The sequence below is a fragment of the Danio rerio genome, chromosome 4 (assembly GCF_052040795.2).
Source record: "Danio rerio strain M-AB ecotype USA chromosome 4, GRCz13ab, whole genome shotgun sequence".
NCBI classification, from domain to species: Eukaryota; Metazoa; Chordata; class Actinopteri; order Cypriniformes; family Danionidae; genus Danio; species Danio rerio.
Window position 1 is genome coordinate 39,289,188 of NC_141024.2, and position 69,564 is coordinate 39,358,751.

The 69,564-nt window shown below is 38.5% G+C and overlaps 3 long non-coding RNA genes, 1 other non-coding gene and 3 pseudogenes across 6 annotated transcripts in view; 6 read left to right on the forward strand and 1 right to left on the reverse strand.

Moving 5' to 3' along the window:
- The window catches only part of LOC148680395 (uncharacterized), a 6,337-nt gene extending 3,994 nt beyond the window's left edge, over positions 1-2,343 (forward strand). Inside the window, exons 2-4 of the long non-coding RNA XR_015942853.1 lie at positions 1-619; positions 755-1,728; positions 1,873-2,343. The exon at positions 1-619 is cut by the window's left edge and continues 1,320 nt beyond it. This is a non-coding gene — a long non-coding RNA (uncharacterized LOC148680395). The remainder of the gene's footprint in view (positions 620-754; positions 1,729-1,872) is intronic.
- The window catches only part of LOC148680383 (uncharacterized), a 106,886-nt pseudogene extending 85,498 nt beyond the window's left edge, over positions 1-21,388 (forward strand). Inside the window, exons 3-4 of the transcript XR_015942560.1 lie at positions 15,201-15,404; positions 19,985-21,388. The product of XR_015942560.1 is annotated as an uncharacterized LOC148680383 (transcript). The remainder of the gene's footprint in view (positions 1-15,200; positions 15,405-19,984) is intronic.
- LOC148680332 (uncharacterized) overlaps positions 1-30,711 on the forward strand; it is a 406,127-nt gene extending 375,416 nt beyond the window's left edge. Inside the window, exons 2-3 of the long non-coding RNA XR_015942895.1 lie at positions 22,847-27,184; positions 27,274-30,711. This is a non-coding gene — a long non-coding RNA (uncharacterized LOC148680332). The remainder of the gene's footprint in view (positions 1-22,846; positions 27,185-27,273) is intronic.
- LOC148680396 (E3 ubiquitin/ISG15 ligase TRIM25-like) lies at positions 3,824-5,668 on the forward strand (annotated as a pseudogene). The gene has a single exon (XR_015942664.1). The product of XR_015942664.1 is annotated as an E3 ubiquitin/ISG15 ligase TRIM25-like (transcript).
- A 6,481-nt stretch (positions 30,712-37,192) lies between the features above and the next one.
- LOC148680397 (uncharacterized) lies at positions 37,193-41,061 on the forward strand (annotated as a pseudogene).
- A 3,652-nt stretch (positions 41,062-44,713) lies between these two features.
- LOC148680398 (uncharacterized) lies at positions 44,714-49,840 on the reverse strand. Its single transcript, XR_015943006.1, has 3 exons — positions 47,264-49,840; positions 46,563-46,769; positions 44,714-46,263 (listed from the first exon to the last, which is right to left on the reverse strand). It is a non-coding gene; the product is annotated as an uncharacterized LOC148680398 (long non-coding RNA).
- A 9,080-nt stretch (positions 49,841-58,920) lies between these two features.
- On the forward strand, positions 58,921-58,993 carry trnar-ucg (transfer RNA arginine (anticodon UCG)). Its single transcript has one exon. It is a non-coding gene; the product is annotated as a tRNA-Arg (tRNA).
- Positions 58,994-69,564: the final 10,571 nt, after the last annotated feature.

Here is a 69,564-nt window from a genome sequence, read left to right on the forward strand (position 1 = left end):
TTGTGTATATTTTACACACACACACAATTAAATAAAATGTATGAGCTCATATAGGTCTTAAAACTTAATTGGCTGCCCTGCACATATTTACTCTAATACCAATTAAAAACACACCTGATTCAACTTACAGAGGTGCTTAAGAATATTTTAAAGCAGCTGTGCGTTGCAGCAGAACTGTGCGGAGTTGTGACCCTTCATACATTGATTTAGAAACCATCGAGCTATACACATGTATGTATTTGTGCATTTTAAAAGAACAGTCAAAAGTTTGAAGATGATTGTAAAAGTTTATTAAGTTGCATAATCTTAATGGTGCAGTTGTGTCACTTCGAACTGTCACACGAGAAGAAGAGAACCGCAGACAAAACAGCTCTACCTTCTGGTAATTTCTCCTTCCAGCCCACGACACCAAATTAAAAAAAAAAAAAAAAAGTCCATTTCTTTCTCACCAATAACTTTCTGTGCATTTTTCTTGAGGTAACTCCTGCTGCTGTGCTTTTCTTTGATGTACAACTACATTTTTGGTTTGCGGTAGCCTTTTGACGACTCTGCAACTCCTTCCGCCTTCACTATGGACGCGTCACTCTCCAGCTTGCGTTCATCCTGATGGAATTAACAGGTATTTGTTTTAGTGTGATGCAATTTAACACCAGACCGTGTAAATGTGTTCAGTTGTCACCTGTCTCAATCAGGTTGTCCATCACGAAAGTTAAACACCTGCCGTCTTGCTGTTCCTTCCTGTTTTCCTTTCCAGGCTGTCCCTCAGTTCCTGCAGCTGTCGGCCTTGGTCGGCAACGAGCGTTTTAAGAGAGTCCACCTTTGCCTTCAAACCAGCCAAGTCTCCTGGTGTCCTGCTGTAAACTGGATATGTGCTCGATGGTGAAGTTTTCTAGGGACTTGAGTTTGTCTTGAACCGATTCCTCCGAGGACAGGTCCAGCTCTTCGTCAGAGTCCATCTTGTCATGGAAAAAACGCAACACAGACCGTTTTAATTGAGAGAAGTTTTGATGCCGTTTCTGACCAGAGAGACAAGCAAGAAAGAGAGCATAGCCAAGCTATCTAGCATAGCCATAGCCAATCTGATACAGCTGATGCAAATAATCAAAGTGTCACACATTTTCAATTATTTGGATCAGCAGTGTTTTAATTGAGGTTGGAGGAAAAGTCTAATTGACTTGAGTCATAATAAAATAATAATAATAATAATATTTTTTTTTACTTGCATGGGCTTGTGGCCTTTCATTCAGCTGCTCCCTGGTACTTGTGTATTTGTGGGCCAAAATAGCTGCAGGAGGTCGTCCAGGCCTTCTTCACTCTCTCTTTTGGCATCTGGCATAGACAAAGCAGGTGCCTGCGAGGCCATGTCGTCACTGTCGTTGTCGCTGTCATCGTTGGCGCTTTCATCGTCGGTGCTGTCGTTGGGTCTGTCCTTGTCGGTTGCCTCTGTCGCTAGCTTGCCCTTAAGTTCCTCCATTTGCCTGCCCTGGTCTGGGATGGTGGATTTGAGGGCAGACAGCTCACTCTGCACAGCGGGTAGATCTCTTTCTGTCAAGGTCTCCGTTGCTTCTCTGAAGGTTCTATGCGATTTCCCGTAACTCGTCTACTTGGCACACTAAAAATGTTTCAATTCGATTCATGCTGATGTTGAACTCTTGCGTGGTAACAAGGTCAAGGTCACTTCCACTTGAGCAGCTCATCTTGTTTGGGGTCATGCGAAACACAGAAGAGGTGAGAATTAAGTTGTTGCATTACAAAAACACGTGTGTGTGTGTGTGTGTGTGTGAGAGAGGGAGAGAATGGCATGCATTTATACTTGTGCTACGTCCTGTTTTTTTTTTTTTTTTTTGGTTTCCTAATTTCTTTTGTTTGCAGATTGCTGCCACCTGATTCCAATCTGCGCAGCTAATTGTTCTGAGCTGTATAGACATCATGGCCTTGTGGCTTTATCTGAGTTATTGGACTTTGTTTTGTTTTTTTTTGTTTGTTTGTTTTGTTTGGACCCCCACATCCTGATTTATTATTTTTGTTTTCCATTGTTCTTTAAAGTTTAAGATGCATATTTTCTTCTGATAAATAAACCAATGCTCGCCTCCACGGCGATCGGAAAGATGACTAAGAATGTGTTTGTCTCATAATTCTGGGTATGCTTGACCCTATCAAAGGGTTTGTGTGTGTGTGTGCGCACGTCACTTAAAACGTCACAAAACACCAGCGTGTTCACTATAAACTGGTGCAGTGCAAATTAGTCATTCTGTGGTCATTCATTTCACTTAAGCACGGTAAAAGAGCGATCAACCTACTCCGTTACACTTATCCTCTTTGACAAGTGTAAACAAAAGACCATTTAGCAATTGTTTGACTGACAGCACGCAGTCTTGACATTTTAACCCTAACCATATCAGTAACATTATTATCGGTAACTACAATAATTCTCCAACCTTTGGTTATGACTTGAGAACTTTTTGATGATGTTTATTTATTTATATGTGACATTTACATAATTGGTAGCATCTAAAATTAAAAGCTTTACTCATGCCTTTAAGTTGTACATCAGTATACGAAATACATAATTTAAAATAGGTTTAACGTTATGTCATTATAACGTTCTTTTAAATTGCATGCATTTAAACAAAATTTCACTACATTTACGTGTGTGTGTGTTTTTTTATATATATATATATATATAATGTTGTTATTATTTTAATCAGGCGCTACAAACTATACTTACAACTCCAGTGAACCAATAGTATCCTAGGCGGAACCAATGGTCCGGGGGAGAGGGTGGGGGGGGGGGGGACCCGATTTCTCATGACACCTGTGTACAACGGAAAATGTTGCAATAACACTAACATGTTCCCCATATCAGCTGCGTTCAGTAAAACGCACGGTGGTTACTCATTTGGTGGCCCTACATTTTGCCTAAGCACGGTAAAACGAGCATTTCGCAGCAGCCTGTTACCTTAATCTGCAGAAGATAAAAGGTTCGACGGCGAGTACGGATGTTGTCAGATGACGTCATGCGCTCATTTGCATATCAGTAACGTCACGCCGTCGTACCTGACATTCGTAAGCCCATCATGTCATTTCGAAGTATTATTTAAATACTAAGTAATCTCTACCTCCAGCAATGTTAAAGCTTTACAATCAGTAACACTAAATATATATATATATATATATATATATATATATATATATATATATATATATATATATATATATATATATATATATATTCTAGAATTCTACATATATATTTTAATATATAAATAAATATATCTAAATATTATCAGACATACTGTGAACATTCATCTGCTCTGTTAAACATCAGAGATAATAACACAGACAAAACCGCAGTCTAGCGCCCCCTGTAATGTTCGAAACGGCTAAAGCAATGACACTTTTTAGCAGTTTCGAACACAGACCATTTTACCTTATGTACACTAGATGGCGCAATTTAATTAACATTTCCAGTGGCGGTCATTATCATTAGGAATATAACAGTACAGGCACACACACACACAGACACACTTGAAGTCAGAATTATTAGCCCTCTGTTTATTTTTTTCCACAATTTATTAAAATATTGACAGACATACTGTGAAAATGTTCTTGCTCTGTAAAACATCATTTGTAAAATAATAAAAAAATAAATAGATAAATAAAAAATAATTCTATATATATATTTTAATATATATATATATACACACACACATAAATAAATTAAAATATATGTATTAAATTAATTTAAAATAAAATATATTTATTCTATATATATATATATATATATATATATATATATATATATATATATATATATATATATATGTATCCTATTCCCACTTAAAGACAAAAACAATCCTTTTACTGAATTTGAAGGTATTCCAATCAGAGAATAAGTAACTTACTTTGATGTTAACATTTGTAAAGATCAGTCAAATAGGATACATTCTAATTTACAACCTCCTTTGATGAAAATGAAAAATAAATTTGACACGTGGCTCATGAGAGATTTATCACTTAAAGGAAGGACTCGTTTGTCAAAAATCTATCACAATCGGTGTATCTTGCCAAAGTATTGGATGTACCAAAATCGGTTATTAAAAAAAAATTTGATTCAGCAATGTTTCTTTTTGTTATTTTGTCACAAATGTTGTGCTAAAATGTGTAATATTGTAAGATGGTTATGCACTGGACTGGAAATGTTTGGGGAAAAAAAAAAAAAAAGAGTGTGAGCTTTAAAATGGCAGAATTCAGTGTTTCTGTGGCACAGGATCAGTTCAGCTATGCGGTTAGTCTGGATCTACTAAATCACCCAGTCTCCTTTCCGTGTGGACACAGTTACTGTATGAGCTGCATCACAGACTGCTGGAATCAGAAGAGAGTCTACAGCTGCCCTCAGTTCAGACAGACCTTCAGGCCCAGACCCGCTTTAGCTAAAAACACCATGCTGGCCGAAGTGCTGGAGAAAGTGCAGAAGAGTAAACTACAAGCAGCCGGTCCTGCTCGGAATCCTGCTGCATCTGGAGATGTGGAGTGTGACGTCTGTACTGGAGCCAGAAACAGAGCCGTCGAGTCCTGTCTGGTGTGTCTGAACTGTTACTGTCACATCATGAAGTTCACCCAGGAAATCAACACAAAGTGATAGAAGCCACTCATAAACTGCAGGAGGTGATCTGTCCTCAACATGAGAAACTCCTGAAGATCTTCTGCAGCACTGATCCCTGCTGTATATGTTATCCGTGTTTGCTGAATCAACGCAAAAACAATGACACCGTTTCAGCTGCTGCAGAGAGGACTGAACTACAGGGTCAGCTGTGGGAAACCCCTAGAGCAGTTTCCAGCAGAGACTCCAGGTGAGACAGAAGGAGCTGAAGGAGCGGAGAGAGGCTGTGGAGTCTCACAAGCGCTCTGCACAGGCCGCAGTGGACCCCACCGAGAGGATCCTCACTCAGCTCATCTGCTGGATCGAGAGAAGCCGCTCGGAGCTCAGGCAGATGATCAGAGATGAAGAAAAGACTGCATTGAGTGGAGCTGAATAACAACTGGAGTGACTGGAGCAGGAGATCAATGATCAGAGCTGCAGCAAAGCAGGGCTTAAAATGATTAAATAAATAAATAAATAAAAATAAATAAATGAATGAATGAATGAATGAATAAATAAATAAAATCCAATTGGTTCCTCCCAAACAGAATTGATATAGTTATGTTCAATATTCCGAAAACGGTTTTCTAGAAGAAAAAAAAAAAAAAACAACAACAACAACGCAGGTCTCTTTCAACACAATAAATAAAAAACTCTTGCTCCAGCCCCAACAAAATCAAAACTGATCCAAACAATTCAAAACTGTGAACACTTTTGATTGTTTGCATCAGCGGTGATTAGGTTGGGGCTGGAGCAAAACGGTGCAGAGCTGCGGCCCTCAATCAATTGATTTTGAGACCCTGGATCTTGCTCTTCTCGTGTTGGTCAGAGTCAGCATCAAAACATCCTGCAAAACTTTGGTCTCAGTTCGAATAGTCTGTGCTTTGTCGTCCGGGAGCACTCATTGAAAGACCGAAAAAAAGTTTCTTTTGTCTCTTGTTCTCATGTCTTTTTCTTTTATGTATTATTAGTCTCCCATTTTCTCTATCTTCTTAGGGTTATTGCTTTTCTTGTTCTACTACTGTTTGTAAAGCGTCATTGAGCACTTACGCTATATAAAATAAATAAAAACAATACATTTAAAAAGGTTTAACTGAGCTGACGATACTTGACCTACAGTATTCTCATAGAAGACTCAAAATTTTAAGCCTTAAAAAGTCTTAAATTTACTGAAATATTGTGTTGGAGGTCTTAAATCTTTTAAAAAAATTTTTTTTTTTTAAGTCTTCATTTTCCTTTGTTCATGTTTTGTTACCCAGTCTGGCCAAAACCCATACAATCACCAACAATCCACCTAAATAAATCTTTAAACTTTTTATTAAAAAGGTCATTTTAACCTTATTTATCATAATGGTTTAATTATTTTCCTTACAATAACGTTTGTTTAAACGTGCTCCATATATTTACTGCTGAGGACATCGACATGGACAGATTGTTGTGCATAGATTTAGTTTATTATAGTTTTTTAAAACTTTTAAAACATTTGTTCATTTTTTATTATTATAAAGAAAGTTTATGTTGGAATACAAGTTGAGCTGGCTTGTTTTTACACAATATTACATTTTTTTTTCAAAGAAATATCTAAAATATATTAAAAATATATATTATTAATTTATTATTGTATTATTTAATGTATTCACTTGTAATATTTGTTTGATGGGGCAAATAAAAACCTTTTCGATCTGGGCCATATGAAAAGTTCTTTAGCCTTTAGGAGTAAAATTTCATTCATAATGGTCATAAAAATGTCTTAAGAAGTCTTACATTTTACTTAGTAAAACCCACAGAAACCCTGGTTTAAAGTATGTCAAAAAATGTGGATGCCCCTAATATTAAACATGTTGAATGAAATGGACACTAAAATAATTAATTATTATAAACATTGTACTGTCTCAGAATATTGACCATATTCTTTATGTACCAGCAGGCAGCGCCATTGGAATCTTTTTGCTTGAGACTTTTTTAAAGAATAAATTTTTAGATCCTAAAACCAGTGTTTTATAATTTATCTGTTTTTATTATTTTCCTTACAATAACATTTGTTTAAACGTGCTCCATGTATTTACTGCTGAGGACATCGACCTGGACAGATTATTGTGCAGATTTAGTTTATTGTAGTTTTTTTTTAACTTTTAAAACATTTGTCCGATTTTTATTATTATGAAGTATGTTTATGTTAGAATACAAGTAGAGCTTGCTTGTTTTTACACAATATTTAATTTTTTTTTATTTTAATTTTTAGAAATATCTAAAATATATATAAAAATATTATTAATTTATTATTGTATTATTAAATGTATTAAATTATAATATTTTTTTGGCAAATAAAAAATATTTTTTCATCTGGGTATGTTGAAAAGTTATTTAGCATTTAGACCTTTATGAGTCTAAAATTTAATTCATAATGGTCTTAAAAATGTCGTAAAAAGTCTTAAATTTAACTTGGTAAAACCTGCAGAAACCCTGGTTTAAAGTATGTCAGAAAATGTGGATACCCCCAATATTAAATATGCTGAATGAAATAGACACTCAAATAATTAGTTGTTATAAAACATTGAACAATCTGAGATTATTGACCATATTTTTTATACACCAGCAGGCGGCGCCATTGGAATCTTTTTGCTTGACACTTTTTAAAAAAATTAATTTACAGATCCTAAAATCAGAGTTATGCTTCTTAGGCATGGGGCGATAACTATGTTCAAGGTTTACTGCTGTTTGGAAAAGTCAATGTTTTACAAACTGGCAACATTTTCTGCTGTGCCTTTTTTATGCTTTGTTTTAAGTTTTTTAGGACAACAGTATCTCCTGCAGAAAAGATATCCAAAGATGCCGTTTTAAATCGTAAAGAAATCTGTGATTCATTTGAATGATTTAGCCTGACATGTTTACTGCTCCAAAATATTTTTTAAGTTTCTGAGAAGAAAATATATTTTAGTTTATCATACCGTCAGAATCCTAAACTGGCCCATGCCAAATCCTTGATGTTGCAAAGTCATATTTTCTAATTTTATTTATTTATTTTTTTGTATGTATAGTCATGAACACACCTGTATGTAGAGCAAGTAGTGCGACTGTTTGCTTAAAGTATTCTGGCACCATGCCGGATCTCCAGCGTGCGGCCCTGAGGGAAAAAAAAAAAATTCAGAGCCTGCACATGCAGTTTAATTATAGGAATCATCAAAATAACCGATTAACCGTTACCCGAAAGAGTGCATTTGTAACCGATTAATGTTATCAGTTAAACAATAAAAAAAAATACTTTATATATTTTTAAAGTTTGGCTGCATAAGGGGCATCTGTTGAAGAGTTACTAACGACCGTGAGTGTTTTGCTGTTGCGCGCTGTGTGCTCGAGCGGGAAAAAGCATATTACCTCAGTCTCCTCTTTTTTTATTCTTCAATCAAATGAAAGCACTGCAGGGTTTCTGTTGAGGTGACAGCAGTGTTTGGGTTGTCAAGGTGACTATGGTAAACTTTTAATGATGGAGGAGACTTGTGGTTGCTGGTTCAATCCAGAGCTGTATTACTTTACAGATCTTGAATATCATAATATTTTTAAAATTACAATTATAACATCGACAGCAACACGACTCGCGCACACCAGCTGATTCAGTCGTTTTCTAGTGACATAAAAAAAAGAGCACTGGGCTTCTTTTTTTTTTTTTTTGTTACAGATGTTGCCAAGGACTACATTTATGAATATAACGTTAGAGGCGATTCAGCGAGTTCAAATTCAGCCATGAAACTCGTTGGAAAACCTGTTACATTGCCTATTTGGGAACATTTTGGATTCGTGGTGAACGAGAAAGGCGAACCAATAATTTGGATGAAACTATTTGCAGGACTTGTTTTTTTTATTTAAAAATAGATAAATAAATAAATAAAACACCTTACGGATAGGATGCAACAAAGAAAAAGCATGTTTTTAATCATTCTTCATAATCTGATTCATAGCCTACATGTAATCAACCCATATTGCGCCAACAAGAACAAGCTCTAAAAGGTAAAGTTTAAAGTGAGAGGAGTTATTAATATGATATTAATATTAGTTGTTAAAATTAATGATCATAAACACAACCTGCGTTGTATAATAAATGCTGTCATGGTGTCGTGTCTGCGATCTTTTCTCGTTGAAGAATAGATAATTCATGTTATCCCCGTCTTCCCAAACAGGTTTTCATCCACAGTTTCCACTTTTGTTTCTTCTCAAACCATAAAGTATCGCTATAGCAGGCCCGGCGACAGGATGTCATAATTCATAATTCAATTTCATCAATGAAGGTCAGGCAACGATACCGTTTACATTAATGCAGACAGATCATGGCTTAAGAACCAAACAAGTGGTTTAAATTAAATGTCAGTCTCCTTTTCTTTCCGTTTTATTTTAAATAAATGTTTAAAGTTTTAGGTAAAGACGTCAAACTATGTCCACACATGCAAGCTAAACTAAATCATGCTTTATTACCCAACCAATATCAGCATTAGGAAGAAAAATTAAATGTTGCAATTGAATGCCATTTAAAATATTTGTTAAACAAATGTTACTTTAAAAAAAGCATATATATCTATTAAAACTGAATAAAGTACATCGTCTAATCGGAAATAAAGGAAATTAGTTATTATTTCCATTATTACATGTATTAAAAGGCTAGTCTTTTAATTAAGTTAGTTAATTGATCTGAAAATATTAGTTGCATTTTCTTTTCTTGTAAATAATAAAAGTTGCATCAGATTGATGAAAACAAACCTGAATACCCGTGTGAACAGGGCCACAATGACTTCTTTTTTATTTTTTATTTTTTTACATAGAAACTATAGAATAGTGTCTTTTGTCTATAGACTGGCAAATGCGTCTGAAAAAGAAACTGCTGAATCTCTGTGAATATTTGGTAACTTATAAAACAAATGTTGTCTGGTTTAGTGATATTAGTAATGCATAAAAAATGCAAAGGAGAATTCTCCTACACTTGACACACTAATGACAGCCACTTTGTGATGGCTTTTAAGGTGGTTAATGAGGTTTGTTGTGTTACCTTGGGAAGTTTGGACTGAACAATCTACATTTTAAAAGCGCTATACAAATAAAGGTGAATTGAATTGAACAGGAGCAAAGGCTACCTGATCACCGTTACATTCCTCGAAAAAAACACTTGCAATCTAGACGCAGTCACCCCATGCTTGTGTTGTGCTAAAATCTGTAAACTACACTCATTAAAATAATGGCTGGGTGTTTATACTGTAAAATCATGACTATATTTAATTATTGACTGTGGACCACAAATATCGTTATCATGATAATAATATGATAATTGTGCAGCCCTATACCCTTTCATTATGTTCTTGGCTGTTTTTGACCTATTGACTTTCATTATAACCACGTTTTTTTTAACCACAAAGCCATAAAACCAAGTCTATCAGATGAAGAAGAGCAGGAGTCAGAGATTCATTTAAAAGAAAATTTACTATAGATAGTTTGCAGTTTCATCAGCAGTGGCCTGCTTAAACTCTCGCAAAAAGTTTGTAGACCGCTCAACATACAAACTTAGAACAGCAACATTTAGACTCTTACATATAGTCATTAAGTGCGTCATACATATAGGCGTTTAAACCCCAGGGGTCGAAGACCGCATATACGCATTTTGATGTGTCGTCTCCTTATAATGCCAAAAAGCATTCTCTCTTTTCTCTCTCCGCGAACTGTTTTTAGATACGCATCAGTAAAGTGCACTGAAACTCCATGAAAACAAAATACACAGTTACTGTAAAGGACTATTTGAACCTATGTGCTTACAATAAACAGATGCCTTGTTTTTCTAGGCTTAATTGGTGATAATGGTCAGAATTATTAGACCATTATTGCCTTTTAGCATAAGCAAAGGAGAGAAACTAGCCAGACAGTAATGTGTAAATTGTGGAGCGGGCTAAATTTAAAGAAACATGTTTTTATTTTAGAAGATGTACCTTTTTTTTCTTTTATTCTTGCCATAATAAAAATATGTATAGAGCAACCCATGTTTTGCTGTCATTAATATTTCAATAAATTATAATAGGTAGAACTGTCCGAGATATGAACAAAAGCAAGTGATGCATCAAAGTTTGATCCTTTACTTCAGCAACTTCTCTGGCATCCTACCTCTAGTATATGCTTTTGCGCAGTCCCATATTATTAGTGCAGATACGTCTGAGGTGTTATTTATACTTAAATTTAATTTAAGTTCACTTGTGATCAATGAAATAAATTCATTATCGTTGAGGAGCGAAGCATTAAGTCTCCATCGTTTGGAAGTATGCTTATGACCTATGTCCCATAATATTTCTATTGGTGAATGGTCCGACGTGGTCATTGGTAATATCTTCATACTAGTTATTCTGTGAAGCTCATCTCTGGAAGTGAAAAAATAATCTATTCTGGAGTAAGACTACTGGCTGTGCGAATTGAATGTGAAGTCTTTGCGATTTGGAAAATTTTGCTTTGCCATACGTCCACAAGTCCAAGTTCTGAAGATGGAGATTTTATTATTTTACTCATTCGTGAGCATGGGGTATTGAATATTGGTTGTATATCTAAGTGTTGTGACATAGTACAATTGAAGTCTCCTCCAATTATAGTAATATTCCTGAGCTATGCTGTATAATTGTGATGAAAACTTTTTTTAATTAAAGCCGGTCTATCCTCCTTTGGAGCATATATATTCATGAGCGATATTTCAATGCTATCTATAGAGCCATTTAGCAGAATACGTACCTTAAAAAAGCAATACGTAATTTAAAAAACTATGTTATGTGCCAGCAATAAGCTGTGATTAAACCAAATTACGAACGAGGAGTCATGAATAATCTCCACACAGACTCCTACAGAACCATAATTTTAGAAAGTCAAAATTAACAGCTTCATAAACAGAAACATGTTTTTCCAAGCGTATAAACTGTTGTATAAAGTTAACTAATCTATCCATACCATGGAAGAAAACAAATACCTCAGGGAAAACAATTGTAATAATCAGTCAAATCCAACGTAAGAAGTCAAGAGCGGATTATTATTAAATAAGTTTGACGGCAGGATACTCATCGTTAAGTGTTGTAATCTTCAGGTAGAATGAGTGTCAACTATTAGATCGATTGTCAGATGTGATTTTCTTTTTCACATAATCCATTGCCTCGGATGTAATCCGAAACTGCTTTTCTTCTCCATTGTGCGAAATTTGTAACCTGGCCTGGAAAAGCAGCCCATATTGCACGTCCTGTCATCCCCGAAAAGCTCACCTGACATCGGTGAAGGCTGCTCTTGCCCTTGCAACATTGGCGGTGTAATCCGTAAAAATGGTGATTTGATTACTGTTGCAAACGAGCAGTGCGCGTTCTCTGGCTTTTCGTAAGATCTCCATAGCATCTCCATCATAATGTAACTTTGCGATTGTGGTACAAGGCTTGTCCCCTGGCCTCTTTGGAACAAGGCTACGATGTGAGCGGTCAATTTTGACATCTCTGTCCATTTGAAGTACTTTTTTTAGCAGTTTGAAAACCGCTATAGTTTTGATCCCAGGAGCTCAGGGATTACCGTAACGCGGATATTTCCGCCTTCTCATGCGCCTTTCCATATCTTCAAATTTTTCTTTTAAGTTGTCGACGTGTCTTGTGAGTTTAGTTACCATTGCCTGGAGAGTGACCATCTCGTCTGACCAAGTTGAGAGTCCTTCCTCAACATCCCTGTTCTCTTTTATTTGGTCAATTTCAGAACGCACAGCGGTGGCATTATTCACGATTTTGGATCTCATAGCCTGTAGTTCAGATTTAATTCGATCAAAATCCTCTGTCAATGTGTTCTTTAACTCTTTCCTTATTAAAGATTATTTGTCCACTTTTAAGGAGCGGAGAATGTTCCCCTTTATCCTCTCAAAGTCAGTATTTGAGTCGTCTGGCGGTCCAGAAGGAGATGCAACAGGTCGGCCAGGCTCACTGGAACTACTCTGCCCCAAGGCTTCTGGCCTTACAGTGGTAGAGCCAGAATACTTATATTTACGGAGGGTCGCTGCCATCCTCGACTGTATTTAATCAGCGTGGTCTTCTGTTCGTTTGCAAGAACAAATACTGTTCATTTCCAGACATTAAACACCTGTTAATATAACAATTATTTAAGATTTTATAGGAGTGCTAAAAACACGTCTTTACTCCATCACGCTCGACTGACACAGTTTTAATGGACTCTATGCAAGATCTCTTCCGCGTTTGCGATTAGCCCTCATGTCAACTTCCAGCACAGCCCCGCGATCACTGTAAGCGGATGGCGCAGTTGATGATGATAGATTACACTCGTTGTTTATAAGTTTCCTTGCATTACCATGAAGGACAATAATGGAATCGTGAGACAGAGTGCTATCACACCAAACAGCAAAGAAGAAAAGGGGTTAAAATTCTACATTTCAAGTTGCATCGATCATTTTGAGGGTGAGTATTATTATGCTATATATAAGAAATGCTATTAAATGCTAGCCGTATCTGTTTTTCTCATAGTTCATATTGATTTTTATGTTGTTTTAATTACCTGTATCATTTCTATCCATCAGTCTGTCTATCTATTTACATGTATGTGGACATTGTGTCCTCAATAACCATAAGTATGAACGTTACTAACTATGGGTTATTTCTCACTGTCCTATAAGAGTGGAGTGACGGGAGAACCGCATTTCAGGTCGATAGTGAAGTCAGATAAGCTGCATAGTTTGAGTGAAAGGTTATTTATACTCGGGATGACATGATGATCCAGCTCATCTACAATAACATCAAATTGTTTCAGGGCAAGCTGACCTTTTTTTTTCTTCTTCTTTTTTTTATTTTTTTACTTTTACCTGTCAAGATGACTACAGATTTGAACAAACACTCACACAACTTTTTTATGTTTAAAATTGTCAAATTTACAGGTGTCAAAAATGTATTTATATTTATGCTGCAGTGCAAATGTCTTATTACTTATATTTAGATAGTTCGGGGTTTTCCTTGTTGAAAATTAGTTTAAGAGGGTATCCTGTTTGTTACATTTTTGCTACTTGAAACACATGCATTTTGCATTATTGAGCATCACTGGGGGTCTGACAGAAGTTGCCTGCCTGATTTTTGGTAGAAGGCGGAGGTGGTACATTTGATGAAGGTAACCATCACATAATTCTGCACAATAAACGCTGCATATTTACATTAGTGCAGTGCAAGTATCTAAAGTGATTTACATTAGTTCAGAGTAAATGTTCACTCAAATTGTTCAGTTATTTATGTTTACATGTTTATTTTAATGCATTGAAAATGAATGTCTATTATATTGACAACTTTATATTCCTGCAGTGCAGACCACAACATAGAAATTATATTCAGTTTGTGTATATATAATTTTTTTACATGATTAAATTAAGCTTCATTATCTACTCTTTAATCTTAAGCTCAAGCTTTTACTGTTGGGCAGAAGGCAAGCCATTGTGTAAATCTGGTTGATGCTTGCTGTATTAGAAAGAGATGATGACTGTCCAGCTTGTTGCTCCACCCTGCGGATGAGATGCTCAGTGTGGACCTATAGTCTTGTGAAGGATGGCTTCTACCTCACAGTTGCTCTTACTCTGAACGCGTTACTCTAGATGTTGTAGGATGTAAATGTATAAATCAGATAGAAATGCATTAGGTTTTGAGTATAAAGACTTGTGCTTAACATATTTGTTATAGTTTGTTATTTGCCTCTTACATGATACTAGAATGTTTGCGGGTGTGTATATGCATGTATACAGTATATACAGTATAATATAATTTACTATAGTATGGTTAAAAATGTAATATTATTTTATATAAAATACAATTACAACTTGTTACTACTTTCATCTGGGCTAAATTCTAGGTCATCATTTTTAATTGTACCTTTAGAACCTTTTAATATCACTAAAAACAGCATTGAAGCAGTCTCCTTTCAGTTACTCCACCTCTTCACTGTGATTTTTTGTCTGATCTGGTGTATTAATCAACAATAATGATGTTTCAGATGCTGAGCATCCACTGGCACTAGATCCTTCAATCTTCCTTCTTTGCCATGCTCTGATTTGTTTAAGTTTCGCCGCTATTAGATTTCACTGTAGAACGAAATCGCCACTATCAGATTTCGCTATGCGGAAGAGCCTGACTGATATTCTACTGGAAACACGTCAGCAGAGTTTGTGCATAGAGCCCATTTACTATAACTTTTATGTTAATCTGCTTTGACAGTTTACATTGTAAAAGCACTAGATAAATAAAGATGAATTGAATCTGCTTAAATATGTACATGTTAATGGACCAAACAAAATATGATCTGATTTATTTACATTTAATGTGCATTAAAACTACAGTGTGTAGCCAGTGTCTTTTCACTTTTCAGTTTTGATAGTTTTTAAGACTTAATGGAAACTAATGTTTTATTTATTTATTTCAGACCTAATTGAAGAGAATGAGGGGAGTAAAGAGGAGGAACATCATGTCAAAATTGAGGAAAAATCTCATTTACAGACTGATAATATTTTGAAAAGAAGAGACAAGAATCAATTCACCTGCACTCAGTGTGGAAAGAGTTTTAAAAGAAAAGACATTCTTAAGACTCACATGAGGATCCACACTGGAGAGAAACCATTCACATGCACTCAGTGTGGAAAGAGATTCAACCAATCATCACACCTTAATCTACACATGAAAATCCACACTGGAGAAAAACCATTTACTTGCACTCAGTGTGGGAAGAGTTTCGGCCAATCATCGTACCTTAATCTACACATGAGGATTCACACTGGAGAGAAACCATTTACATGCACTCTGTGTTGGAGGAGTTTTATTTGCTCATCACACCTTAATCAACACATGAGGATCCACACTAGAGAGAAACCATTCACATGCGCTCAGTGTGGGAAGAGTTTCAGCAGCTCATCAAACCTTTATCAACACATGAGAATCCACACTGGGGAGAAACCGTTCACATGCACTCAGTGTGGGAAGAGTTTTAACTGCTCATCAAACCTCAATCAACACATGAGGAACCACACTAGAGAGAAACCATTCAGATGCACTCAGTGTATGAAGAGTTTTAACTGCTCATCAGACCTAAATCTACACATGAGGATCCACACTGAAGAGAAACCATTCACATGCACTCAGTGTGGGAGGAATTACAGCCAATCATCATCCCTTAAGCGACACATGATGAGCCACACTGAAGAGAAACCATTTATGTCTAATCATTTTGTTTAACCCCTTTTCGCAGCATTGTACAAAATAATTTCTCATGCTCAAACTCTAGTGTGATTGCAGCTTTGGTGTGGGATGAGTTTTAGCAACTCATCAGACCATTCACATACACTCAGTGTGGAAAAAGTTTCAACTGATCAGCAAACCTTAATGTAGACATGAAGATCCACACTGGTGTGAAAGAGTATATGTGCTTGAGTGCGAGAACTTTTATTACAGCTCAAATTTAAACTGCACCAGACGATTCACGCTGGAGAGACCCTACAAGTGTTCACACTGTGACAAGAGGTTTAATCAGTTAACAGATCTGAAAACACAAAAGAGGATTCACACTGGAGAGAAACTGTACAGATCTGATCAGTGTCTTTACAATTGGACAAAAAGTTGTACACATGACATGAATGCAGCAAAACATTTTCTCATAAGCACAGGATGTTTCATGTCTGAATAATGTTTGAAAAGGCTGAGTGATGGTATACTGTTTTCCTACACTGCAGTAGGTGGGGTTGTAAATGTGTTGCGCTCATCGCATTTACCGTAAACATTGCTGGCGGCTGAGAGAAGAATAGTTTCATAAACATCTGACAAACAGCATCTCAGCGGCTTAAAATCTCTTTGCAAGTGATTGTACAGGTGCGGACACATCTGTTCTCCACTCTCCAGTGTATCCATGTAGCTAGTGTTGTTTTGGATGATGTTCTCCTTCTTACTCCCTGAATGAGAAACAAATCCCTGGGAAGACACTCCACATCAAGGAAGGTGGAGCTCCAGGACAGTTAGTTTTCAGTATACCAGGGCCTCAAGTTTAGAAAATATAATGACTAAGAGCAATTTATTTAAAAACGAAAGGAAAGGAGAGTGTTAAGTGTTTTTAGGACATAAGAGCAAGTAATAAAATAGGCTATAGCCTATTTTTCGCCCCAAAGAAGCCCAGCTTTGGCCTGATCAGGCCCTGGAAGTGACAGTGGAAACACGACTGGGCTGGGCTCCCTCGCTTTAGGTGCGATAGTGGAAATGGGGCTAATGGTTCTGGTGGTCCTCAATGGTGTGGAACACTAGTCAGTTTTTGTTGGCTTGTCACTGGGTTACCACCATTCAGTGGCAACACAGTAGTCCTCACTGTATTGGGCAGATTTTTAAAGCAGCTCACTTTATTTCACTCCTCAAATAATCTTCATCGAGGGAAACAGCAGCCATTGTCTTGGACCACATGTTCCGTATTCTTGGCCTCCTAGTTGACATGGTTTTAGACAGGGGTCTGCAATTTGTGTTTAGGTTTTGGGCAGAAATCTGCCGACAGCTGGGGGCGACTGCTAGCCTCTCATGAGCACCACCCACAGACCAATGGCCAGGCCAAGCAAGCTAGTCTGCAGCTGGAGAGGGTCCTGCATTGCGTCGCATGCAGGGAACCATTATGTTGTAGTTCTAGATTAACCATGGTCAAATATGCATATAACTCTCTTCCTATCTTGTCTATGGGCTTGTCTCCCTTTCAGTGCTGCTTAGACTACCTTTCCTCTGTGTAGACTGATTTTATGAGGCTGCCATTTTAAAAGCAGTATCAAGGCTGTGTCGGGAAGAAACCTGGAAGTATCGCCTGGAGTCCCACATTGTGTACCTGGCTGTATATCTTAATCACAGTCATTTTTAACGGGCACCAGTGAACACTATGGCAAATCAGCGCTGTTTAAGAACATGCTCAGCAGCACCTAAACATTAGCAGGAAATGTTTTTAAAATCCCATTTTTTAAAACTTCAGTACCGGGACAATTCTATTACATACAACACGAGGGTGTGAGGGTGTTATATCGCTCACCCAGTTACTTAGGCCGAAGCAAGGAATCGTCCCCACAGTGTTTACCTGGTGCCGTGAACTGAATCCTAGGAGGACACTTAAGCGTATTACTCTTAAAGAGATTGTAATTTTATTTGATGCCTAATTTGCTTTTAAGTGTTTAAATTAAACTGAACTGAATGATATTAAAGTGATGTTTACACCATCTGCACTTTGAAATCGCGGCAACAGCTGGAGGTTTGTAGTCCACAGCTAGTTGTTGCAATGTTTACAGTGATGATCCTATACTTCCATGTGTTTTCCCACCACAGCCTAGCTTTCGTTAAAATGGTTTTTCGTTTAAAATGGTGGCCGTGTGAAATAAGCGTATTCTCTTCCCAAAAACCAGATGCCATTGTTTCCTCATGCATTTGTTCATTCAGAGATGCTTCTAGACATGAAGGATCACCAGAAAAGGACTGGCAATAGAAATTAAGCGTTTGCCCCCTCTATATATGTGTGGTCAGAAAGTCTGGTTGTCTTCCAAAGGCATTCCTCTCAGCTTTCCCTCACATAAATTGAGACCCAAGTTTATTGGACCTTTTTCTATTATCAAGGTGCTCAGTCTAGTGTTTGTTCAAATTAAGCTCTAAGTTTAAAGACATTCATCCGTTTTTTCCAGGTGTCTAAGATCAAGCCCATTCTTCTCTCCCCCTGCAGCCCATAACCTCTGCGTCCCAGACTGGTTGAGGGTGCATTCACATACACAGTGCACTGGCTCCTTGTTGTGAGGAGGAGAGGTAGAAAGATTATCAGTATCGGGTATACTGGAAGGGTTATGTTCCAGAGGGGAGATGTTGGATTCCGGCTCTAGATATTCTGGACCGCTCTCTCATTGATCAGTTTAAATAGGTCCACAGTGAGTCTTAAGGGAATGCTAGGGGGCATTCTTGAGGGAGGGGGTACTGTCACCATACCTCACAGATTTGCTCTCTTCTCCTGTTCTGGGTTACAGGTTATTTTGTTATCTGCTTTTATTTGCAGTCACAGGAGCTCTTGTTTCCCTTTTTCCTGTTTATACAACATCATTTCCCTTCATGTTTGTCAGTATGTTATCGATCATTTGTGTGCATATTATTTTGTTACTTACCCTGTATTCCTGTGCAGGAATGCTAGTGAGGGAGTGTCTGGTTGTTTTTTCCCACGGCACTTTCTCAGTGCTCACCTGATCAGATGTTTACTTTGACTTTTGCTTATTCCAGGACTCACTCCCCAAACACATTGTTTTTCTGCATTTGAGTTCACTTTTTTTTAACTCGTGACACAAGTTTTTTCTTTCTCATTTGTATTTAAAGGTCTTTAGATTTTGGCATGATGTCTAGCTTTTGAGGCTCTTTTGGTCTACTTCACTTTGTCAGATAGGTCATATTTAGGTGATTTATTGATTGCAAACATGTGGTAGTAATCGGGTCTGGGTGTGGCTAGAGAACTTGAAGCCGATGTGAAAAAGTAAAGTTATGTTTTAATGGGGAAAAACATTTTCACACAAGGCTATGTAGTTCAGTACTTTGTCTTCCTTTTAAGAATAAAAACCTTAAAAACTGCACAATGTGTTTAATTGTGTTCTCTTTGATTAATATTTACGTTTGTTTGATGATCTGAGACTGTTAAGTGTTCAAATTCTGCACTGCAGATTACTAAACCTTAGAACATTTGTCATTCAAAGGTGCAGATTTAAGGCTTTATGCAGATATTATGCAGATATGTCTCATGTCTGTGAGGCAAATACTCAGAGATTCAGCTGTTTTTTTTTCTGACAGGTTTACCATTCAGGCACATAATGAAAAACATTCCCTATCTGTTTTACAAAAACATGTTGTTTTAAGTTATTACAAATATAAACAAATAGAAAAACTGGCCATTTACAGCTTTCAAATTTATGTCTCATCAATATGACCAAAAATGATCATATAAGAATACACTTAAATGGGAATGTGTGTAATGGACCCCAGGAGGTTCATATGACAAGATCAATCTACATATGATCTGCTATGTCTTTACATTTAATGTGCATTAAAATTAAGGTTTGTGTACACAATGTTTTAGAGCCTTTTCACTTCAGCTTTCGATGAGTTTTAATGATTTACTAAAAACTGAACTTTTTTTTTCAGACCTAATTGAAGACTATGAAGAGAGTAAAGAGGAGGAACATCATGTCAAAATTGAGGACAAAACTTATTTAGAGACTGATGGTATTTTAAAAGTGAGAGACAAGAGTTGTGTCACCTGCATTCAGTGTGGAAAGAGTTTGGCAAGCAAAAGCAAACTGAAGATTCACATGAGGATCCACACTGGAGAAAAACCATTCACATGCACTCAGTGTGGGAAGAGTTTCAGACACTCAGCAAACCTTAATCAACACATGAAGATCCACACCGGAGAAAGACCATTCATGTGCACTCCATGTCGGAAGAGTTTCAGCCAATTATCATCCTTTAATCAACACATGAGGATCCACACTGGAGAGAAACCATTCACATGCCCTTAGTGTGGGAAGAGTTTCAGCCAATCATCAAATCTTAATCTACACATGAGAATCCACACTGGAGAGAAACCATTCACATGCACTCAATGTGGGAAGAGTTTTAGCCACTCATCACACCTTAATCAACACATGATGATCCACACTGGAGAGAAACCATTCACATGCACTCAGTGTGGGAAGAATTTCAGCAAATCATCATCGCTTTATAGACACATGAAGATCCACACTGGAAAGAAACCATTCACATGCACTCAGTGTGGGAAGAGTGTCAGCCTATCATCATTACTTTATAGACACTTGAAGATCCACACCGGAGAAAAACCATTTACATGCACTAAGTGTGGGAAGAGTTTCAACCAATCATCATACCTTAATAAACACATTAGGATCCACACTGGAAAGAGATCATTCACATGCACTCTGTGCGGGAAGAGTTTCACCCTCTCATCACACCTTAAAAAACACATGAAGATCCACACTGGTGTGAGAGAGTAGATGTGCTTGGAGTGTGAGAAGACTTTTATTACAGCTGCAGAATTGAAACGGCACCAGAGGATTCACACTGGATAAAAACCGTACAAGTATTCACTCTGCAGTAAGAGGTTTACTCACTCAGGAACCCTGAAAACACATGAGAGGATTCACACTGGAGAGAAACCGTAGACATGATAAGTGTGTGCAAAGTTTCACTCATTAGGGGCAGCTTAAGAAACACATGGGATAGTTTCCAGTATGGCGTCAACACATGTAGCAGCATAGAAAGAGAGCTCCCATACACACTGGTAATAATCCTCCTTTTTGCATCATATATGATAACCTAAACCATATTTAAATAACATGAAGGGGGACAAAAACAAAAAGGCTAGGACAAAACAACTATTGAAACCTGAAAAAAACGAGAAATCAACAGATGAAAAATCAGAGACGGACAGGATAGCTAATAGCCTGTCAGCTAGCATTGCATTGCAAAACAAACTGTCACTTGATGAATTAGACCTTAAAATCCAATGGTGTCACTGGGTACCAAAACAACCTGCTGACACACACCCTAGATCAGCGTTGGTATTCTTACAGGAAAACAAAACGAAGGACCTGGTCTTTCGTGGATAAAGAAAGTAATACAGTGAACAAATAAAGGATTTTCTTTGACCAATATTACCCACCTGAATTCCAACAGAAAAGACGGGCTTTTGCTCCAATAGGAAAAATTCTTAAAGAAAAGGGATTAAGTTCCAATCACCACTGCCGGCGAAACTTAGAATCTTTTCTGGAAAACGGGCAGGTCTTGTACAATTCGATGACAGAGGCATCAAGAGATCTGAAAGAAGAAGGGCTGATGAACAACGAAGAAGAAACTGTTATAAGAATTTCTGGAAAAGAGAAACAAAGATTTTGGCAAAGTTTAGAGTGACATCGAAGAAGAGAAAACTATGTGACTTTTAAAGGAACAACACTAGCTCTGTTTGAAAGAAGAGTAAAACCTGACAGATCCTAACAAAGAATTCTGAGAGGCTGGTAAAACTTCTTGACTTGATTTACAGATGATGGACATTTAAATCGTTTAAAGGAAAGAATGATATTTAACCGAACTTACCAACGATACACCAAGACTCGAGTCATTGAGTAACATACTGGTAGGAAGACATAAAGGAATTCTATTTTATACACTTAAAATCCCTTGCTATAATTAGTAGAAATATATAACTTGAAAACCTAGCTGAAAATAAAAAAAATATAATATTGCCAGATATGGGCGCTGAATATATTTGTTAACATTTTTTGTGCAATAGGCACAGCAAGGAGAGGGGCCCTTTAGAAAAGGAAGGCTTTCCCCTCACATTAAAAAGTTATTTAAGACTTTAAGGTTTGGAGACCTTTTTCGTTATGCTTTTTTATTTGGTTCAGGATTTTCATGTTTGTGTTTATATCTGATTATAGTATATGCAAAAACAAAAATAAAGAGTAATTACTTTGAATATTAATGGGTTAATAAATCCGATTAAAAGAAGCAAACTCTTGGCTAAAATGAAAAGAGAAAAGCAACTGATAATATTCTGGTAACAGACACATCTTTCTGATACAGAACATAAGAAATTAAATAAAATGGGATTTAAGGTTTTCTTTTCCTCATATAATAATGGTCGTAAACGAGGAGTAATCTCAAGTAAATTCAACTTCCAATTAATTTCTAAGTTTACTGATAAAGGAGGACAATATAATCTAATTAAAGGAACTAACGACTAAAACAAAGTTACATTAGATAATATATATTGACCACCTGAAAAAGACAAAGCATTTCTCAAATAAATATTTACTTTTAAAGCCAGGGAGGCATCAGGGGCCTCATGTATCGGCTCTGCGTACGCACAAAAACTTTGCGTACGCCAGGTTTCACGCTCAGAATCGCTCACGTTTGGATTTACTAACAATTAGCTGAACGTGGGAATGTGCGCAGCTTCACGGCAGCTTTCTGGCAGGCGTACGCACATTTTTTGTGCGTGTCTGTTTTATTTCCATTGGCGACTCCTAGAGGCAGTTGTGTTAAATTCCTCTCTACAAAGTGTCAGAGCCTTGCAATGGCAGCTGTATGAGACGGGTTCGGCAGGTATATAAGGTTTCCATACCATACATTTGACCAGTGTTAGGTCCCATGTGGGACCTGTTTGTATGTGTATGTTTTTTGTGTGATTTTTGCAGAGCCTGCATGCATGATTGCAGATTGGTGGGTGGGTCATCCCACCTGAGACTCATCGTGGGGTGTTTTATAAGGAGTCTGGCATTCGGTCTAGGAGAGCTCGATTAGCCGGACGTCTCTGCTTGGCGCTTTTGAATTAGTTTTGTGTTTGGATCATGAGCTCAGTACACTTCCATACACATGCTTTTCACTACTGACTTTCACCTATACTGACTTGGATTGCTTTAAATACTTTTGTTAATTATACATTTTGTTAATAAATCATTTCTCTTTTCAATTTACCTGGTCCGTATTGTCTCTCTAATGTTGCAACTTTGAGCCGGTTGTAACATATGGGGGCTCGTCTTATTGAGAGGCATGCGGACCGGTAATTGTTAAGGAGAATCAGGTGCATGTTTTGGCAGAGCAGAGCGTTCGTTTGGTTTCGGACAGGTAAGTTCGGCTCATAATATGTTTTGAAGATCCCCGGATAGGTTATTGTTTTTTTTATTTTTTGGTGTTTTCCTGGGTTAAGTGCACGGCCGTGGTTGCATTTCTGAGCCGACAGTTCAGCTGTGCACCAGCGGTATTAGCCGCTTAAAGAGGCTTGACTCTTGGGAAAACACAGAAGAGTTAGGTAAGTTTAGTTAGTGGGAAATGTGGGTTAGTTAGGGGGATATTTGATTATGAGCCGATTGCTTATGTCCGAAGTTTAGATGTAAGTCGTAAGTATTAGTACTGCATTTGGGCAAGTTTATTCTTTGGGATGATTTCGTTGGAAGAATTTGTTAGGTCTCCATCAGAGGAGAAGTTAAATTTGTGTTCGAAGCTACAGCTGTGGGACATTGTTGATAACTATAAATTAACGGGAATTGATAAGCGTTTGCGAAAAAATGAATTGAGAGCTTTGATTAAGAGTGCATTAGTTGATTGTGGCGTGTTAATTCCGGTATCTGAGACTGCTGATGAGGGAATGGGTAAGTTTGATTTTTCGGAGAGTAATTTATCGTTTGAACAGCGAAAAGAATTATTAGAGTTGAGACAGGCTCATGAAAAAGAAATGTACAAGCAGGCAACAGAGCGCGAGCGAGAACTAAAAGAAAAAGAGGTTGAATTGGCGAGATTAAAGGCAGAGGAGTTGGTAAAACAGCGTGAAATCGAATATGAGAAACTTAAACATGATCAAAAATTAGAATTAGATCGACAAGCTAGAGATTATCAGTTACAAATGGAACGATTAAAAATCATGGCTGATGGGAGACCCTTAGCAGACGGCGTCGGGGAACGAAATCGAGCAGGTGACTTGGTAAGCAATTTAAAGTTGCTACCAAAATTTAATGAAAAAGATCCTGAAGTTTTCTTTTCTTTATTCGAAAGTGTAGCTGATGAACGAGGTTGGCCAAGCGCTGACCGTACAATTATGTTGCAGTCAGTACTTGTGGGAAGAGCTCAAGAGGCTTATACTGCGCTTTCAGTGGAAGATCGTAGAAATTATGAAAAGGTAAAATCTGCAGTTCTTAAAGCGTTTGAATTAGTTCCTGAGGCGTATCGCATACGTTTTCGTACTTGGAGAAAAAATGACAGACAAACTCATGTTGAAGTCCTTCGTGAATTGGCTACACATTTTGATCGCTGGTGTTCCACCTCTAATGTGCGCACATTTGACGGGTTGCGGGAATTGATCCTTACTGAACAGCTCAAGAATATTATTCCAGAAAACATTGCCACTTATATTAATGAGAATAAGCCAGCAACTGCGAGTGAGGCTGCCGTGTTAGCCGATGATTTTGTGGTAACGCATAAAAGATGGGTGAGTGATTATCGAATGAATAGGGGTAGGAATTATCCTATTGATGAACCGAGATCAAATATTCGAAAACCTAAGTTTAAAGCAGAGAAAATGTTACACGTACCATCAAGACCCATTCCTGATTCTGTGTGCAGGTATTGTTTTGAGGAGGGGCATTGGAAAAAAGAATGCCCTGTCCTAAAAAATAAGCATATGCGTAAAGGTTCAAAGTCGCAAAATAGCTCATCTGTTTTACTTGCTGATTCTGTTTACCCTGAACTTCATTTTGAAGAGGATTCATTTTTTGTTGAATCATGTAAAGGGCCTGAGTTAAATCCGAGTTATATTCCGTTTGTTACAGAGGGATTCGTTTCATTGCCGGGAGGGAGTGAAAATGTACCCGTTAAGATCTTGCGTGACACGGGAGCTTCTGAATCTTTTATTTTAAATTCTGTTTTGCCTTTTTCCACAGAGTCTGGGTTGGGGAAGAATGTGCTGGTGCAAGGCATCACTCTTACTTGTACGGCTGTTCCTTTACACAGAGTGGTACTGCGTTTGGAGCTTGTGAATGGTGAGGTCACTATGGGTGTGCGTCCATCACTTCCAGTGGGTGGAGTAGACGTGATCTTGGGTAACAACCTAGCGGGAGAGCGCGTGTGGCCAGACGCATCTCCTTTACCCATTGTCATTACGCCGCCTGTATCTGATGATTTCGTTGCGGGGGATTCCCATATTTTCCCATCATGTGCCGTGACTCGTTCTAAATTCAAATTAGATGAATCTGTGCAGGGCGACTTTAATGCAACTCCTCTGAAAAAGTGTAATGTGCCTGGTCTGTCTCTTCTTCCTACCTTTTCTAGTGCAGAGCTTATAGCTGCGCAGCAGGAGGATGTTACGTTGTCTCCACTGTTCGATGCTATTTTTTCCCCTGAAGAGGCGCACAGTGCAGCAGCTGGGTATTTCGTACAAGACGGGATGTTACTGCGTAAATGGATGTCTTCTAGTGAGATTTGTGGAGGTGAGCTAGTAGTACAGATTGTGGTGCCCACAAAAATGCGCACGGCGGTTCTAGAAGTGGCGCATGGTCCCGTTGGAGGTCATCTAGGTGTTAAAAAGACTTATAATCGAATACTGCGACATTTTTATTGGCCTTTGTTAAAGAGGGATGTCTCTAAATTCATTAAAACGTGCCATGTATGTCAAATGACAGGAAAGCCCAATCAGTCACTTAAACCTGCTCCGCTGTGTCCCATACCAGTGATGGGGCAGCCTTTTGAGCATTTATTAATTGACTGTGTGGGACCGTTACCACCTTCAAGATCGGGAAGCAAGTTTTTATTGACGGTTATGTGTCAAAATACCCGATACCCTGCTGCGTTTCCGTTACGAAAGATTACTACGAAAGCTGTAGTTAAAGCTCTCTCCCAGTTCATTGCCATTTTTGGTATACCGCGAATCATTCAAAGTGATCAAGGAACAAATTTTTCCTCTAAAATGTTTGCTGAGATCTTAAAACAACTGCGAGTGCGTCATCAGCAGTCCAGTGCGTACCATCCCCAAAGTCAGGGCGCGCTTGAGCGTTTTCATCAGTCATTAAAGAGTTTGCTGCGTGCGTATTGCACTGAATTGAATCGCGACTGGGAGGAGGGATTACCGTGGCTTCTTTTGGCAGCTAGAGAAGTAATCCAGTCTAGTTTAGGCTTCAGCCCAAATGATTTGGTATTTGCACATAAAATTCGGGGCCCGTTAGCACTGTTAAAAGATTGTTTAAAGGGGGAGGAGCCGCCGAGAAGTCTTTTGGACTACGTTAATGGGTTTAGGAGGAGATTGGTCCTTGCGGGTCAGACAGCGCGAGAGAATTTAGAGAAGAAACAGGAAAAAATGAAGCAGTTATTTGATCGTAATTCTGAAGTCCGTGAGTTTTCTCCTGGGGATCAGGTGCTTGCGCTGTTGCCTTTGCCTGCTTCACCTTTTCGAGCAAAATTTTCAGGCCCTTATATAGTTACTCGCCGCATATCAGAGTTAAGTTATTTTATTTCAACCCCAGATCGAAAGAAAAGTGAGCAGTTGTGCCACGTAAATTTGTTAAAACCATATTATTCCCGTGATCAGACTGATTGTAAAACATCTGCTGTGTTAACGGTTTCTCAGACAGATGAAATTGTACCGGAGATGGAGGAAGATGAGGCTCCAACTGATTGTGTGCTGCAACCGAGGTTATCCAATACAGAGACGCTTCTTAATTTAGAGAATTTAATGCGCCATCTAACTATTTCTCAGAAGGGAGAATTAATAAAGCTGATACACGAATTTCCAGAGTTGTTTGGCGATGTTCCATCTCGCACCCATTTGATCGAACATGATGTGGATGTTGGTGATGCAACACCTGTTCGTCAGCGTTTTTACCGAGCGCCACGGGTAAAGCAGCAGGCGTTAGAGGCTGAAGTTCAGTATTTGCTTGATAATAACTTGGCAAAACCATCTTGTTCTAGTTGGGCTTCACCTTGTTTATTGGTAAAAAAATCTGATAATTCATACCGATTTTGTACAGATTATCGAAAGCTAAATAAGATCACTAAACCTGATGCTTTTCCACTTCCCAGAGTCGAAGATTGTGTGGATCAAGTAGGGGCTGCTAAATTCGTAAGTAAATTCGACCTGTTAAAGGGTTACTATCAAATTCCGTTAACACCTCGAGCGCAAGAGATCACTGCGTTTGTGACTTCTTCCGGATTATATTCATATTCTGTAATGAGCTTCGGATTACGAAACGCTCCGGCAACGTTTCAAAGATTAATGAATCGGGTTGTGTCAGGACTTTCGGGTTGTGCCGTCTATTTAGACGACGTGGTTGTTTGTAGCGATACATGGGAACAACATCTGGAGCGTGTTCGTGCTTTATTTTTGCGGTTATTGGAGGCGAAACTCACAGTAAATTTGGCAAAGTGCGAGTTTGCCAAAGCTACTGTGTTCTATTTGGGAAGGGAAGTCGGACATGGTTACGTGCGTCCCTTGAAAGAGAAGGTGCGGGCAATTGAGGGGTTCCCCGTCCCATCTACAAAAAAGGATTTAATGCGTTTTTTGGGAATGGCGGGCTATTATCGAGGATTTTGCCCAAATTTTTCTTCTGTAGTAGCCCCATTAACAAATCTATTAAAAGCGTCTGTTCCATTCGTTTGGTCCTCTGGTTGCCAGCAAGCATTTAACAATGTTAAACTTCTGCTTTCCTCAAATCCAGTTCTTGTTGCACCGCAGTTTGACAAGCCGTTTATGATTCAGGTGGATGCGAGTCAGATTGGGGCAGGTGCAGTTCTTTTGCAAACTGGGTTGGATGGTGTGGACCACCCAGTTTGTTATTTCTCAAGGAAATTTAACTCCTATCAGGTAAACTACTCTGTTATTGAGAAAGAGACACTTGCTTTAATATGGGCACTCCAATATTTTGAAGTTTATGTGGGAGGTGGTTCTCAAGTTGTTGTTTTCTCAGATCATAATCCGTTAATTTTTCTACATACACTGAAAAGTCCCAGTCAGAGATTGATGCGGTGGGTTTTGTTTTTACAACCCTACAATTTGCTAATTAAACACATAAGGGGTACGGACAATGTGTTTGCTGACTGTTTGTCTCGAGCTCATCCTGAGTGATGTGACTGAGTGGGTAAGTTTCTTGTTTGGTGGTGGTCTTGTTGTGTCTCTTCTTTTTCTTAAATGCTTTCAGGATCGGGTTTGCTGGAGGAGAGGAGATGGGGCAGGAGTATGCCAAACTGTAGCTTTACTTATATACTGTTTCATCCTAAGAAAATTTAAGCAGTACTAATGTTTCAAGTTTAGATAAAAAATAGGGAAAAAATAGTATAAAAAGTGAAGAGAAATTATTGGTATTTGTGGCATTTATATATATATATATTTTTTTTAGGGGGGGAGATGTTAGGTCCCATGTGGGACCTGTTTGTATGTGTATGTTTTTTGTGTGATTTTTGCAGAGCCTGCATGCATGATTGCAGATTGGTGGGTGGGTCATCCCACCTGAGACTCATCGTGGGGTGTTTTATAAGGAGTCTGGCATTCGGTCTAGGAGAGCTCGATTAGCCGGACGTCTCTGCTTGGCGCTTTTGAATTAGTTTTGTGTTTGGATCATGAGCTCCGTACACTTCCATACACATGCTTTTCACTACTGACTTTCACCTATACTGACTTGGATTGCTTTAAATACTTTTGTTAATTATACATTTTGTTAATAAATCATTTCTCTTTTCAATTTACCTGGTCCGTATTGTCTCTCTAATGTTGCAACTTTGAGCCGGTTGTAACACCAGCTAAACATTAAAGCACAATTTGCAGCAGTCGCCTGTTTTCCCAATGTAATCTGAGCAATCTACCGCACGCACATTGCTATAAAGACACTATCTGAAGATGAATTTGCATGCGTGAATCAGAAACATTTCCATTCAATAAATGTGCAAATAAAATATGATGCTTATTGATATGAACTTATTGATGATTCCTACTTGTCTTTCTCGTGATAAATAGTTGGCAAAATCTGATATGTAGCGGGGGAAAAAAACAAGAAAGAATTCATCAGATGCTGGATTCGAGCCGAGTTCATGCTCGATCGCGTCAATTCAAGATCACATGCGTCTTACGAGTAGCGCCACTGAAACTGTTAAACGTCCTGCAACATTTTACAGATATAAACCACACTATTTCTTTTTTTTTAATGCACTCAGTGCGATGTTCAGACCCAACTGTGTTGACCGCATCAGCTAAACTCTCCCACTCTATTTTTTTCTTTTGTTGTTAATTCCGGAGAACAAACTTGCAAATAACACCGCTTTTCTCCGGTCTACCTCCGAAAGCAGCACCTCCAATTCAAATTCTGTTCAAAGTTTCTCTTTTTGCTTGCTTTTGCCATTGCTTTTTCCATTAGCATAGTCATTAGCATAGTCATTAGCATATTCATACGGGGGAGGAGGCAGGGAGGGGTTTTGTGCTCATGCATGTTGCGCTCAGTTTCACGTTCATTCAGATGTACAAAAGTATATGCGTGAGATTCGGCGTACGCAGTGTTTCATACATCTGAATTTTTTTCTGCGTACGCACATTTACAGCTTTGTGCGTACGCAATGTTTAAGTAAGATTTCCACGCAAGTCTTCGTACATGAGGCCCCAGGTACCTTGATCTGTAGGGGAGAGTGGAATGTACAATTTCAGCGTAAATTAGACTTATATTTTTAATAAGCAAATTAATAAAGAAACTAGACAAATGAGATATCTGATTTAAGAATTAGATTTTAAAAATGTGTGGAAAGACATAGACCCTCTTAAAAATTTTTATTTTCTTCTCTTCCGCCCAAATGTCTCGTTCTAGAATTTATTCATTTTTTATGTTTGGGTCAGATCATCATAAAATAAAAGTCTGTAAAATAGGAATAAGGTACATCTCAGACCATGCAGGAGTATATTTAACAGTGTACCTGGACAATAAACCCAAAAAGACATTTTGGCGAATTAACCCTAATCATTTGAATGATTAAACGTGTAAAATATGTTAAAAAAGAACTATTAGAATATTTAACACATAATGATAATGCAGAGGTGTCATTTAGTATCCTATGGGACGCAGCTAAAGCTGTTATGCGAGGTAAACTTATAATATGGGGATCAAGGAAAAAAAAAACTGAATTACATAAATAATCTGAATATACAACTTTAAGAATTAGAGACCAAATATGTTAATAAAAAAGCTCCAGATATTTTAATAAGATCAAAGAAGTTAAAGCATGAATAAGGAAACAACAGGCAGAGTAGAGTATATTTAAAATCAAAGATCCCAAAACTAAAAAGATATGTCATAGATTGGAGGAAATACAACAGGCTTTTCAGGAAATACTACAGGACTCGAAATTCGCATATGCCTCCGAAATTTTATCTATGCGACCTCAAAATATATTTGGGAGCATTTGTGCAAGTGCAAAAAATTGTTGTGTGCGACCAGTTTTTACTGCAAAATGTTCACCACATGCGCGGATTCGGGAGACATTCACGCAGAATGCATCCCTGCACTTAAAACGCGAAACACAGCACTCAGGAATGGTTTAAAACAGTTGTCATGTCAACTTGCTGCAGTAAACAAAGCCAAGACCGTAATGCTTGCCCTGCCTTCACGCTCTTCTTATTGGCCCACTGCTTTAGCACTGAAATATCAGCTGTCAATCACTCTGTCAGTGCCTTCTGGCTTGGGATGACAGGGAGCTTCTACAGCGAAAAATTGTAAAGCGCTGAGGATGAAAATAAAGATAACACTGACAGATTTTGTTTTAGAAACCATGGCATCTAAAGTTACAAATCAGGACACATCTTACTAGTGATCATGTGCTGAATGTTAATCCACCATCTACACTGTTCGAAGAGTGGATAAAAGACTACCATTGGCTTCAAGTCCGCTATGAAAAGTTTGTGGGATGGAATTTTCAGGTAACTGTTTGCCACATCTAGCACAAGAGCTTCTGTTTAATCCCTTATAAAATCGCCAGATGCTGTCCGCGGTGCAAGTGGCAGCTATATGTCAAATTTAACACCACGTACACCATCGCAAATGGGCTTACACTGAGTAAACTAATATCCCTGCTTATGAAAAGACCGGTATTGCTATTAACATGACGTATGCATATAATAGGGTACAGTATATGTCAAAAGCATCAGTGCAATATAAGACAGCACCCGTGAGAACAGCACAGTTATGTCGATAACAGATTTATTAATGTCAAGCAGTGCGTGCAGGGCTGGTGAGCGCGCCGTGTATCCTTTAGTTACTAAGTTATTCTATAAAATTGTATTTTCTTGTGATAACGGGATTGCGTTAAGACATATTTTCCTCACGCATGCATATATATTTTTTTGCTTGTTGGTTTGATTAGTGTTGATTTCAAGTGCAATAAATATGTTTGTATAAAACTTGTGGTAACGGTGGTTATAATTGGTGGGTGTGACTAAATTTATTTTTCTGATGCCCCTAAATTTTTTAAAGTTATAAACACCGGTGCTACCCAGCAAAAAGGTTAATTTTAAGCCCAGTCTATTTTTGGGAAGTTATCGAGATCTGCCTAATCTCGTATCCCTCCTAATGCTTACTGACCAGGCACAAGCTTTGGGCTCATCTGTCTCTGAGCTCAGGGTTCTCTCCCGGGACAGCATGCCAAACCTGCTATTATAGTCAAGCATTATCTAAGAGTAAACTCTAAATCAAAAAACATTGCAAATTCCTGCAATCCTGCAAAAATTCTTAATTAAACGCAAAATAATTCCAAAAAGTTAATAATCTCATAAAACATTCAATTCCAAACTATAAGCAAATTATATTTATTTCAGTTGACAATTAATTGTTTTAAGTAACTAAAGACGTCACATTTGCAGTGCACATCATGTTTTTCAGTGTCTCTCAAAAAATGACGTCTCACCTGCGCCCTCAAAATCATTACATTACATTGAATAGGGGATGGGAGAGTTTTCAGCTTGTGCAGTAAGCAGACGCAGATGAAGTGCGAGTGATTTACATATGAAGTCAAAGCAAAGATGACATATAGACATCCTGTGGCACGAACTGACCGTTTTGTTTGTTTGACACGCTTCAGCTTTCTGCAAAAGAAAGTGTGAGCAAACAGAGCAATAAAACAGACAAGTGTAGATGAGATTGGTTCACAGGTGACGGCTGCCGGATGTGGCTGAATTGAAGGATATTATTTGTGCTTTACATGTATGGCTGGTATTATGATGTGCGTCAAATTGATAAATTACTTTATTTAACTCTTTCCATGCAGTTAATGAGAGAAAACGCTTCCCTGGCATTGATGAGCTTTACGGCAATCTGTGCTTTAGAAGTAATACGGTAGGGGAAGCCATAACGCATGTCCTATGTTTAACAATGTCAAATGCTCCAGGGAGTTAAATCTGAGAGAAGGTAAGATCGTGGATAAAAGAGTTATACAACCTTCCTTTGGCTCAGATCTACTGCTTTAGATCTGATTTAGATCTTGTCTTAACAAGACACCAAGATAATGAAGCTTTATTTTTATGATTTGTGTCATTGCCATTGTTTCAGATTGCACACCTAACAAATTAGTCTACCTAGTAAGGGAAATACATATAGTTTTTTTACACACACACACACACACACACACACACACACACACACACACATACACACACACACATATATATATACATATATATATATATATATATATATATATATATATATATATATATATATATATATATATAGTTCGCAAAACTTACCGCAAATTTCAGGAAAATACCACCACAAAATTCCTTTTTTTTCATTTTTGTCATTTTTATCACAAAAAATTCCTAAAAAACTAGGGGGTCTGAGTGATATTATATTTTTAACAACTCATACATTATTGGTTCATGACGACTCAACTGTGTCAGAACTTTGGCGTTTATGTTTAGCAGAGCAACTGACGGATTTTCTTGAAGCAGAAGTGTGTTCCTCCTCAACTTCTGTGAACACTTTAACAGTTAACAACAATAAACAGGTGACATGTTCAAAACTGTGTACTGACATTTAATTTTTAACAACGCATACATTACTGCTTCATGACGACTCACCTCTGTCAGAACTTTAGCGTATGTGTTGAGAAGAGTGACTGACGAATTTTCTTGAAGCAGAAGTGTGTTCCTCCTCATCTAAATATAAAAATAAACAGTTTGTTTACATGCTTTTGTTTTTTGTTTTCATCATCGATCGTGTTTAAGTACACAAGAACTTGAGGCCATCTTTAATCACAAAATATATATACCTAAAATGGACGATTTTAAAAAAGTTAGAGTTGGCACCTTTTATGAATTGAAACAGCAAACTTTCAGTTCGTAGCTTATGATAAGATCACAATAATACTCACCCATATCTGTAGTTTGACTTAGTTCTTCTCCAGTCACTGTCACACACACACACACACACACACACACACACACACACACACACACACACAAAGTTTTGCCTCAAGAGGAATACATACAAACAGATCAAGCTCATTAAACATTATATTACACAGCTCTCTGGCACTTTGTTGCAAGGTGTGTATGACCACTTTAAACTGATTAACACTGTAATTTGGGTACTGCGAGTCATCTTGACTAGTGCAGTTTTATGCTTATTCATTTCACATTTATTTTTGAACAAATTAAATGTTTATAATTTTTTTAATGCTGTGTTTCATTTAAAGACAGTAAGAAAGCCAACAAGAAAGGGTTGCTTAGAAATAACCCAAGACAGAAATCACCTATTAAAAATCTAAAAGAAAAAATATTAAAAACAGTATTACTATTACTTTAAGTTACTGAAGTAAAAAACTAACTAAATCCACTGTACTTTCCATCAGTGCTAAACTGGATTTCCTTCAAAGATCTTACTTTGTATACTTCAGACCCCTTCTCTAGAGACAACAGCAACTTGCTTACTTTTGCTAGTTGTATGGTGTTTTCAGACAATCGGTAATATTCGCGGTGAACGCATATGTCGTGACCCATAAATTTAGCTAGCTGGCCAAGCTCATTATCTTTTAAGTTCATAATCTGACACAGAGTTGCCACTTGTTTTCTCAGTTGGGTTGAAGTCAGGCACACACTGCTGCATATTTTCGTAGAAAGTCTGACCCACAAATATGGGCTGAACGCTCAACTTTCGCAAAAACATAGGGATTGTCTTTTGTGACCCCAACTTTCTCTCTGCTTACATTTAAAAGATCAATTGAGTCAGTACTGGTCCTTTTTTCCCTCTTTTTCCTCGAATTTCCAATATAGTCAATTTACTCCACAGTTGCTGCTCTAACTTAGTCAGAGATTTAACGACATCCTGGTTGGGAGGCTTCATAATTCCTTTTTCTTAAACTGTAAGGAGTAGTGTAGAAGCCTCTCCTTCACGTCTCCTATTGAACAAAATAATCTGACAAAGTATTCTTTCTGCTAAAACTTTCCAGTCAGCAGCGTTTGCGTTTTTCTTTTGACTCCTCCTCCTACTTTTTCAAGTGTTCTGTAATGCCATGACATCTGCAGTAAGCGGTACGGCATCACCCTTATTCCATCTGGCTTGCTGAAGGGTGTTGAGAGCCTTGCTTGAAATTTGGTTCTCCAGTGACTGTCAATAAGTTTGATGAAGTTTTTTTACATTCCTTTCTGTCTCAGTGTCTCCTGACATAAGACTCTGGCCAAGGCTTATCTGACATGTCTTCTTTAATGAGTAACCAATTTTGAGAGCTAAAGGAGTTTTAAAAAGATTTGATTCAGCATTGTAGCTGTTTACCTCCTTGCATACTGTGATCGCCAGAACAAAGTTTTAAGGAACACACAGCTTCTCTAGTGTTTCCACTGACTTGGATAGCTCCTTCACCTTAACCATAAACCTTGCAAGTTCTCGCATTTTTTGTGCAATGTATGGGTGCTGAGCTCGATCGTGGCCGCACTTTGTATAAATTGATTCGCCAAACAACATGATCAAGCGATCCTTGATTATTGCTTTGGTGAAACTGTCCTCACACATACTCATCAAAAGTGTTCTAATACCAGCAGGGGTGTCTGACCCCATAGGTAGAAGGCAAGCTGCAGTGGAACGCAATCTCTCTCCTTTTTTTCGTTTAACAACTGTCTCTGCTCTGCATGCCTTTGAGTGTTTCCATAAATCTTTCTTCATGAAAAACCTAAGACACTGAGGGCAAGGAAGAAAATCTGAAATGTCTGCAGCCACGGTTGGCTGACACCGAGTTACAATTTCTCCATCCTTCTTTTCCAAAACCTCTACGTTGTGAAAATAGTTTCCTTTATTCCGAATTCCCTCTAGAAGATATTTTCGCTTTTTAGAGTGTTTTGGAAAAGAAAAATCATTTGAAACCTCAGGTTCACTGGCATGCCGTTTTTCAAGATGTTTTGATTTTTTGATCTGGGGTTTCAGAAAGTGCAAACAATACTGCTTTTTGTTCCATTTTCTTGTGCCTTTAAGACAATTAACAGTTGTTTTGATTGTCATGTTTTTTTTTTCTTGCTTGTATGTAAAGAATCCTTATCTGAAGGAATCAATGTGTCAATAGTGTTTAATTGCACCTGTGTGGATAGTTTACAGTTTAACCCAAAGAATGACCAGTCTGGTAGATGAAGAAGAGCCGGAGTCAAAGATTTAAATAAATAAATCAAGTTTACTGAAGATAGTTTGCAGTTTCATTCGCAGAAGCCAGCTTCAACACTCGCAATGAGTTCCTAGGCCGCTCTGCTTACAATCACCAATCAATAACAATTATACTCTCACATAACGTCATTAACTGCGTCATACATATAGGTGTTCTAATCTGATTGGTTAAAACACAGATAGACTAGGAAAATTTCCACGTGGGGTTCGTGCGTACTATTCTGAACATTATCTTAAGCATAAACGTCAGACATCCCTTAGACTGATTAGAGCTGACTCCAGACCTGTGAAACGGATCAACAATCAAATAGAACACACACACACAAAGTATAATCTGTTTCTTATCCAAGGCTGACTGTACTCTCAGCCAACTTTATCAAAACTGGTTAAAACTGGTATAACCTACATTCAGGCAGTTATATTCTTACTACACAAAGTCTATCTTGAATAAAAGTAGAATCACTTTAAAAGAATTAACCGTAAAAATAGCAAAATCACTTTAGACATTTTAGAAAGTATTAACTTGTAGAAATAACAATAGAAACAGTTGTTTCCAGTCCTCAGCCCTCCTTGACCTCTGACCTAGACTGGTGGCTTCTGAAAACAGTTATAAAGAGACAGGCAAATGCACTGAACATTCTTATATTAAGCAATGTGTTAACTTATTCATTAATTAAAATCAATTCACAGTTAAATACTGAGAAACAGGATGATGAAAAGGATAAACGGTGGTCCATGATGAGACTGATTGGAAAGCAGAAATCCGAATCCTTCACACCCCTGACTCCCTTTCTGAATCAAGCTCATCACCAGTGCTCTCTTCGTCTGATGGAACATATTCACTACGTTTCTGATTCACTTCAGTCCTGTTTACTGATTTCGTTCTCTGTTTCTAAGTCACTCTTCTCAGCAGACCCGTTCTCTGTTTCTAAGTCACTCTTCTCAGCAGATCTGTTCTGTTTGTAAGTCACTCTTCTCAGCAGACCCGTTTTTTGTTTGCAGCTCACCTTTGTCATTTGATTGTTCCTGTTAAGAAAATATAAATATTTAACTTTGACATTTTAACAGGTTTAAATAGGAGAATCTAAGCATAGTTTAAAAAATGTATATCATTCTTATCCCACAGTCTATTTATCACCATTTCTTTTTGTGTTCATTTCTTTTTTTTTTTTTTTGTCAGTGAAAACATGTCATTGACAATTAATTTTGTCATTATGTCATTTGTCATGTTTTCACCGACAAATAGGATGACAACTAAATAAAAAAGTCCTAATCTTCCCGATATTGTAAAGTGGTAACCGGCATGTCTAAAAAATATTTGCTAAATGCTTGAAGGAGGAGGACTTGTTATCAAATACTACGACTGGATTCTGGCTGTATTAGATAAGGTGATGGTTGTAGTGGCAAATTCTAGTGTAAAATTATATTTTCAGCTCTGTTTGACGATCACTGATGTCCTACATGATCAATATGTGCAGCACCTCACACACTTAAACACGGCTATTGTCCACAACACAGTGCAACATTTTACCCAGCCCCACCTGTGCTAACACCTGCATTTAACATCAAAATCTTCATGTAAAAAAATATTAATATAAAAGAAAAAATGTTTGTAGTATGACAGTATCATGTCTTCAAATGTGTTTGTCTTTTCATATTTGTCTTTAATACATATTAAACATTGCTTATTACAGATCCCCTACAAAGTGAATAAATCCCCATTTACAAAATTATATGTTTAAGTTCAGGCCCTGTACACTACAAACAGTTTTTTGTGTGAACTTTTACTGCTGATTTGAGTACTCAATATATTCTAATAGAAAGAATAAACAGAAGGCATGTATATTGATGTCCTAAAAAGTTTTACAAGTTAAACAAGTAAAACACATGGGTATTTGTATAAAATTTTACTTAAAATCTAATTCTGAGATGAGCATCAAATGTTGATTTCACCTATTATTTTTTATAATGGTTAAAATTTTTATATGTCCAGATTTAATAAATCAAGGTCATATTTTCACGCTATGTTATTACATTAAATTGAACAACTTAATGTAGAATATAAGAAAAAATAGAGGTATAAACAACATATAAATATGTGTAGTATACTGTAGCATAACAGTCAATAGGTCAATAAATCTATAATAAGGCATACATAAAGAATAAGATGAGTAATACATGTACACGACTACATCAACGCATTAATATCATAGTATGTCAGAAAGAGCAGAGGAACTATCAGCAAAAGCATATGAGGCACCCCTCCCCTACACCCTGTGACACAACCTCCCATCCCCCACTTAATCAAGTTTAAACATTAACTTACATGCAACTCACACGACTCTCATTTAATCAAGTTTAAACATTACATGCAACTCACACGACTCTCATTTATTCATTCATTCATTTTGTTGTTGGCTTAGTTCCTTTATTAATCCGGGGTTGCCACAGCGGAATGAACCGCCAACTTATCCAGCAAGTTTTTATGCTGCGGATGCCCTTCCAGCCACAACCCATCTCTGGGAAACATCCACACACACACACTCATAGACTACGGAAAATTTAGCCTACCCAATTCACCTGTACCACATATCTTTGGACTGTTGGGGAAACCGGAGCACACCCACGTGAAGGCAGGAAGAAAATGCAAGCTCCACACAGAAACGCCAACTGAGCCATGGTTCGAACCTGCAACCCAGCAACCTTCTTGCTGTGAGGCGACAGCACTACCTACTTCGCCACTGCCTCGCCCCGACTCTCATTTAATCAAGTGTTAACATTAACTTAAATGCAACTCACACGACTCTCATTTAATCAAGTTTAAATATTACATGCAAAAAAATGCATAAAACAATTTACAGTACAATGTGTACAATAATGTAACGTTTAGCAGTGGCGGAGCTAGAATTTTTTACAGGGGGTGGCCACTGCTATTTTAGGGGGTCCACACACACAAAAGTGTTTAGAAAACTAAAATCCATTTCATTAGCAACATATAATTCGAAATATGAAAACATAATTATTTACTCATCATATACTCACTTAAAAGGTGTTTTGTCACAATTTGGTCCTCAGTAATATAGTATAACACACACAGTTTATATTTTCACTTTTTTTTCTCTTCAATATGGCATCTTGTCAAAAGTCAAATTTTGACCAGTTATATCAGGAAGCTGCCATTCTTACAAGGGAGTTTGAATGTAAAGCAGCAAATTCTGCACTTGTAGCAGCGACCAGGGAGGCTGAACAAGTTCTGCAAACGTTTAACCTTCCACCAGTATTTTTTTTTCAAGCAATTTTTTTTTTATACTATTTTAATAGCTTCATTGAATCTTAGTGTGTTAGTTGTTAATAGATATCAAAGTTCTTGCTTAACATCCTATATATGTCTTTTTAGTTAAATACACAGAAGACCAAACGTGCCTGCAGCACCCTTCCCAAACCAGTTTCATTTGTGGAGAGGGATCAGTTTGGTCATCTTGTGCCTAAATGGAGAAGGCAGAAATCTTCAAAGGCAAACATTTGCGATGGTTTGGCTATAATAAGTTTCAGCATATTGTGTATTATTGTAGTGGACACACACATATTTCTTATAATGTGTAGCACCATCATACATTTTCTGTAATGTATAATTTTATAAATCTCTAATTTTTTTAGCTACTGTGATCAATAGTGCAGGTATGTCCTTATCTTTGGAATCTGGGCAAAAAGACATTTATCATAGTGAGTAATGACACCAACAATTTTCAAAGTAACTAGCCGTGCATGGTTATTATTACTATTGTGTCATTTGCCCCATTGTTCTTGTTTGAAGGTCCATCACTGTCTGCTCACACTGTTTGGGCAGCAGCGGAAAACATTGGTAAGTATTTCCCTGTAATGGTCAGTCTAACCAACTGCCATGAACACTTAGGTTACATGTATTGTTTCCTAGTACAGAAACTCTTCATCAAGAAATTAAGGACCTGCTAGGTGACACTGATGACATTAAGTGTTCAATTCCGACTTCCTCAAACATATGGACAATTCGCGTTGAGCAGTCTAAAAAGTGGGCAGCTTTAAGGCTGGATTCTTCTTAATGTTGGATTCTTTATTGTCTGCTGAATATACAGAGATTAGGCAGTGCCAGCACTGCCTACTGAAGCAATCTGTTATTGGCTGTAAAGACTGCATTCCCAAGCAGCTATTATGTCCAGACTGTGATATTTTGCTCCACAAAAGAAAACTTCACAACCGTGAAACTGATGTGGAAGGATTTTTAAGGCCCATATCCCCAACTACTTTGATCAAGGTGGATAGCAGAGGACAAATTCTATTTGAAGAAAAAGGCATGTACTTTTTTTTCTTTTTATTCATAATCTTTAAACTTATTGTATGAATTTCTGTTATAATAATGATGCAGCAATGCTAATTACAGTAAAGTTTGAAATTTGTTTCCAGATGGCATTTTGCCCCTTGAGACACCTGAAGAAATTTGCAACTGTGCCACTGATTCCATTGTGGTGTCAGAGGGTAAAAAGGGAATTCTCATAGGAATTGATGGTAAGCTAAGAGCATTTAAAAACATTGTTTAATATTTCTATTATAAATGTATTATATATACTTTATTTCAATAGGTTGTTACAATGTCAGCTTGCCAGAATTCTCATGCTTAAAATGTAACGTGAGCAGAGCTACCAACATCCCACTGTTGATCCGCGCTGGATGCTGGCCTGCCACAGCAAGTTGTGAAACAATTTACAAAATAAAAGTCTTTGTGTCCTATGACCACAGGAAGCTGACTGCTCCTGGAATGTCCAAACAGCCCTTTACCAGTTTACTGGAACAGCAGACAGAGTTCTTTGGCCGAGTTTCTATTAAAACATTTAATTTCTTTCTCAGTTTTGGCATTGCAATATTTGCTTATGGGGTTTATGGTTTTTTTTTTTTTGTTTTTAAGGATGGAAAGATCTGTGCTGTTGCATTTCAAAGAAGCTATTTTGAGTGGAGATACTGTCAGTTTGTAATTGATCAGCTCTGTGGACTTAGAGTGTTCGACTGTCCAGCCTGTTCTCCATTTATGCTACAGTTAACCCTTACTGTAGATTATGCAGTAAATAACTGTAAAATAGCCAGTGTTTTGCTGTAATGAAAGGTAACAGTATTTTACAGTAAAAGGAGGATTTGTATGAAATTGTGTAGTGCAAAGAATAAATTACAGTAATTTACTTTATGTACCCATTACAGAAAGTTGCTGTGATAATAAATGATAAATTACTGTTCAACCATTAATGCCCTATCTACTCTGGGGGCTGTTCCAGAAAGCAGGTTATGTGACATACCCGGGTAAGTTTGAGAGTATGTAGGTGGATAACCTCAACTTTGGTTCCAAAATCGGAGGTAACTTCTGGGTATGTTAAGTAGCCATAGCAACTTACTCTCTGAAGATAACCTGCTCCGGAGCAGGTTATGTTCAGAGAGTAAGTTGCTATGTTTTAGAGTTTGTCTGTTTTAGAGAGTTTACTGAGCATTGCATGCTCTTTTGATGGGAATATTTATGGATATGGACACACAAATACAAGTTTTTTCGTTGTGAGAGGGTTATAAGTGCATAGTTTTTTTCATAACCAAATTCATAATGTCAATGTATTTAACAAACCTTTTTGAAATCAAATGTGACAAACCCCGGGTCTGCACTTACCATAAAAAACATTCAGTGCAGCTCTTTGTATTCGCGTCAGGGCATTTTAGGCAACTGTACAATGTGGCAGTAGGACCACCTGTACAGTATGCCTGGCACTGAACTGCTTTTTACACTTTCGTACAGTTCCTTGGTCATACATTACTGCGTATCATTATACAGAAGATTCAGAGCACGGAAATAGCGTAGTGGACAGTGCGTCGATAAAGAACAACGGAGCGCACAACGGAGTGAGTTCGAATCTCACATAAAGATTGTGTGTTTTTTCTCTCCTTCTGCACCCTCACATTTCTGTATAATATTATAAGTGGCAGCTTTGTCTTTTGTAGGAAAATATATCTATAATTAAAGATGTAGGACGTCGTTCTTATATATATACATTCACGCACACACACCTACATTTTTTAATATAATTTTTTTTCAGGGTTTCTAAATGCTATTGTGTGCATTAATTGCAGCCGATTTTAAAGCTCCATCAGTCACTAAAGGACACTGATAATATAAAATTTGTCCAAAGTATAAGTGTGCAGGTACAACTTAATTTTCTATCCTTAATCTTTTGGTGTTTCAACTATTAAACTCATTACTGCTTCCACTTACCAGCTCATCACACACCCCACCTCATCACTATATGTTGAGGCTAAATGGCTGATTTTTAGGAAATAATGATTCAAGTGTATAATACAAATATAGTAAAAAAAAACTATAAAGCAAATGTTGCTTAACACAATGTTTATTTTTATTATATTTGTATTATACAATAGAATCATAGGCACTACATTGTTACTTGCTGGAGGACAAAAGATACCCTTTTCTGCCTTATACGATGACACGTACCTGCAGCCTGACCCAGAGGAAATCTCAGTGACCCAAGCAGACAAAACAGATGGAAGAGTGCTAAAAAAAATATATAATTAGTCAAAAAACTATGTTTACTCAAATAGTTTGGTTTGTTCATTTCTTCATTTCCTGAAATAAAATGAATGATTTTGTACACTGCTTTACACAAGCACCTTTAAACGTGTAACATATTTTTCATATACATTTCTCACCTTAAGTTGATGCTCATGTGACTTTATATTTGAAGATGGACCTTATACAGCTACTTTAGAATTTAAATATGTAGATAAAAGATTTTGTGATCCAAGAGTAATATTCAAATATGGAAAAGTGCAGAAAATTCTTACACTGCTTGTTAGTTGAGGCAGAAGGAACTTCGTCTGCATGCAAAATAAAAAGAACCTAAAGCTACCTGACAACAATCACTTACAACAGTGACAGAGTGTGTGGTTTAAGTCAAAAACTCAACCACTGAAAAGCCTTTATTATAGGACACAGCAGTTAGACAGGCCTCTTTCTATTAGCTGCATGTCAGAAAGCATATTCTAGAGTGTTAAATAAAGAGCTCCAGTAATTAAATATTACCTTTTATAATAATGTTTCTGTCTTTAATGACTTTGGACAGAGTTCTAGCTCCAGAAAGATTACAATTTCTATAAGCCTTATTAGTCAATACACATATTGTGGCCTTAAGAAATTAATGGAAGGAAAATTAAATGCATGAATGGTTACACAACATACTCAAAAAGGATGTTAAAGAGTAGTTTAATTTATCATTACAATAAAATGGAGGGTGGCATGTGTAATTTAATCAATTAATAAATTTTCTTATTATTTATTTTTTATTTTCTTATCTATTTCTTATTCTATATTTCTTTCCTTCGTTGAAGCAGATGTGTAATCTCTGTGTTTAAAACATCCAGCTTCGCCTCTGTGAAGTGCGTTGCCCTTTTTTTCTTACCGTGACTTTCTATGGTGACTCGTGAATTCGGCGATCTACTGAAAATGCCTTCAGGTGTGTGCCGTGCACGCGCATTAACCCGCGGTTATCTTCAGGAGGTTGATTTAACTAACTCTTGTCACCTGTTTTGGAACCAACATACTCGCGGTAAGCAGGTTTTGGGTAAATCAACCGAGAGTTTAGGTTTTAGCAGATGGTAAGTTAACCCAGCTTTCTGGAATACCCCCCAGATGCTTCATCTTGCTATATATATATATATATATATATATATATATATATATATATATATATATATATATATATGGACGAGATGCATTTAAAGGCAAAAATATTCACTCAGAGCAAAGAAATTATCACAATAATTCTTATAACATTGTTTACTTTTTATATAATTAATCTAATTTGCCTAGTTTAAACTATAGTTAAGCTTTTAAATTGCACTTTAATCTGAATATTAGTATTTTGCTAAATAACTAGTTAAAATGTGTTAGTTAAAATATATATCTTAAACAGCACGTACATACATTTTTACTGAGACTCAATGAGTTTGTCAGGAAAATTTCAAATGAAGTAAGTAAAAGTGGCATTAACAGTATAGTATAAAGGCTTTCCTAAATAAATACGTAGTATAAATCAGGTTACTTGTTGTGTTTTTTATTATTACTGCAGGTTTGGCACCATGGGTGTCAAACTCCTGGAGGGCCGCAGCCCAGCAGAATTTAGTTCCAGCCCTTCTTCAACCTTTAGATTTAGTTTGATCAGGTGTGTTTAATTAGGGTTAAAGCTTAACTGCACTGTTACCCTGTATTTAGTCGTGGCCAAAAGTTTTGAGAATTACATAAATATTGGAAATTGGAAAAGTTGCTGCTTAAGTTTTTATATTAGCAATTTGCATACACTCCAGAACATTATGAAGAGTTATCAGATGAATTGCATACTCCTTTGCCATGAAAATGAACTTAATCCTGAAAAAAAAACTTTCCACGGCATTTCATTGCTGTCATTAAAGGACCTGCTGAGATCATTTCAGTAATTGTCTTGTTAACTCAGGTGAGAATGTTGACGAGCACAAGGCTGGAGATCATTATGTCAGGCTGATTGGGTTAGAATGGCAGACTTGACATGTTAAAAGGAGGGTGATGCTTGAAATCTTTGTTCTTCCATTGTTAACCATGGTGACCTGCAAAGAAGGAATTAGAGGGGTGTGGAGGGGACATGGAGGGCTGTGGGGGGAGAGGGAGAGATGTGGGAGTGATATAGAAGGGTGAGGGGGAGAAATGGAAAGGTCAAGGTTGGAAATGGAGATGTGTGTGGGAGACATGGCAGGTGTCAGTCCATTTGATAACATGGCAGTTTTGTTTAGAATTTCCTGAAATGATAACATTTATTATAAGTAAGTTTCATACAAATATTTGAAATCCCAATCTTAACGTGTCTATTTAATTTATATATAAGACAGAATGTAATATATAAATCATAACAATAAGACAGACAGCACTACAAACAAATCTGACAGAAATGTAAACTTTAATGGTAAAGATCTGTTACTTAAAAAAAAGTTTTTTTTAGTGTTTGCTTTTGAGTTAAGGCCAGTGTAAAGGAATAGTCCCAAAAAGTGAGTAAGCTAACAGATTGTACAATTACTAAAGGCAGAACACAAAAGTCTAGATATCACAGAATGAAATGGGCTCAAATCACGTGTATAAAATGCTTTAGAGCTGCTTCCTAGGTTAACTTTTAAAGTAAACAAACAAATAATCAAGACGATGATTCACGCTGTTAATTATCATTTGTAATTATCACATAATGTAACAAAACACTTTTTTTAACCAGTATTTCATCAGAGGACAATCACTACACAAACTGTGGAACGTCCTACTATGCCATGGTCCTGTAGTGTACCTCCCAAATTGCTATATAAGGGAGATAGCGAGAGAAAATCTCAATTGCCATCTCATCCAGACCAGCAAATGCAACCAAGTCCTGTGAAAGAAATAAAATATAAGGTCTGTAATGGATTTTTTTTTTTTTTTTTAATAAATGGGTACACAAGTGAAATGATTATTAACCCAAAAAGGCTGCGTGACTTTGAATGTCCTCTTCATAATTGTCCCATCTGGGTATGTGAATTGTAATGTGACTCCATCAGCCGACTCAACAAGTGCAGATATATTTACATCTGGCAATCCTCTATTGCCTTTTTAAAGAGTAGAGTTTTTAGTTATACACAGAAAACAGTAATGATCTAGATACAGTCAAGTTAAACATACTTTTCTACAATTTTCTGCTGTTGCATTTGCTGTCTCCTTCTTTCCTGATGCATTTGAAAATGTAAAAATGAAAAGGTGAGCCACCGGGTAGTATTTAGATAAATGTAAAATGTTAATTGATTGTACAATCGAAGTCAAAATTATTAGCCCAAATCACATTATTTGGATTTTTCACAGTATTTCCAATAAGCAATATTTATTTATTTTTTTGTCTAGAGAACAAGCTATTATTATAAATTGACTTGAGTAATTACCCTTACTTGCCTAATTAACATATTTAAGCCTTTAAATGTCACTTTAAGCTGAATACTGATATCTTAATAACATCAAGTCAAATATTATATGCTGTCATCACGTCAAACATTTGAAAAATTACTTATTACAACATAAAATATTAAAACTTATAGAACTTACTAAAATATTATGATTAGTAATGTGTTGAGAAAAATCTCTCCATTAAACAGAAATTGGGAAACAATATTAAATGATTAAAATATAACAGGGGGGCTAATAATTTTGACTTCAACTGTATACATTAGAATAATCAATGCTTTGATTATGATACTTACCCTTGCTCGATCTGTTTCCAAAGAGAGATTGTACTCTATCTTGTTCCTGCCTTAGTGCCCTCCATGCCCTCAAGTCCTGCACAAATGTATTATTTACAAGAAAAAGGTTAATTACAACATATAATATTGTCTTTAAAGATCTTTAACTGTTTTCAAGCCAGATTATTACCCAAGCAGTTATACTGTGTGCTTTGGATTTATTTTAATATAACTTCTAAATCTACTGCAAACCTAATCAACTTACTTAGATTTACTGATAATTTTTAAAAGCCTTAATTATTTTAAAGCATGCTGGCCAAAAAAAAAAAAGTCACCTCTAAAAAACTGACATGCATATTCCATGTAGTATCTTAAAATTGAAAATAGTATATTTACATTGTTATTTGGCAGTTTACTGTCATCCACAGCAACATCTGCAATCTGAAAAAGTACAAAATCTTGTTATTTGGAATCACAGCTTTGCATTCTGAAAAACTGTCACATGTAAATCATACATTGGTTCTTTAAGTCTTAAGATGTAACACTTAAAACAATTACTTTGTCATCCTCAGGTAAATTTTCAACTTCAGCCGGCTCCAGAACCTGAAAACAATAAGAGGACATCATGTTGAATGCAGAAATATTCTCACATGTAAATCATACATTAATTTCTTTCAGAATAATAAAACACAGCAATTGAAAACTTTCAACAATTGAAAACATTGTCAGTGTCAGATAAATTTTCCTCAGCAGCTGGCTCCAAAACCTGAAAAAGTACCCCAAAAACGTAACTAGGAATACTGTCTTGCATACACAAAAACTGTAATTGATCGTTTTCAGTATTCTGGACTTGAACACTTGAGAAATTTACAGTATACTGCGCTGCCTAGTTGGCTCCAAAATCTGAAAAAGGCCAAAATGCTGCCTAAGTGTCAGAATGAAATTGCATACACATCTACATTTTACTATTTAATTACCACATCACATTGTCGACAACATAAGCAAGTGGCATACATTCAAATTTGTTTGTCTATAATGATATGTTGAACCAACTGTTCATCTGGTTATTTAAAAGAGAAAGAGCTAAATATTCATACCTTGGGTCGAATGTACACAGCTGATCTTGATTGCCTTAGCTCCTGGCAGGCCTTAATTGTGGCAGGGCAAATTGTGGAGAGCTGTAACGGTATAACTTCTTAGTGCCTGTTCATTTGGCACAGTGTAAATTCCCTGTCCTGCAGCTGTGGGAATTCATCTCTAATTGTTTTCATGAATTCCTCCTCTGCCATTGTCTATGCTACAACCAACACTTTCTGTGTTACCCCAGCTGCAAATGATGGAAAAATGTTTAGCAAAAAAACATAAATATTTGTTTTGTATGTCCTGCACACTAACTGAATCTGGTCTAGTTAAACTAACTTCATCCTATTTCATTTATTTGTAAAAGGCATGTGTGCTCCTCAGATTAATTATAAACAAGGTCATGTGACAGAATCAATGTCTAGTAAGTAAATGTATGAAAATATATATATAAGTCTATAATATGTGGAGACCAGTCTGTGGAAATCATGATTATCCAGAGATTCTGCCTTGAACCCCCCACAACACCTAACTGCCTAACACAATGGATAATACCTACTTCATTACACAATCGCATAATCAGAAAAACAGCACATCTCTGATTTAAACAATATTATTAACAATGTTGTTTGATAAAAACGGTTCAAAATGTTAAATTAAAACTGCACTTATGCCTTGGTATATATAGCAAGTCCTCTTCATTGGGAATTAATCCAATTCTGATCCTAACAAGACAAACTCTCTGAGATCGCTGTCTTGTAAATGTTTGCTGCCCTCTTTGGAACATCCTTAGTCTTACTCAGCACAAAAGTGACTCACAAAATAAATAACTGGCCAAAACTGGTTTCTGACAGTTTGCACAAATCATTAAATGAATATATTTGATTTAGGAAAGGGTTAACTGAACTAAACTGATCCGTGAAAGTTTTCAAAAAAACAAAAAAGCAGTGACTCGAAGGGATAACTGACCAAAACTGATTTGTGAATGATTTCATAAATAATTGAAGTGGTGTACATGGGTCCGGACTGGGTTGAATGGTTAAAACTGATCGGTTAGGTTTACCACAAACAACACAAGTGGTGTACATGGGTCAGGGAAAAGTTAACCCACAAAACTGCATCCAAGAATCTATTATAGATTATTTTCTTAATCCAAATATTGTTTGGAACCAGCTTTTGGAAGAACTACCATAATATAAATATACCCGAATATAGACCCGAGTCTTCATTGAGGCCATCTTCCAGCATAAACCACGGCGAATGAAGTTCTGCACAAGACTTTTGGCCAGCGGAGAAATTAAAATGGTCGTGCCCAACTGAGTCTGGTTCTCTCAAGGTTTTTTTTCTTAACTCCCATCAGGTGAAGTTTTTTTTCCCTCTCCGCTGTCGCCACTGTCTCGCATGGTTCAGGATTGGTAGAGCTACGCATCGATGAATTTGCTCTTCAGTGTTTGAACTCTCAGTAATGATTAAATCACACTGAACTGAGCTAAACTGAACTGAACTGAACTTAAACACTAAAACCTGAACCACACTGTTCCAGTTACTATGACCATTTATGTGAAGCTGCTTTGACACAATCTACATTGTAAAAGCGCTATACAAATAAAGCTGAATTGAATTGAATTGAATTAAATAAGGCAGAACATAGAAAAATAATGAAACTGACTAAAATGATTTGTGAACCGCAGTTAAGATAGTTTGTGATTTCATTCAGATTTAATTTGCCTATAAATACAAAGTGCGCCGCCATGCAATATGGAATGCTGTTGCATATTCTTTATGATTTGTGAATTGTGATGAAGTTTTTTGAAAAAGGAAATTCATTGTATAATTATATTATATGCAAGCGTCTATATACCTTGTTTCTTTAAAGTGGACTTAGCTGTTCACATATCATATCTTTTACACGCAAGTTCATAATTTCCTATGGAGGCGCGCAATTTGCCCTCTCATATTGGGAGCAACGTGCTCTTGTATATTTCAGAAACTACAATAGACAATTTTCAAAGGCCTGTTCATACTGTCTCTATATGCCAGGGGCCAGGCCAGAAATGAATGGACTTGGTGAAACAGGGTGGACCGCTTAAACTAAGTGTAGTAAGTTTCTTATATGTATGATCTCTGATAACATATAACTGAGTGACATTTTTGAGTATCCAACCCTTGTTTTGCAAAAATGAATTGCAGAAATGTGTTGAGAATCTGAAATAATTCACTTTGTAACAAGGCTAATAGAAAACTCACATCGTTATTTAGCAATAAATATATAAATATAAGCATAACATATTCTGATACTGAATTTATTTGTTCTTTATTAAGCTAGAAAGAATAAAAAGACAATGAAAATATGACAAGATCTAGGTGTTTATTGCTTTATCGTGTTGTTTGGTAAACGTACTGGCAACCACACACAGTGAGCATTGACTAGCTTGAGATGTGTGAGATTTGTGAAGAGTTTCATTGCAAAACGAGATATCCATTTTGAGAAATCTTGGTTATTTGACTTTATTATTTAAGATATCAACAGTAAAGTTCGTTCACAATTTTTATACATTAAACCAGGGGTGTCCAAACTTTTTGGGCGGAGGGCCAGATGCAAAAAAAAAAAAAAAAGCTTTTCCCGGGCGAAATTTTACATATATATATATATATATATATATATATATATATATATATATATATATATATATATATATATCTGTGTGTGTGTTATGGAATTATTTTAATTCGTCGTCCAACTGTGTTTCTAGAAAGACTTGTGGTTTTAAAATCTTGAATCTTCTCTGGGCAAATTACAGTTGCAACACTTATCAGAAACTTAAATTCTCCTTTACTAAAGGGTTTGCTGTTCTGTGCGATTAGCTTATCTCATAACTAGCCAGCGTAGAATTTTCTTGCACTTTATTATTACGAAAAAAACTGCTGTTGTTGAGCTGACAGGGCAGCTGCTATTTCTTTTACTTTTTGATCTCGTTTGGCACCAGTATAAAAGCCTGATGTTTTGTTCCCCTTCGGTTGGGGAACTTCAGTGCCATGAAATGGGAGGATTCGGATCAGAAGCCGCTTGTCTGGAGAGTATTGAACGGGCCAATGAATGAAATTAATTGGCAGCGTAAGCTTGCGCAGGTGTGCGGCATCTGCAATTATCTCAGCATATAAGCACACCTGAAGCCAGCAGACGCCATCCTTTTCGCTTCAGATCCTTTCTGAGTGAGTCGATGAGGGTTCCTCTTGCTGATCAGCACTTCAGAGCGAACGAGTGTGTCTCCCGGTCCAGAGATAATCCGCCGCCCACGGGCTCGCGGACCTCTCGCTCCTCACGGCGCTCCATCCAAGCTTCGGGTAGTGGGAGTGATCCGTCTAACCAGATGGTAGCTCTCACACTCGCTGACACCGGAGATCAGATGTCCTCCGCGGCATCAGAGGGTGGGCTTTCACTGTCCGACTAAGATCCGGACCCGCTCGTCCCCTCCGGGCAGGTGAGCGCTGTCAAATCGGATCCTGAAGGTGACATGTTAGCCGTGCTTTCCCGGGCTGCTTCGGCCGTGGGGTTGGAGATGGTTTATCCCCCAGCTCCGCGGCTGGACCGACTAGATGGGTGCTACGTGGAGGACCAGAAGGCGAAGCCTTTGAAGCCTCTCGTCCCCTTCTTCCCGGAAGTGCACAGTAGGCTCACGCAGTCTTGGAGGGCACCTTTCTCTGCCCGTGCTGCGTGTGCCTCCGCCCTCACTGCCCTTGACGGCGGAGCTGCCAGGGGGTATGAGGCGATCCCGTCAGTGGAGCGCGCTATCGCGGTCAATCTTTGTCCGCGCGGCGCCTCTACATGGCGGGGTTTGCCCCGCCTCCCGTCCAAAGCCTGTAGGTTGTATGCCTCCCTCGGAGCCAGAGCTTATAAGGCTGCGGGCCAGGCTGCTTCTGCTTTGCACGCGATGGCCACCTACCAGCGCTACCAAGCGCAGGCGCTGGCCGAGCTGCACGAGGGCGGGTCCAACCCAAGCTTATTACATGAGCTGCGCACCGCGACCGACTATGCTCTTCGGACTACGAAGTCCGCCGCGTGTGCGCTGGGGAGGACGATGTCCACACTTGTGGTTAAACCTGGCCGATATGCGCGATGTTGACAAAGTTCGCTTTCTTGACTCGCCCATATCCCAGGCTGGCCTGTTCGGCGACACCGTCGGTGAATTCACCCAGGAATTCAAGGCGGTGAAAGAGCAGTCGGATGCGATGGGCAATGTCATCTATCGGCGTGGCCGTAAGCCCGCTCCGCCCGCCGAGCCATCCACCTCCGCTGTTCCTCGCCGAGGGCGCCCGCCAACGAGTGCTGCCCCGCCTCCGGCCAAGCGGGCGCGGCGTACACCTCGAAAGCAGGCAGCCCCTCCTGCCCAGGGCGCCGTTAAGTCCGATAAATGGACCGCGAAGCGTCCCTGAGACAGGCCATCCGGAGAAGAGGTAACTTGCTCTTTCCCCGCTGGAGGGCGGGGCCCCGATAACAACGGTACTTTTCAGTGCCACCAAAACATCAGTAAAGAGCACTTTTTCCCTTCCCCGGATGTGACTGCACGAGTTCTGCCAGTCCGGGACGCGCTGCCTTCCGGCTCGCAGACTCTACGTGCTTCGCCAGTGGCTCACGAGCGCTGGGGGGACGGTCTCCCTTCCCTCAGCCCTCCAGCCCCCTCTCCGGAGTTAGGGTGTGGAGCCAGAGCGAATCGCTCTCCTCCAGCTCTTCCGCGGGACCCTCGTGCTTCCCGGATCAGCACACCCACTCCGCGCTGCCCCACCGCTGGTACGTCAGCGATTGTAGCGATGACTCCATTAGCGAGGGCTCTGCCTGCCTGGTTAGCGCGGGCCAGCCCCTCGCGGTGGCTCATACGCACAATCAGACTCGGTTACGCGATTCAGTTCGCGAAACGGCCCCCCAAGTTTACGGGCGTGTATTTCTCCAGGGTCAACCCCCTGTCTGCCCCTGTCTTGCGAGAGGAGATTGCTGCCCTCCTGGCGAAGGGTGCAATCGAGCCGGTTCCTCCAGCCGAGATGGAGAGTGGGTTTTACAGCCCATACTTCATCGTACCCAAAAAATGCGGTGGGTCACGGCCAATCCTAGATCTGCGCGTTTTGAACCGCTGTCTGCACAGGCTGCCGTTCAGAATGCTCACGCAGAGGCGCATTCTCCAATGCGTTCGTCCTCAGGATTGGTTTGCAGCCATAGACCTGAAGGACGCGTATTTCCATGTCTCCATTCTTCCACGCCACCGCCAATTTCTGCGGTTTGCGTTCGAGGGTCGAGCGTGGCAGTACAAGGTCCTCCCCTTCGGGCTCTCTCTGTCTTCGCGGGTCTTCATCAAACTCGCGGAGGGTGCCCTAGCGCCCCTTCGGCTCGCGGGCATTCGCATACTCAATTGTCTCGACGACTGGCTGATTTTAGCCCACTCGCGGGAGCAATTGATTATGCAAAGGGACAAGGTGCTTCAGCATCTCCGCCTACTGGGGATTCAGGTCAACCGAGAAAAGAGCAAACTCGCCCCCGTGCAGAGGATTTCTTTTCTCGGGATGGAGCTGGACTCGATCACCATGGTAGCGCACCTCTCCGAGGAACGCGCTCGCCTGTTGCTGAACTGTCTGAGGGAGCTCGACAGCAAACTAGTGGTCCCACTGAAGTTCTTTCAGAGGCTCCTGGGGCATATGGCATCCACAGCCGCCGTCACGCCGCTCGGGTTGCTCCATATGAGACCACTTCAGCACTGGCTTCACGATCGGGTCCCCAGACGCGCATGGCACGCGGGCACACACCGGGTCTCGGTTACTGCGCTGTGTCGCCGCGCCCTCAGCCTTTGGAACGACCCCTCGTTCCTACAGGCCGGTGTGCCTCTAGGACAGGCGTCCAGCCATGTTGTTGTTTCAACAGACGCTTCCAACACGGGTTGGGGGGCCGTGTGTCGCGGGCATGCGGCTGCGGGCCTCTGGAAGGGTGCCCAGCTGCATTGGCATATCAATCGCCTAGAGCTGTTGGCAGTGTTCCTCGCTCTCCACCGCTTTTTACCGGTGCTGGAGCAGCAACACGTGCTGGTCAGGACGGACAGTATGGCGGCGGCGTATATCAACCGCATGGGGGGTATGCGCTCTCGCCGCATGTCTCAGCTCGCCCGCCGTCTGCTCCTCTGGAGTCACCCGCGGCTGAAATCGCTGCGCGCCATTCACGTCCCAGGCACGCTCAATCGTGCAGCCGATGCACTCTCACGACAGCTGTTACGCCCTGGAGAATGGAGACTCCACCCCGAGTCTGTTCAGCTGATATGGGCACGATTCGGGGAGGCCCAGATCGATCTGTTTGCTTCCCTCGAGAGCGCTCACTGCCAGTTGTTTTTTTTCCCTGACCGAGGGCTCTCTCGGGACGGATGCACTGGCCCACAGCTGGCCTCGGGGCATGCGCAATTATGCGTTTCCCCCAGTGAGCCTGCTCGCGCAGTTTCTGTGCAAGGTCAGGGAGGACGAGGAACAGGTTCTGCTAGTTGCGCCCCTTTGGCCCAACCGGACCTGGATATCAGAGCTCTCACTCCTCGCGACGGCCCTCCCCTGGCGGATCCCTTTGAGAGAGGACCTACTCTCTCAGGGACAGGGCACCATCTGGCACCCTTGCCCCGATCTTTGGAACCTCCACGTGTGGTCCCTAGACGCGAGGAAGACTTAGGTAACCTACCGACTGCGGTGGTTAATACCATCACTCAGGCTAGAGCCCCCTCCACGAGGCGCGCCTACGCCCTGAAGTGGAGTCTATTCACTGAATGGTGTGTCTCTCGCAGAGAAGACCCCCGAAATTGCCAGATTAGTGTTGTGCTCTCTTTCCTTTAAGAGAAGTTGGACAGCAGGCTGTCGCCCTCCACTCTCAAGGTTTACGTGGCCGCCATCTCCGCTTATCATAGCGCCGTAGCTGGCGGCACCGTGGGAAAGCATAACCTGGTCATCCAGTTCCTTAGGGGTGCTAGGCGAATTAATCCATCTCGCCCCCCTCTCATGCCCTCTTGGGATCTCGCCCTCGTTCTCACGAGTCTGCGATCCGATCCCTTTGAGCCACTCGAATCAGTATCTCTAAGATTTCTGTCCCTGAAGACAGCTCTGCTGGTTGCGTTGGCCTCCATCAAGAGGGTCGGGGACCTGGAGGCATTTTCGGTCAGTGACTCGTGCCTGGAAATCGGGCCGGATTACTCTCACGTCATCCTGAGACCCCGCCCCGGTTATGTGCCCAAGGTTCCTACCACCCCCTTTAGAGATCAGGTAGTGAACCTGCAAGCGCTGCCCCCGGAGGAGGCAGACACAGCCCTTTCTTTACTTTGTCCAGTTCGCGCTCTGCGCATTTATGTGGACCGTACTCAGAATTTTAGATCATCTGAGCAGCTCTTTGTCTGTTATGGCGGTCGGCAGCAGGGAAGTGCCGTATCGAAACAAAAATTATCCCACTGGATTGTGGATGCCATTTCACTCGCTTATTCGAGTCGAGGTCAGCCGTGTCCCCCGGGAGTACGTGCACACTCCACTCGGAGCGTTGCATCCTCTTGGGCGCGTGCACGCGGCGCCTCTCTAACAGACATCTGTAGAGCTGCGGGCTGGGCGACACCCAACACATTTGCAAGGTTTTACAATCTGCGAGTGGAGCCGGTTTCCTCAAGGGTATTAGGTAACCCTTTGGTGATTGAGGAGACAACTCGGTAGGGTGTTGAAACACGCTTGCTGCGCCATTCTCCTTAACACGGAGGTACGTGCGCCTTTTTATCTGTCAGTAAAGTTCCCCATCAGGTGAGCCCTGCAGATTCCTCCGTGGCCCCCAGCACTGACTCAGCGGAGGAGTCACTTGCTGGCCCACTACGTTGTAGGTCTGCCCGCTGGTCAGCCCGCGTTTTGGGTATAGGTGCCTGCTATGCGTGATCCCCACTAGGCGATCCCATATGCTTATTCCGCCACGGTTAAGTCCCCCCCTGGGCGGACCCGTGTCTTCCCTCTCTGCTAACCACTCTTTTGCTATGCGTAGTCCCCCTTTTTTAGGGCTAGTCCATATGTAAATTCTGCCATCTATCCCCCCCTTGGGTAACGGATGGCCTCCGCAGCGTCCTCCCTATCGGGATTGCACGCTTCCCAACGTACTGTCGTATTCCTAGAATTATCTAGACGCTCACGACTTCCCAAAAAATATATCTAAATCCGTAAAACTTCTGTTGAAGTAGGATAAATTAGGGCCAGGGACACGTTGGAGGACCGCGCCCCCCATGATGTGGGTGCGTCACGCTTGCTTGAATATATCCTCATCGGGGGTGTTGGTAAGGTGCAGTCATTATGGCGCTTTCCATACTTCTCCCATTTCATGGCACTGAAGTTCCCCAACCGAAGGGGAACGTTCGAGGTTACGGAAGTAACCCTTCGTTCCCCGAGGAGGGGAACGGAAGTGCCATACTCCGTCGCCATAATGACTGTCCCTTAGCTGTTTGAAAGTCTCTTCAGCTTAAAAGGATGGCGTCTGCTGGCTTCAGGTGTGCTTATATGCTGAGATAATTGCAGATGCCGCACACCTGCGCAAGCTTACGTTGCCAATTAATTTCATTCATTGGCCCGTTCAATACTCTCCAGACAAGCGGCTTCTGATCCGAATCCTCCCATTTCATGGCACTTCCGTTCCCCTCCTCGGGGAACGAAGGGTTACTTCCGTAACCTCGAACGTTTCATAATTTGCCTGAAATTGCACAAAAATGAAATTTCCTGCTTTCACTGTTAATTTTCCTTTTTCTTGGTTGTGCCATGGCTCGCCAAAACGTCATTATCAATTATGTTTCCTTCAGTTTGTTCGGTTCATTTTACTTCAAAACAGGAACTGCTGCCTAATTGAAGGCATGTGATAGCGACAACCAATTGTTTTTTATTGAATTACATTCATTTTTGTAAAGCGGGCCAGATTCTATTAATATTTAAAAAAGGTCTCGCGGGCTGCCACAAAACTGATTGCGGGCCGCAGATGACCCACGGGCCGTAGTTTGGACAACCCTGCATTAAACTATTACTTGAGCTCAGTGAAGGCCAGGAACACAATATTTTCAAATCCAGGATATATTCTACTATTGTAATACCATTAAGAAAAGCTAGTGAATCAATGTTTTGTTTGATAAGTAAGATTAAGTTAGTTTGATAAACGACTTGTAGCTTGTTACAGAAAGAGTGAAGGCTCCTTCCACCCCGCTGCTGAAAACCAAACCTGAATGTTCAGAGAGGTCAGAGCTGCGGTGTCACAGTTCTTGCCTCTGTTGCACAGATCGCCTCGCCATGTCATATTTATTGAATTATTTCACTATAATATAATATAATATAATATAATACAATATAATATAATATAATACAATACAATATAATCATCATCATCAGGGCCTGACCAGCCACTGTGGCTATAGTTGCATTTCCAGTCACAATTTCACGCAAGGAAAAGGGAGTGTGCACACGTTTTAAACAGTCGCACGCATCACAACAGCTTTTGGCACAAGTGATCATCCTCTCATTCGGTATTCACAGAAATTATTTAAAGAATAAATTTACAAAGGACACTTGGAAATGTAGCCTTGCAGACAGGTATCTTGTGAGGGGGAGGAGCGCAGGAAAAAAGGCAGTTTTTCAATGTAACCCCTGGCCTTCTTCCTGACATCAGCGGAGACTGACAGACACAGGATTATTATCTTGGTTTACTTTTGTAGTGTTTTTATACATTTTTGTGAAGTTGAAGGCTACATCTTCATCTAATACTTTGTCGGCATGACAGACCAACATTACTCGCATTACTGAGCAAACTCAGAGCACTTGACCGGCGATGACTCACTTCCCAGGGGCTGCTAAGCTCGCGCAGCAACCTGAACATTCTATATCCGTTATATCGCACTTTGTAAAGACACTGGTCTGGCAGATATCGCGTTTTGTGAAAAAATAAATTTTGTAGTAGGCCTAAAATGTACGTTCAAAAAATTAAGCAACTGGAATAAGTATAGCATGTCGCGATCGTCGATGATGAGAGTGCAATAGCATATGAAGATGTGTGAAGGTGCTGTAGTGCTGTCCCATATCTTGGGGGTAAATTTTGAAGCCCTTTCCTTCACATTCTGTTTGAAGGGGTAGGGGTATAAAAACAGAATTGGGCCTTTATAGTGCTGTGATGATGATGATTGACAGGTGTGTGTCTAATTAGACTCAGGTGAGGAGAGAGAAAGCAGGCAGAAGAGGAATGGTGCGTTCACACCAGACGCGGAACACGCGTCAAGTGTGAGTGATTTACATGTTAAGTCAATGCAAACACGCGAATAGACATCCTGCGGCGCGATACGTGCAAATGCCGCTGAGCGAATGAAGCGAATGGCGTGGTGCGAATAGCGCGATACACGCAAGGTGATTTGAGCGTTTTGTGCGTTTGACGCATGAAAAATGGAAAATCACGAAAAATCATGAAAAATGAAAAAATGCCGAAAAATCATGAGAAATGAAAAAATCACGAAAAATCATGAAAATTGGAAAAATCAAGAAAGTCATGAAAAAATCATGAAAAATCTTGAAAAATGCCGAAAAATCATGAAATATGGAAAATCTTGAAAAATCACAAAAAATCATGAAAAATGAAAAAATCTTGAAAAATCACGAAAATGAAAAAATCTTGAAAATCACGAAAAATCATGAAAAATGGAAAAATCTTGAAAAATCACAAAAAACCATGAAAAATGATAAAATCTTGAAAAATCACCAAAATTAATGAAAAATGAATAAATCTCGAAAACCCTTGAAAATCTTGGAAAATCTCCAAAAATCATGAAAAATTAAAAAAATCATGAAAAATGGAAAAAATCACAAAAAATTAAAAAATCTTGAAAAATCACCAAAAATCAAGAAAAATGAATTTTTTTTCAAAAATCACTAAAAATCATGAAAAAAGAAAAAATCTTGAAAAATCATGAAAATGAAAAAATCACCAAAAATCATGAAAAAAATCTGTACAGACAGTACAAAATACAGATAGTGCAAGTACAACAACAGTGCAAAATACAGTGCAAATAAAATGACAATGTGAAATTGACAGCGATATGTACAATGTATAGGTGTCCACATAGTTGTAGGCAGTGTTGTTTCAAGTATGGATTGGCTAAAGGTCAGTGCATGCTACATATCGATGGTGTGCAGTGAGGGTATGGAAGAGTCTGTGTGTTGTGTATTAAGTGTTCATCAGCCTGATAGTCTGAGGGAAGAAACTTTCCTTTAGCCGGCTGGTGCGTGACCGGATGCTGTGGAACCATCTGCCTGAGGGTAGCAGACGGCTTTGTCTGTATAATTGTACATGTTAGACTAATTTAGATTAGAAGTACGCTAAATGTTCATTAACTAAAGTCACAGCAAAAGGTGCTACAATTAATGTAAAAAGGCCAAAGAACCACTGTTTTTTTTCTTTTGTGACAGCCGTAGGGCTCGTCCTGGATTTGAACCTGGGACCTCTCACACCCTAAGCGAGAATCATACCCCTAGACCAACGAGCCCTGAAGAAGTACCCTGCAGTCCAAAAAAAATTCTGTGAAACCGGTCCAATCTACTTTTTGTTCATGTTGTTTTTGTTACGTGCGTCAGCAACTCCCTGGATGCATATTACAGTTCAGAAGTAGTAAAAAACAGCCCAGTGGCCTAATGGATAAGGCACCAGCCTTCGAAGCTGGGGATTGTGGGTTCAAGTCCCACCTGGGTTTCCTTTGATTCAGTTCCTTTTAAGATTGCTGTGCAGCACAATCCAGTGTGACCTTCAAAAAGCTAGGTTCATACCCTTAGGTCAAAAAGACATGACAATGGAAAACTCTTCAGAGAAGCTGTTTTGTCATTAGGTGTACAAACCAGATCGTCTGAATGCAATATGGTATAGGGATCCTTAAGTGCTGTGTTACAAGAACTTCCTGAGTCATACAACAGATATGGCAAATGCTAGTATTGGCCCAGTGGCCTAATGGATAAGGCATCACTCTTTGAAGTTGGGGATTGTTGATTCAAGTCCTGTTTGGGTTGTGTTTGTTGGGTTACATTTAAGTTGTGTGAAAAAATCCTGACTTGTCTACTCAAAGCTTAGGTGTGATGATCTGAGGGCAATAGTTAGCTTCGAATTCTCAGACTTGCTGCACACTTCAATTAAGATTCATCCAATCTTGCTTGAATCTCACTGTCATGTTACAAACCTAAAAGGTTCCGCTAAGCTCTGGGAATGGAGATCTTGACTTCAAATACCCCATGGCTCTCAATTGACGGTCTCATGTTAGGTGGATGATGATGAAATGCAAGCAAGAAAATAGCTGCAGAAAGGTTGTGATTTCAAGTTAATGAGTGGCCTTGACTGGAATTCGAAACTCTCAAGACCAGTCACACTATACACTAGAACCATAGCCCAGAACCGATGAGACACGAATGTGAATGATTGCAAAAAGAAAATGTTTGGCCATTAGTTCTTATTTGACAGAATGAAAACTGTCATTGAGATCCTAAAGTGATTAGTCATGTGGCCCAGTGGCCTAATGGATAAGGCATCAGCCTCCGGAGCTGGGGATTGTGGGTTGGGTCGTTTTTATAAATCTCCCTTCAACTTGGGATCAGTGTTTGGTGGATGAAACACAGTAGCTGTGAAAACCTTCCTGAGACATGTTTGCGTGTCATTAACTTGCTTCATTGTCATCCACATTACCTGTTATGACTAAAAGGGTAACGAGATACCTAACGCAAATGGCCATTTTGAAGCCTGCATGGTGCCTACAGAGAAGAGACATCACCCTCTTCTCCACTGTTTTCTTAGGTGTTGTCTCTCTGTTCTCAAACAAAGCTCTCTATAAAATAATTAAGTTAAAACGATGTTACAACATGAAATGTAGGAAAACACAGCACAAATAATCATGAAGGAGTTAATGGAAAGACAGAATGGTTAAAAATTACCATTTTTGAGTTCCTGGTTCTCTTTCCGTGAAAAGATGAGCTGTTCATGACTGAATAGGTCATGCAGAAGATCAGCTAAGAAAAGTTCTACAGGGTCTGTGGCACTTGCGGCCTTTATGGGCTCATACAGGTTGTGAAATGTGGGTGGGACTGCAAAGGTGTGAATCTTTGCCTATCTTTTGGAAGTGACAATAGCCTGTACTGTATACAGTAGCCTACATTTACCAACCTACCCAAATTTTTTAGCTTTCATTTTTTTTTTTACAAAAAAATGTTTCAAAGTAGCAACAGGCAAGTTTTTACAGCAACACGCAAATATGTTTCAAAGGATTAAAATATTACAAAAATTTTTATTTTCTACATAAATATAAAAACTGCTGCCTCCATGCCTTCTTCATCTTGGGTGGCTTGTTTTTAGCTCATTCATGACAACTTGCTTTCTTATAATGTTATTATTAGCAGCAGTATTGTTTATTATATGCATATTTATATTTGTGTTATTAAAAAAAAGCTTAGATTTGTCTACCTGTCAGGTTTTGGACCATATGGGGCATAGCTAAATTATATGTACAAAAAACAATACACAACAAAAGAGTTTTGAAATTTTAAATATGAAGCATTTGGATAAGATGACTTTAATCAAATCAAGCAAACAGAGCATTTTTCAGGAGAGTAAAACCATCAGAATCCTACCTTCTTTTCTGTCATCCAGTCCCGCGCAAACAAGTGTTTATGTTTATGTCTGGCGTAGTTAAATAAAAAAATAAAATAAAATAAATGTAAATCTTTATTATAGCTGTTGAGCGCAAGGAAATATAGGCTATATCCCAGAGACGGGTTGCGGCTGGAAGGGCATCTGCTGCGTAAAAACTTGCTGGATAAGTTGGCGGTTCGGACTAGGCTGATAAGAAAATTAATGAATGAATAAAATATAGGCTATAGCCTAGTCTATATTTTATTACTTGCACTTATGTCCGGCAACACTTAACAATTTCCTTGATAACTGAATAATATGCAACATCCTTAAACTATTCTCTTGAATAAAGGGAAATTACCTATCAAGTGTCATATAGCCTAGGGAAATATTAATATGATTAGGTTTCTCCTGAGCATTTGGGCAGAATGTTTGACCGGACATTCTGGAAAATTTCTTTGGGCAACTTAACCCTGCCATTTTTGTCAAGATTCCCCTGTATTTTATCCCACATGATTCCTCAGTTATATCATTGGGTGATGTTAATGCTCCGGTCAGCTAATCAAAAACTTGTCTGCATATTTACTTATGGGTGGGTCACAGTTGAATAAGATCAATCTTTGGTTATGCAAACTTTAACCACAAAAAAGCTCACTACAAATATGCAGACATCTTTATTCTTACAATACCCAAATAAGCAACACATTCATAATCATGATGATTATTTTTGCCAGTGCAATGTGTGCGCTAGTTTTATTCATCCATTCACGTTGATGATCATGTTAATGGATGGCCGCAAACTTCACAGTTCATCGGGCACAGTTAACAACCTTACTGCATATTGCCGCACATTAACAAATTGACTTATAATCGCTTAGCTAACATAACCGTTTTGTGTTTCATTTATAGATTTAATTACAGGTCATTTCAACCAATTACTGCAATGAAAAAAAAAAAAAACCGATGCATCAACACATCAAAGCACTCTCTTGCTGACATCAGGGCTTTCCTGTTGCAGTCGGGTGTGCACGTCTCCAACACCACTATAAGACAACACTATAGACGTCAAAGACATGTAGGCCTTCCTAGAAAAACAACTACAAGGAAAATGAACAGGTATTGTGTATTATCATCTTGTCTGATCAAGTATTTCAGCAACACTTATGTCAAAATGTTGATTAAATGAATTAATAAAATTATTGCATTTGTTTGTTGTATAGTGCTGCACTTAAAATTAAAATTGACGAAAAACTGCACAAGGACAATGAGCGATCTGCAAAAAGATTCAGAGTGAGCTTCTGTTTAGAATACAGTTAAAAGCATCAGTCTGCACTATTAGAAAACCAGTAAAACAACTCAGGTGGACTTATGAAAAAGCCAGGTAAGCCATTTTGAACAATGCCATAATGAAAATATTTATTTATTTAACATTCATTCATGCATCTCTTTATTTAGGCTATTTGCTTTATACGAGCTTACATGTCCTACAAATTTATTAATAGGACAGACCCTATTAATAAACCACCTTGTTGTGAAACCAAAAGCAAAGCATCCAAGGCAAGGCAAGGCAAGGCAAGTTTATTTATATAGCACATTTCATACACAGTGGCAATTCAAAGTGCTTTACATAAACAGGAATAAAAAAAGACAAGTTTAGGAACATAAAATGCAGACAATAAAAATTATTAAAAACAGATAAAAATGAGTTAAAATAGGCTATAAAAGAATGAAAAGAAAATGAAAAACATAGTGTGATCTGTCGGACGTAGCACAGTGCTTATACAGTAAAGGCACAGCTAAACAGATGTGTTTTCAGTCTTGATTTGAATGTGCCTAATGTTGGAGCACATCTGATCATTTCTGGAAGCTGATTCCAGCAGCGAGGGGCATAGTGGCTAAAAGCCGATTCACCCTGCTTTGACTGAACTCTTGGAATTTCTAGTTTAAATGATCTTAAAGATCTGAGTGATCTGTTGGGTTTGTATTCAGTGAGCATATCTGTAATGTATTGAGGTCCTAGGCCATTTAGTGATTTATAGACCAGTAATAATACTTTAAACTCTATTCTGAATGTAACTGGCAGCCAGTGTAGAGACCTGAGGACAGGTGTGATGTGCTCTGATTTTCTGGTTCTGGTTAGAATTCTGGCTGCAGCGTTCTGGATGAGCTGCAACTGTCTGACTGTCTTTTTAGGAAGGCCAGTGAAGAGGCCGTTACAGTAATCCACCCTGCTGCTGATAAAAGCATGAACAAGTTTCTCTAAGTCTTCACTAGAAACAAAGCATCTGATTCTTGCAATATTTTTGAGATGATAGTATGCTGATTTACTGACTGCTTTGACATGACTGTTGAAACTCAGATCTGACTCCAGAGTCACACCAAGATTCTTGACCTTATTTTTTGTTGTTTGACCTTTAGTAACAAGGTACGCATTTACCTTGAGAACCTCATCTCTGTTCCCAGAGGGTGTCAATGGGGCTGTAGTCATTAGGAAGTAAGGCTAAGTAGATCTGAGTATCATCAGCATAGCTGTGGTAGGAGATTTGGTTCTTTCTCATTATTTGGCTCAGAGGGAGCATGTAAAGGTTGAACAGGAGAGGTGCCAGAATCGAACCTTGTGGGACTCCACATGTCATGGGTGTCCATCTCGACCTGTGGTCACCTATACTGACATAGTAACCTCTCCCTTCAAGGTAAGATCTGAACCATTTGAGGACCGTGCCAGATAGCCCAACCCAGTTTTCCAGCCTATCCAGAAGTATGCTGTGATCAACAGTGTCAAATGCAGCACTGAGATCGAGCAATACCAACACTGTTATTTTACCTGAATCTGTATTTAGGCGTATATCATTGATTATCTTAATAAGAGCGCTCTCTGTACTGTGATGTGCTCTAAACCCTGATTGAAAATTGTCTAAACACCCCTTTAAGTTTAAGAACTTGTTAACCTGGTTAAAAACAACTTTTTCAATGACTTTGCCAATGAAAGGGAGATTTGAGATTGGCCTGTAATTGCTCAATAGGGTGTTATCCAGGTTGCTCTTCTTCAAGAGGGGTTTAACAACTGCAGTTTTAAGTGAGTTTGGAAAAATCCCTGAAAGAAGTGAAGCATTTACCACTTTTAGAAGATCCATTTCTAAACAGGTAAACACCGTTTTGAAGAATGATGTGGGGAGCGTGTCAAGACTGCAGGTTGATGTTTTCATAGCTTGCACAATCTCTTCTAAGATTTTACCATTAATTGCCATGAAATCAGACATAATGTCTGATTTCTTAAGTTGTGGTTGAGCTTGTTTGATATCGACACAACTTGGCTGATTGGATGAGCTGATTGCCTTTCTGATATTATTGATCTTATCAGTAAAGAAATGAGCAAACTCATTACATTTGCTTTCAGAGAGTAGTTCACATTGAATCCGACTGGGGGGGGTTTGTGAGTCTCTCTATCGTTGCAAAGAGTGTACGAGCATTATTTAAGTTGTTGTTTATAAGGCTTGAAAAGAAAGTCTGTCTAGCAGTGTTTAGTTCCATATTAAAGCATGAAGACTGTCTTTATAGATATTATAATGGACTACTAGTTTCGTCTTTCTCCACATACGCTCAGCTTTCCTACATTTTTTTTTCATCATTTGGACTGCTCTTGAGTTTCTCCAAGGGACTCTCTCTTTGCCAGTTCTTTTCCTAACTTTAACAGGAGCAATGTCATTTATGAAATTCTCAATTTTAGAATTAAACAAATCAAGGAGAGAATCAACAGAATCTGCAGATATACTTGGTGCCAGCGATATGACCTTCATAAACTGCTCACTGGTGTTCTCATTTATGCATCTCTTTTTGACAGAGACAGATCTATCTTTAATAGCTGGAGTGATCAATATATCAAAGAAAATACAGAAATGATCAGATAGTGCAACATCCTTAACAACAGTCGATGAAGTGTGTAAACCTTTAGTCATTAGTAGATCAAGAGTGTGTCCACGATTGTGTGTGGGTCCTTGAACATGCTGAGTCAGATCGAAAGTGTTAAAAACAGTCATCAGCTCTTTTACAGCATTGATTTCTGGATTATCAATGTGAATATTAAAATCCCCAGCAATACTAAAATAATCAAATTTAGAGGTTACAATTGATAACAGCTCTGTAAAATCCTCAATAAAACCTGGAGAATATTTTGGAGGTCTGTAGATAATGATCAGTAAGATGCGTGGAGCACTTTTCAGTGCTATACTCAGATATTCAAATTACAAATAGTCACCAAATGACACTTGTTTACACAAATATACATCTTTAAACGCTATTATTATTATCTGTGACTCTTTTTAAAGTGTTTAATGATTAATGTTCAATATTGGATGTGTTAGCATAATGAAAGTGATCTTACATGTACGGATAGTTTACAGTTTGACCCAAAGAATGACCAGTCTGGTAGATGAAGAAGAGCCGGAGTCAGAGATTTAAATAAATAAATCAAGTTTACTGAAGATAGTTTGCAGTTACATCAGCAGAAGCCAGCTTCAACGCTCGCAATGAGTTCCTAGGCCGCTCTGTTTACAATCACCAATCAATAAAAATAATACTCTCAAATAACGTCATTAACTGCGTCATACATATAGGTGTTCTAACCTGATTGGTTAAAACACAGATAGACTAGGAACATTTTCACGTGGGGTTTGTGCGTATATTCTGAACAATATCTAAACATAAACGTCAGACATCCCTTAGACTGATTAGAGCTGACTCCAGACCTGTGAAACGGATACACAATCAAATAAAATACACACACTTAAAGTATAATCTGTTTCTTATCCAAGGCTGAGTTTACTCTCAGCCGTCTTTATCAAAACTGGTTAAAAACTGGTATAATCTACATTCAGGCAGTTATATTCTTACTATACAAAGTCTATCTTGAATAAAAAGTAGAATCACTTTAAAAGATTTAACCATTAAAATCGCAAAATCACTTTAGACATTTTAGATAGTAATAACTACTAGAAATAACAGTAGAAACAGTTGATTCCAGTCCTCAGCCATCAGTTCCACTCAAGGTCTCCATGACCTCTGACCTAGTTTGGTGGCTTCTGAAAATAGTTATAAAGAGACAGGCAAATGCACTAAACATTCTTATATTAAGAAATGTGTTAACTTATTCATAAATTAAAATCAATTCCAAGTTAAATACTCATTCAAATGATCAAATAATTATATTTAATAAAAAAAATTATGAGAAACAAGATGATGAGAGAAGGATAAACGTTGGTCCATGATGAGACGGATTGGAAAGCAGAAATCCGAATCCTTCAATAGTTACAGACTATTCTCTCTGAGACTCTCTGGTTATTTCATGGAAGAACCAGATGGATAGATGATCGGACAGTGGAGATTTACAGACAGGTAAGCGTGGGGAGCAGAGATAAAGGCAAAGGACCTCATATCGGGAATTGAGCTCAGGTCGCCGTGAGCACCTGGGTGATATATGTCGACACACCAACCACTTTTCAAGGTTTACTTTTGATCAAAATTCTACCACTTTTATATATTTAAAAAACATTTTTCATATTTAAAATCTTTCTATTATTATATAAATCTCTCCAGATGAAAATGGCTGTCTGATAACATTAAACAAGAGCATTGCAAAAGTAAATGTTTAGGTTTTTACAGGTGTGTTTTTATCAAGTTTATATAATACGTGTAATGTAATGAGCTCAAAAGTTAACAAGCGCATGAGTTTAACTGGCGGAAACAAGTTTAACAGATATTAAATCTCAAACTCACTTCACCTCCAAAGCTAGTGTCAGAGATAACATGTTCTGTCAAACTCTGAGAGCAAAAGTTAAGGGTTCCTGAATTTAGCCCTGACTGACATCTCCATTATTAAAAGATTTGATCCCAAATCTGCAGATTATAAATGGAGGTAAAGTTGCTTTATATTCATACATCTGTTCATTCCGGCTACTTTAAATACTGGCTCTGAAATGGCGTGCAGGAATGACTTAAACATGACAACATCAGCAGCACTGTTGAGCTGACTGTGAACAATGTTGTGCTTTGAGAGTCGATGGCTGATAATGTGATTTATTGAGGTAAAGTTGGTCTTATATTCGCACATTCAGACTTTCTCCTTAATATAACAGAAAATCAGAAGAGTATTCTGTGCAAACTCTATATAGTTAAATCACATTATCAGCCCATGACTATTAAAGTAAAACATTATTCAGTCAATTAAACAGTGCTGATGTAGTGTTGAAGTTATTCTTACCTGGATTTCAGAGGCAATATTTACAGTAGTCTGTCACGAGTTATAATTGTACCACAACGATTGAATGTACGAATATAAAAACAACCTCAACATATGATTTCACTAGTTAGAATTAGCACAGAATCATTTTCTGAAGTGATATTATTAAGGAGAAAGTCTGAACATGTGAATATAAAACCAACTTTAGCTACTTTTAGCTGAAGATGTTCAGTGAACACACAGATGAAATGAGCTTTAATAAACCGACCTGTTTGTTCCTCAGACTCTTCTTTTTTCACTGTATATCTGCTTTAACCTTCATGTAAACGTTTGCAGGGTTTATGAAAAGTTGTCGTGACGCATATTTCTGCTATTCATGGGCATAAACTCATCATAACAACAGCACTCGTTACTGTTAAAAGAGTTCAAATGCACTATATAAAGCCTTATCATGTTTAAAATGACACATCTCTCAGCGTCACGTGTAAAGACATTCAGCTTTAATCAAGCGCTTTGCATGAGTTTATCCTCCTCAAAAGCTTTAAAAACACAAACCTTTTCCTGTGGAGGCACAGATGCACAAGTGCTAGCAGCCCGGGCTAATGACGTCACAGCAATATGCCAAAATAAAAGTCCCGATCAATCGCTAACTCCTCACAGCACACAGAAGACATTTAGGTCAGTCATACATGATGACGTTTGGGGTTTCTCAAATAAAGTAAAGAACTTTTTGGAGAAGCATTAGAAGGCACTATTATCATATCACTACTATCATGACTACAATATATATCTGTACACGTCACTGATTCGTGAGATATTGGACAAACATGTCCAGCTATCACAATAGCTAAAAATGAAAACCTTTTATCCTAAATATATTATTAATAGAGTATCTATAGCACAATTATCTCCTCTGATTTAATTATATCATTATTATGTCAAGCTGGTGACACTTATAGTCTTCTCACTACATCTAAAAGTGTATCCACAGATTGTGGTTCACTCGTTCACAAGCATTGAAATAAATAAAATATTATTTAAATAATGAAGAATATCTTGATAAGGAAATATTATAATTGTCACTATAAACCCTCAATGAACCCAGTTTACCTCTGCACATTACATCAATGTCTTAAAATAGTATATTCAGATTAATTTATTGTATTTCCACAAAACTATTTCATCTTATCAAGACAGAAAAGATGTATATGTAGTACTTCTGAAATGAAGTTATAAAGAATAAAGAAATAAAACACTGGACACAAGCGCTCTCGTGATGTCTTTATTTACTGTTCACTCAGCATGTATAAAGAGCATCACGGGCGCGCCTGCTACTAGAGCGCGCAGTGAAGTCATGACGCACGTACAGTGACAAAAATAACTCTTTTTTTTTTTTTTTTACGCATGTAATACTTATTTCTCCTCCTTTAAAGTGCTAATGAACAAATAGATATTTTAACAATATTATAAAAATAACAATAAACATTTTATGTAATTCTAATAAATGTAATATAGCTTGCATAACGTATACAATCAGGTTATCACATATAATCATGAATCTTGTTCTCCTGCAGGTCCTAATATCAAGGATAAATCATTTATAATAACATTTGTATAGGAAAAATCCTATTTGCAGATTTGTTTTCTGCCCACACAGCAATAGTTTAATGGAAATTATGTTTTCCCAGAAGTTGTGTTCAGATATCTACAGAATCTATTCTTAATAAACGAAACAAAAACCATTTAAAACAGTGCATGTCTCATCAGCTGGTTAAAGGATGACTAGAGAAAAATGAGCTGCGTTTCTGTTTTACTGTACTTTAACAAGCAGGAAACTCACATTGACTTATTATCGTATTGTTCTGAACATTTTCAGAAATGACGACAAAAAAGGGCATCAAAACATCTGTAAATGAGTGATCATTATATAATCAAAACCTTTCATTAAAACTGTTTGTTCTCATCTTACGACAATTTAGACAAGCTTTTTCAACCATTTCAAACACAGACTACTCTATATACAATCATAGCATCAATAAACACACTGCCTTAACAATGTATTTTAATCTATTTCTAGGCGAATATAGACACATTAACAGATATATTGATTAAATAAAAGAGTGATCACCAAACACCTTCACAAATAGACAGATGATACAGTTAAACTCAAATGAGGTGCTGCAAACAATAAACAATATACAAAAACTGCAAGATTTCAACTAGGGCGACACAGTGGCTCAGTGGCTAGCACTGTCGCCTTACAGTGAGAAAGTCACTGGTTCAAGTGCAAGCTGGGTCAGTTGCAGTTTCTGTGTGGAGTTTGCATGTTCTCCCCGTGTTGGCGTGGGTTTCCTCCGAGTGCTCCGATTTCCCCACACTCCAAACACATGCGCTATAGGGGAATTGATTAAGTAAATTGA